At 45.3% G+C, this 72089-nt stretch overlaps 3 protein-coding genes across 3 annotated transcripts; all 3 read right to left on the reverse strand.

The window, feature by feature from the left end:
• Positions 1–102: 102 nt before the first annotated feature.
• Positions 103–1083, reverse strand: LOC127298330 (uncharacterized). The gene has a single exon (XM_051328219.2). The coding sequence runs from the start codon at positions 1007–1009 to the stop codon at positions 302–304; it is 708 nt and encodes a 235-aa protein (XP_051184179.1). The 5' UTR covers positions 1010–1083; the 3' UTR covers positions 103–301.
• Positions 1084–43925: 42842 nt separating this feature from the next.
• On the reverse strand, positions 43926–45677 carry LOC127302531 (heat stress transcription factor B-2c). The gene is made up of 2 exons (XM_051332995.2): positions 45172–45677; positions 43926–45063 (listed from the first exon to the last, which is right to left on the reverse strand). Exons 1-2 carry the CDS (start codon positions 45469–45471, stop codon positions 44152–44154), a joined length of 1212 nt encoding a protein of 403 aa, XP_051188955.1. The 5' UTR covers positions 45472–45677; the 3' UTR covers positions 43926–44151.
• Positions 45678–65121: 19444 nt separating this feature from the next.
• Positions 65122–66990, reverse strand: LOC127302532 (UDP-glucose 4-epimerase 3). The gene is made up of 7 exons (XM_051332996.2): positions 66675–66990; positions 66536–66585; positions 66311–66446; positions 66120–66221; positions 65615–66007; positions 65426–65517; positions 65122–65321 (listed from the first exon to the last, which is right to left on the reverse strand). Exons 1-7 carry the CDS (start codon positions 66903–66905, stop codon positions 65225–65227), a joined length of 1101 nt encoding a protein of 366 aa, XP_051188956.1. The 5' UTR covers positions 66906–66990; the 3' UTR covers positions 65122–65224.
• Positions 66991–72089: the final 5099 nt, after the last annotated feature.

The raw sequence follows: 72089 nt of genomic DNA on the forward strand, positions 1-72089 counted from the left end.
TTCAATTTTGCAACATATCCAATTCGTTTGTCGCAACGGTGTGGCAAATACCGTGCTCCACCTTAGAAGCACATTCTTAATTAACATCCAGATGGCAAATAGTAGCCAAATATATATCATAATTATACATTGCATTGCATGATCAAATAGCTAGAGTGCATCCTTTTGAAACAATGATTTCATTCTTTAAAATACGGATTGCTCGAATTTAAGCCAACATCCTCGCAACTACTAGTCGCACAAATATCACCATTTACATTGCAGGATCAAATTCTGAACCACATTGGTTTTACTACGTACTCTACGCTGATCCCTTGCCATTGGGCTGCCCAGCAGCATTGAACCCGACGGGGAACCCCATCACCACGCCGGCGGGTGCCGCCGCCACCCCTGCCACCGCCGCCGAAGGCACCTTCCCCTCCTTGGCGACACCACCACAGCAGGAACCATCACTCCCACTCGCCGCATCATCCACGGTCTTGCCGCCTTTCCCGAGCTCTTTCGTTGGCGCCGCACCGCTGAGCCTCTTGACTCTGATGTTGATGACGCCGTTGCGGGTCCCCATCCTCGACCCGCTGTCGTAGAGCCGGTAGCTGAGGCAATGCAGGTGGCCCGGCGGGCCGACGCTGAAGTCGGCGACGGGCACGCGCGTAGCAGCCACCGACTCGGCGCGGCCGTCGCTCTTCCGGCGGTAGATCTCCACGTCGATCGCCGTCGCCCGATCGGAGACCGTCACGCGCAACGCCTCGCCCCAGTAGGGGTACCCGTTGCAGTGGCCGTCCTCGTCGTTGGCGCGGGTGCGCGCCGCCGCCGTGTCCGTGTGCACCACGACGTACGCGCCCCGGTCCAGCGGCTTGCGCCGCACGGTGCCCCCGAGGACGACCTCCTCCGCGGACAGCACGGTCACCTCCAGGTCCGTCAGCGGCGACGGAGGAGGTTGCTGTTTCGCGAACAGCGACGACGATGAGGAGCACTCCGCGGCGAACTTGGTTGTGCCCTTGAGCGCCATTGCTGTGGTTGGTTGGTCGCTGGTGATCTAGTTCGATCGGTGGGTACGTTTGGATCATGGAGGCCGGGTCTCTGCGCAGCTTATATTGGTAACGGCAAGCGCGTACCCTCGGGGCCTTGGTCAAGGTCGGAGATCGATCCGTGTCAGTTTCGATTTAGGGTTTTAGGGTGCTATTTCCTTCTTTCCGTTTCAGGATCTACAATTACTTTACGAACCTAAGTCGGAGACGGGCCTCGTGATTTGTTTCCGAACATAGATGACGACAGGTTCATGGAAGCTTCAATGGCGCAATTTACGTCATGACGGGCATGTCACGCATACGCGTGAACCAAAAGTGTAAAGGATATAATAGACGACTTGATTGAGAAGTTGCACAGTGGACGAACCTTATCTCCTCAAAATAGGTAGTAGTAGTAGTACAATAATATACGTATTTGCAGAATTTGGGTAGAAGGCGCGTTGCATCCATCAAAATTGGTGTATTAGTCCAGTTGGCCGCAATTTCCACAGCCATTCCTCGAACTAAATAATCATTGACTCGTAATATAAGACTAGAGAGAATCCACTGACTCACAATTTATGCGGTTTTGCACTTACAAAATTTAAGTTGTTGGTTGTCAGTTCATGTAGCACGGTCCTTCTTGGAAAATGATATACAGAAACACCGCATCGCTAGTCTCTTTGTGGCGCGGGGATATCGAGTCCCACGGCCCCATTTTTGGCTTAAATTTGGGTTGGAAATATATGTTGTCACACGGATAGAGGCCATGTCCCCGTGTGTCCTCCTCTTGTCCTTCTGGTTTCACTGCAAGTGGCACACAGACTAGTCCACATTCAAATTGACCCTCTCCCTCTTCGTTGCAGCACCACCGCGATGTTGCCGCCTATGCTGTTCCTAACCACTGTCAGCTTCGACCGCTGCTTGTTGGAGGCCAGGCCTCTTGTCGACGTAGTTGTGGCCTGTGGGCACTTGCCGCAGAAGGAGGAACACGGACACCGGAGCCGACCGCGTCGATGTCTTGTGTCTTTGTCCCGCACGCTGGCGCCACCTCAGTCCTTGTTGTCGCCGGGAGTTGTTGGCTTTTGTGGCTGCCTTTGGTGATCCGGCTAGGACAAGGCTATTTTGTCTGTAGGCTCGGAACCGTCCACCAACAGCGTCGTCTAGGACCTGTTCGGCCATTTATGCGACCGAACATGCGGTACGAACTTAGCCTCTATTTTGTACTAGCTGACATGGGCTGGCATAGAAATTGACATTATGACCTTTGTCTCATGTTGTAGGTAAATGGACAATAGCTCGGTCGAGGTTTTCTATAATCATGTCGTTGATACATTGTCGTACTCCGACTCCGACGGTGATACCAAACTTTTGATGGCTGCTGCAACCCTCATCCATGAGCACAACGAGATGCGGCTGCCAAAGTTCAGGGGCTCGATGAAGCTACATGGGGCAATTCTAAGCATAATTGAGAAGATGGTCATAATCAACTGTTCAAGGACTACATCCATCCTACCCATCCAGTACCACATATTTTGGCACCGCATTGATATTCTCCTTAGAGTTCCTTCTTGAAATAGGCCTTTGCCCCGATTTATAAACAACGCGACAACATGACCGAGCCGTTACAAAGTGATGGGAGAATTCTCTTACAAACGGACCAAAGATTTAAAAAAAAGTAGATGAGTAGACACACCTCGATGAGGCATCTGATATTACTAATTAGAGGTGTCATTACGCCTCCTTGTGAAACCACCAGACACGACCACACCAAACCCACCAAGCCTTTGTAGGGATTCGTAGCATAGAAAACAAAAAATTTCCTACCGCGAGAACGCAATCCAAGCCAAGATGCAATCTAGAAGACGGGAGCAACGAGTGGATGAACGAGACTAACCCTTGAAGATTTCCAAAGCCTACAAGAGGAGGCTCTCGTTGCTGCGGTAGACGATCACTTGCCGCTTTCAAAAGCAAGTAGAAAATCTTGACGGTGCCACAATCGGGCAGCACCTCCGTACTCGGTCACACGTACGGTGTTGATGAAGACGACGTCCTTCTCCCTGTTCCAGCGGGCAGCGGAAGTAGTAGCTCCTCCTTGAATCCGGCAGCACGACGGCGTGGTGGCGATGGCGATGGAGATCTCCGGCGGAGCTTCGCTAAGCGTGCGGGAGAGGTGGAGGAGAGAGGGGGCGGCTAGGGTTTGGGAGAGGGGGTGGCCGGCCTCAAGGGGTGCGGCCAGCTTGTGGCTTTTGTGGTGGCCGGCCCCCTCCCCTATGCCCCTCATTATATAGGTGGAACCCCAAGTGTTGGACTACAAGTCTTCGAATAAGACCCCAACCCAAAACCTTCCATGTAGTAGGGAAACCTACCCAAGGTGGGACTCCCACCTAAGGCCTTGTTTACTTCTCTCGTATTTTTCTTCCCAATGGGTATGGGGATGGGAGGAGATTTGGTGTTCACCCAATCCCCTCAAATACCCTTCCCCAAAAATACACTAGTATGATGTAGAGTTTTTGATTTAGGCAAAAAATGTGGGGATGAAAGGGGATGGGAGGGGATATCTCGAGATTATGTCGTTCAAAACCGGAGAAGTAAACGGACTAGTGGAGATTTTCCGGGATACGAAATAATCCCCTCCCATCCCCATAAATACCCTAGAAGTAAACAAGGCCTAAGTGGGATTCCCACCCTTCCATGTGGGGGGGTGGCCGGTCACCTTGGTGGAGTCCACCTTGGACTCCCCCCACTAGGGTTGGCCGGCCATGGGAGGTGGAGTCCCTTCGGGACTCCGCCTTCCAAAGTGATTTCTTCCGGACTTTTCTAAAACTTTCTAGAACCTTCCATAAATGCACCGGATCATTTCCAAACTTGGAATATGACTTCCTATATATGAATCTTATTCTCCGGACCATTCCGGAACTCCTCGTGATGTCCGGGATCCCATCCGAGACTTCGAACAATACTTCGAACTCCATTCCATATTCAAGTTCTACTATTACAACATCAAACCTTAAGTGTGTCACCCTACGGTTCGCGAACTATGTGGACATGGGTGAGAACTCTCTCCGACCAATAACCAATAGCGGGATCTGGAGATCCATAATGGCTCCCACATATTCAACGATGACTTAGTGATCTAATGAACCATTCACATACGATACCAATTCCCTTTGTCACGCGATATTTTACTTGTCCGAGGTTTGATCATCGGTATCACTCTATACCTTGTTCAACCTCGTCTCCTGACAAGTACTCTTTACTCGTACCGTGGTATGTGGTCTCTTATGAACTTATTCATATGCTTGCAAGACATTATACGACATTCCACCGAGAGGGCCCAGAGTATATCTATCCATCATCGGGATGGACAAATCCCACTGTTGATCCATATGCCTCAACTCATACTTTCCAGATACTTAATCCCACCTTTATAACCACCCATTTACGCAGTGGCGTTTGATGTAATCAAAGTACCTTTCCGGTATAAGTGATTTACATGATCTCATGGTCGAAAGGACTAGGTAACTATGTATCGAAAGCTTATAGCAAATAACTTAATGACGTGATCTTATGCTACGCTTAATTGGGTGTGTCCATTATATCATTCACATAATGACATAACCTTGTTATTAATAACATCCAATGTTCATGATCATGAAACGATGATCATCTATTAATCAACAAGCTAGTTATACAAGAGGCTTACTAGGGACTCCTTGTTGTTCACATAACACACATGTATCAATGTTTCGGTTAATACAATTATAGCATGGTATGTAAACATTATCATAAACTTAAAGATATATTATAATAACCATTTTATTATTGCCTCTTGGGCATATCTCCAACAGCCTTCAGTGAAGAGGGTTGCATGCCCTCTCGCTTCGGGCCTTGGAGCGCCGATCTCGCTAGAAGACAATGAGGCCAAATAATGGTGAAAGAGAGTCACATGTATAAAATAGGAGGTCACCAAGAACGTCCCACGCTGGTGTTGGAACTTGTATACACCTTTAATACATACTTCTGATAAGTAATGTATTTTGCCATCCTACTAGCATAATCCTCATAGACTATAAGCATTGCTACGGAAGATCTAATCTTATCGTAGTCAACTCTTTGAACTTTGTCGTAAATAACTTTTCGACAAGTCGAGCTTCTTCAAGGATATTCCATCCAAGTCCATCAATTTTATAGATCCATTTACTTTCAAAAAGTATTCATCTATCATGGATTTCATGGCGCATGGTCATTTTAACGGAGTCAAGGCCCATCACAACTTCTTTGTTTGTAGTTGGTTTATCATTGTTCAAAATCAATCCTTTGTCCACAAATCATTTATTTGATCACAAAGTAAACCATACCTACAAGGTTCAATAAGTACTTCGATCTCCATGGCTAAAACACTTTGTAGTCATGGAAGCCATGATCGTCGTGGCTGCTTCCGGAACCAATTTTCGATGCTGCGCTACTCTGATCATTATGCTCAGGTTCATAAACCTTCTCAAGTTCTATTGTCCTCCCACTCAAATACTTCACTAGAAAACAATTTCTTGGAAATAAGCAAGTAACATTGACAAACACTTTTGTCTTTTACTTCATAGTGGAAGGAATTCCCAATCAATTCTTTGGGATAACCAACAAAGACATTCATCCGATTTTGGTTGAAAAAAAAAATCTTAGACCAAAATTTAAAGAAAGGACTATTAGGGTTTATACCCATGCCATAACTTGTATGGTGTCATTTCAACGGATCATGATGATCCACAAAAATATAATGGCATCAATGTTTTATCTCATCATTGACCCAACAAGGTTTGGATACATCTCTCGGATACTCCATCATCACTATGATACTCCAAGAAACGTGAGTTGTAGAACTATTTCATAACTCTCTTAGATGTTCGCTAAAACTAGTAATTCAAATATTTCCACTATGATCCAATCATAGATATTTGACTTTTCTATTACGATGATTTCCACTTCATGCTGAAATTTATTTGAATCCATTCAAATGTTTCAAACTTCTTCCTTATCAAATATATCCACATATATATACTCAATTCATTGTTGGAAGTTTTCATGAAGTAGAAGAATCTCCCGCACACAACTATGCCTTATGAACCATATACATCATCATGTATGTTTCCACTAAGTTAGTTGCCCGTTCAAAACTTGGCCTATGAACGGTATTTCAGTCATTCCTTTTAGAAGAGATTTGCAAGCGCCAAATGATTCAAAAATCAAATGACTCCAATAATCCATTTGCATGGAGTTTCTTCATGCGTTCCTTTCCAATATGACCTAAATGGCGGTTCCACAAATAAGTGGAATTCAAATCATTTGCCTTATGGCATTTTAGCGTCAGTATTATGTGTGTGTGTTTCACCATTAAGATTTATAATAACTTATCCATCGTACATGGAGTAATGTCATAATTTGAACAACTCATTGTTTTATATTGACCGGAACAAAATAACAATTATTAAGTTCTTTATTATAAATTCTAAGGGCTAGGTAGAATGCCAATGACAAACATAATAACACTTTATTATGTTCCAAACGTGCATTATTACCATATTCCTTATCAGTCACTTAGGCCATCGTATTCTTGTATTGCGTTGTATTGTATGACATCTCATACCAACCAATCTGGTACAAATACCCAAGAATTTCATTATGTGACCAAACAAGGAATACATCCATAACATGTATATCATTTATATACACCTGAGCTAGACTTTCTAGTCTTTTCTTTCTTTCTGTCAATAATCTTTTGTAGTTTCTCTTTCAGCTTTCCTTATTATTCAGAAAAACACTTCAACATCAATAACTTCTAGGTTTGTTGGTCAAATACCAATAACTTTGAGGTTCTTACTTTGAAGTTGATCATCATATGACAAGTGTTCCGGATTTCACTATTAATAACCTTTTAATATGACGAACAAATTTCACTCATAATTTTATCCATCATATCATGACGACTTTTCGAGACCATGTCTGTACATGCTAGGCTCGTAAAGTTCAACCTCAGTATTTGCATGTGCAAATCTGGCTTGCACCCATTTGTATGCACACGTAGAATCTATAACACCCGATCATCACGTGATGCTTCGAAACGACGAGTCTTAGCAACGGTGCATACTAAGGACGATCACTTCATGGATATGTGAATATCGTTAGTGCCCCAATAGTTGGAGGATTGGGACGCCTTGCGTCTTCAACCTTCGTATATTCCCATAAAACTTATGAGTTTATGTAGTCTCACCAAATTATATTCTATCATCTTGCAATAAGGTCTTAGATATCACATATATCTCATACCTTGATTATTTCTGAAAACTAAATTTTCAGTTCCTTACTTTTCAAACAGATTTGAACTTCAAGTTTCACGGAGACAAGATAACTTTAGGTACTAATTGAAACCATAGCTCTTTGAATCAACAATGTGAGGTTTACTAAAAGTTTGCAATAGGACTTAATCAATTCTTGATTCTTTAACAATACGGTACCAATCCGTAAAGTTTCTTATCAGATTTTAACAGTATTTCTATCTCAATTACAAGACTAGCGCATGGTAGAAAAACGGATGCCAATACTACAAAATTAATTCAAAATACTACTCAGACTATGTTCATGATAATTAGTTCATGTTTTAATCTAATTACTAATGAACTCCCACTTAATACAACATCCCTCATAGTTGTTAAGTGGTACACGATCCAAATCCACTACACCAAACCCGATCATCACGTGAGATGATGTAGCTTCAATGGTGAACATCAACATGTTGATCATATCATCCATATGACTCGTGTTCAACCTTTCAATTTCCGTTGTCCCGAGGCCATGTCTGTACATGCTAGGCTCGTCAAGCAAACCCAAGTATTCCGCGTGTGCAACATGGCTTACACCTGTTGTATGTGAACGTTGAGTCTATCACATCCGATCATCACGAGATGCTTCGAAACGACGAACTATATCAACGGTGCATACGAGGGGAGAACACTTTATTATCTTGATATTAATGTGAGGGATCATCTTATAATGCTACCGTTGCGATCTAAGCAAAATAAGATGCATAAAGGATTAACATCACATGCAATTCATATGTGATATGATATGGCCCTTTAGTCTTTGCGCCTTCGATCTTCATCTCCAAAGCACGGACATGATCTCCATCATCAACGGGCATGATCTCCATCATCGTCGGCATAGCGTCAAGGTCCATGGTGTTGGAGATATGCCAAAGAGGCAATAATAAAATGGTTATTATAATATATCTTTGAGTTTATGATAATGTTTACATACCATGCTATAATTGTATTCACCGAAACATTGATACATGTGTGTTATGTGAACAACAAGGAGTCCCTAGTAAGTCTCTTGTATAACTAGCTTGTTGATTAATAGATGATCATTGTTTCATGATCATGAACATTGGATGTTATTAATAACAAGGTTATGTCATTATGTGCATGATATAATGGACACACCCAATTAAGCGTAGCATAAGATCACGTCATTAAGTTATTTGCTATAAGCTTTCGATACATAGTTACCTAGTCCTTATGACCATGAGATCATGTAAATCACTTATACCGGAAAGGTACTTTGATTACATCAAACGCCACTGCGTAAATGGGTGGTTATAAAGGTGGGATTAAGTATCCGGAAAGTATGAGTTGAGGCATATGGATCAACAGTGGGATTTGTCCATCCCAATGAGGGATAGATATACTCTGGGGCCCTCTCGGTGGAATGTCGTCTAATGTCTTGCAAGCATATGAATAAGTTCATAAGAGACCACATACCATGGTACGAGTAAAGAGTACTTGTCAGGAGACGAGGTTGAACAAGGTATAGAGTGATACCGATGATCAAACCTCGGATAAGTAAAATATCGCGTGACAAAGGGAATTGGTATCGTATGTGAATGGTTCATTCGATCACTAAAGTCATCATTGAATATGTGGGAGCCATTATGGATCTCTAGATCCCGCTATTGGTTATTGGTCAGAGAGAGGTCTCAACCATGTCTGCATAGTTCGCGAACCGTAGGGTGACACACTTAAGGTTTGATGTCGTTTAAGTAGATATGGAATATGGAATGGAGTTCGAAGTTTTGTTCGTAGTCTCGGATGGGATCCAGGACATCACGAGGAGTTCCAGAATGGTCCGGAGAATAAGATTCATATATAGGAAGTCACTTTCCAAGTTTGGAAATGATCCGGTACATTTATGGAAGGTGGTTTCTAGAAATTATCCGGAATAAATCACTATGGAAGGAGGAGTCCCGAATGGACTCCACAAACCCTAACCAGCCAACCAAGTGGGAGGGTGGAGTCCATGGTGGACTCCACCTCCTTGGCCGGCCACCCCACCTAAGGGAAAGGTGGGAGTCCCACCTTGGGTAGGACTCCCTCCTTGAGTAGGTTTCCCACTTTTGGGAGGTTTTGTTGTTGGGGTCTTATTCGAAGACTTGGACTACAACTCTTGGGGACTTCCACCTATATAATGAGGAGCCAAGGGGAGGGGCTGAACACACCAAGCCACTCTTGGCCGCAGCCCCCAAGTGGCCGGCACCCAAGCCCCCCTCTCCCCAAACCCTAACCTCTCCTCCTCCACATAAATACTCCCGCAGCGCTTAGGCGAAGCCCTGCCGGAGTTCTCCACCACCACCGTCACCACGCCATCGTGCTGCCGGGATTCCGAGGAGGATCTACTACTTCCGCTGCCCGCTGGAACGGGGAGAAGGACGTCGTCATCAACACCGAACGTGTGACCGAGTACGGAGGTGCTGCCCGATTGTGGCACCGTCAAGATCTTCTACACGCTTTTGCAAGCGGCAAGTGATTTTCTACCGCAGCAATAAGAGCCTACTCTTATAGGCTTTGGAAATCTTCAAGGGTGAGTTTCGATCATCACCTCGTTGCTTCCATCTTCTAGATTGCATCTTGGCTTGGATTGCGTTCTCGCGGTAGGAATTTTTTTGTTTTCTATGCAACGTTATCCTACAGTGGTATCAGAGCCGTGTCTATGCATAGATGGTTGCACGAGTAGAACACAATGGTATTGTGGGCGTTGATGCTTATGTTGTCTTTAGTTTGAGTACTTTGCATCTTTGTGGCATAGTGGGATGAAGCGGCTCGGGCTAACTTTACATGACCGCGTTCATGAGACTTGCTCCTCGTTCGACATGCACCTTGTATTGCATAAGAGGCTTTGCGGGTGTCTGTCTCTCCTACTATAGTGAAGATTCAATTTACTTTTCTATTGACAACACTAGTATCACCGTTGTGGTTCATGTTCGTAGGTAGATTGGATCTTACTCGAAAACCCTAAACCACGTAAAATATGCAAACCAAATTAGAGACGTCTAACTTGTTTTTGCAGGGTTTGGTGATGTGATATGGCCATGATGTGATGATGAATATGTATGAGATGATCATTATTGTATTGTGGCAACTGGCAGGAGCCTTATGGTTGTCTTTAAATTTCATGTTGAGTAGTATTTCAAAGTAGTTGTAATAGTTGCTACATGAGGTGAACAACCATGAAGACGGCACCATGGACTTGACGCTACGCCGACGATGATGGAGATCATGCCCGTTGATGATGGAGATCATGTCCGTGCTTTGGAGATGAAGATCGAAGGAGCAAAGACTAAAGGGCCATATCATATCACATATGAATTGCATGTGATGTTAATCCTTTATGCATCTTATTTTGCTTAGATCGCGACGGTAGCATTATAAGATGATCCCTCACATTAATATCAAGATAATAAAGTGTTCTCCCCTCGTATGCACCGTTGCAACAGTTCGTCGTTTCGAAGCATCTCGTGATGATCGGATGTGATAGACTCAACGTTCACAAACAACGGGTGTAAGCCATGTTGCACACGCGGAATACTTGGGTTTGCTTGACGAGCTTAGCATGTACAGACATGGCCTCGGGACAACGGAAACCGAAAGGTTGAACACGAGTCATATGGATGATATGATCAACATGTTGATGTTCACCATTGAAGCTACATCATCTCACGTGATGATCGGTTTTGGTGTAGTGGATGTGGATCGTGTACCACTTAACAACTATGAGGGATGTTGTATTAAGTGGGAGTTCATTAGTAATTAGATTAAAACATGAACTAATTATCATAAACATAGTCTGAGTAGTATTTTGAATTAATTTTGTAGTATTGGCATCCGTTTTCTACCATGCGCTAAGTCTTGTAATTGAGATAGAAATACTGTTAAATCTGACAAGTAACTTTACGGACTAATACCGTATTGTTAAAGTATCAAGAATTGATTAAGTCCTATTGCAAACTTTTAGTAAACCTCACATTGTTAATTCAAAGAACTATGGTTTCTATTAGTACTTAAAGTTATCTTGTCTCCGTGAAACTTGAAGTTCAAATCTGTTTGAAAAGTAAGGAGCTGAAAATTTAGTTTTCAAAAATAATCAAGGTATGAGATATATGAGATATCTAAGACCTTATTGCAAGATGATAGAATATAATTTGGTGAGACTACATAAACTCATAAGTTTTATGGGAATGTACGAAGGTTGAAGACGCAAGGCGTCCCAATCCTCCAACTATTGGGGCACTAACAATATTCGCATATCCATGAAGTGACTGTCCTTAGTATGCACCGTTGCTAAGACTCGTCGTTTCGAAGCATCACGTGATGATCGGATGTTATAGATTCTACGTGTGCTTACAACGGGTGCAAGCCAGATTTGCACATGCGAATACTAAGGTTAAACTTTACGAGCCTAGCATGTACAGACATGGTCTCAAAAAGTCGTCATGATATGATGGATAAAATTATGAGTGAAACAGTTCATCATATTAAAAGGTTACTAATAGTGAAATCCGGAACACTTGTCATATGATGATCAACTTCAAAGTAAGAACCTCAAGGTTATTGATATTTGACCAACAAACCTAGAAGTTATTGATGTTGAAGTGTTTTTCTGAATAATGAGGAAAGCTAAAAGAGAAACTACAAAAGATTATTGGCAGAAAGAAAGAAAAGACTAGAAAGTCTAGCTCAGGTGTATATAAATGATATACATGTTATGGATGTGTTCCTCGTTTGGTCACACAATAAAATTCTTGGGTATTTGTACCATATTGGTTGGTATGAAGTGTCATACAAAACAACGCAATACAAGAATACAATGGCCTAAGTGACTGACAAGGAATATGATAGGAATGCACGTCTGGAACAAAAATAAAGTGTTATTATGTTCATCGTTGGCATTCTATCTAGCCCTTAGAATTTATAATAAAGAACTTAATAATTGTTATTTTGTTCCGGTCAAATGAAAACAATGAGTTGTTCAAATTATGACATTACTCCATGTACGATGGATAAGTTATTATAAATCTTAATGGTGAAACACACACACATAATACTGACGCTAAAATGCCATAAGGCAAATGATTTGAATTCCACTTATTTGTGAAACCGCCATTTATGTCATATTGGGAAAGAACGCATGAAGAAACCCCATGCAAATGGATTATTGAAGTCATTTGATTTTTGAATCATTTGGCGCTTGCAAATCTCTTCTAAAAGGAATGACTGAAATACCGTTCATAGGCCAAAGGTTTGAACGGGCAACTAACTTAGTGGAAACATACATGATGATGTATATGGTTCACTAGGCATAGTTATGTGCGGGAGATTCTTCTACTTCATGAAAACTTCAAACAATGAATTGAGTATATATATGTGGATATATTCGATAAGGAAGAAGTTTGAAACATTTGAATGGATTCAAATAAATTTCAGCATGAAGTGGAAATCATCGTAATAGAAAAGTCAAATATCTATGATTGGATCATAGTGGAAATATTTGAATTACTAGTTTTAGCGAACATCTAAGAGAGTTATGAAATTGTTCTACAACTCACGTTTCTTGGAGTATCATAGTGATGATGGAGTATCCGAGAGATGTATCCAAACCTTGTTGGGTCAATGATGAGATAAAATTTTGATGCCATTATATTTTTGTGGATTATGCTTTAGATACTACCGCTTTTACACTAAATAGAGCATCATCATGATCCGTTGAAATGACACCATACAAGTTATGGCATGGGTATAAACCCTAATAGTCCTTTCTCTAAATTTTGGTCTAAGATTTTTCAACCAAAATCAGATGAATATCTTTGTTGGTTATCCCAAAGAATTGATTGGGAATTCTTTCCACTACGAAGTAAAAGACAAAATTGTTTGTCAATGTTACTTGCTTATTTCCAAGAAATTGTTTTCTAGCGAAGTTTTTGAGTGGGAGAACAATAGAACTTGATAAGGTTTATGAACCTGAGCATAATGATCAGAGTAGCGCAGCATCAAGAATTGGTTCCGGAAGCGGCCACGACGATCATGGCTCCCATGATTACAAAGTGTTTTAGCCATGGAGATTGAAGTACATATTGAACCTTGTAGGTATGGTTTACTTTGTGATCAAATAAATGATTTGTGGACAAAGAATTGATTTTGAACAATGATAAACCAACTACAAACAAAGAAGTTATGATGGGCCCTGACTCCGTTAAAATGGCTATGCGCCATGAAATCCAAGATAGATGAATACTTTTTGAAAGTAAATGGATCTATAAAATTGATGGAATTGGATGGAATATCCTTGAAGAATTGTCTACGATAAGATTAGATCTTCCGTAGCAATGCTTATAGTCTATGTGGATTATTCTAGTAATCACTACATATTTCTTTTATAAGATATGCTAGTAGGATGGCAAAATACATTACTTATCAGAAGTATGTATTAAAGGTGTATACAAGACACAACCAAAAAATTTGCTAGTCCGTGGAATACTAGATAGGTATACAAACTTCAATTGGATGAAGTAAGTATCACGGAGTTGGAATCTTCACCAGATGAAATAGTCAAAGAGTTTTTTGATTTTATTAGAGACGATGAAGAGGCTTGCATTTGCAAGAAATTAAGTGGGAGCATTGAGAAATATTTATAATACTTATGTAGATGACATATAGTTGGTTATAAATGATGTAATTATATACTTGATTAAAAGGTTTCATTGAGAAATTAACTTCAATGAAAGGATATGGACTGAAACAAATTTTGTGTCAAGATCTATGAAGATAGATTGAAACACATAATATGTTTAAGTCAAAGTACATAGAATGGATATTGAAATAGTTCAATATAGAAATATTAAGAAAATGTTCTTGTCATGTGAAGTTTTAACAAGACTTAAGTGTATCTGACACTTGATGAGTAAAAACACATGAGTGATTTTAGATCACGAAGAATATGTACAAAATCAGATGTCCTATGCTCTAAAAGAGTTAGGAGCATATACCAGAATGATTCATATGATGATCATTGAAAAACAGTAAAGAATATTCTTGAGTACTTAAGAAGAACCAAGGATATATATATAGTTTTGTATGGAGAAATGACAAACAAATCACTGTAAGGTGTTGCACCGATATTTGTTTTGTCACATATGAAAATAAAATTTCAATCCCAAATTAGACTAAGTGTTGTTTAAAAGGTAGCACAATGAGATAGAAGTTTTCTATGTTAGATTTAGATGAGTTCTAATTGTTGTGACGGATTCTACAAACGAAGGCAGATTATGTCATTGTTTTGACAATGACTGAGGATGTTAAAGTCAAGAAGTTCTTTGAGAACTTGGTGTAGTTCCGATAGTGTCAGAACTTTGAAGCTATATTGTGTGTGACAATATTAGTGACTTATTTCAGACCAAGGAATTAAGGTTCCACCAGAAGACCAAACATATTTAAATGCCGACTCATTTGGAAAATGAGTGATGCGTGAAGACGCAAATGAATTGCAAAATACATACGGTTCTGAGCATGTCAGGTCCGTTGACTAAAACCTCTCTCGTGAGCAAAACATGATAAAGCACCGGAAGGCCAAGGTGTTATATCTTTACAAATGTAAACTAGATTATTGACTCTAGTGCAAGTGGGAGACTGTTGGAGATATGCCCAAGAGGCAATAATAAAATGGTTATTATAATATATCTTTGAGTTTATGATAATGTTTACATACCATGCTATAATTGTATTAACCGAAACATTGATACATGTGTGTTATGTGAACAACAAGGAGTCCCTAGTAAGTCTCTTGTATAACTAGCTTGTTGATTAATAGATGATCATTGTTTCATGATCATGAACATTGGATGTTATTAATAACAAGGTTATGTCATTATGTGAATGATATAATGGACACACCCAATTAAGCGTAGCATAAGATCACGTCATTAAGTTATTTGCTATAAGCTTTCGATACATAGTTACCTAGTCCTTATGACCATGAGATCATGTAAATCACTTATACCGGAAAGGTACTTTGATTACATCAAACGCCACTGCGTAAATGGGTGGTTATAAAGGTGGGATTAAGTATCCGGAAAGTATGAGTTGAGGCATATGGATCAACAGTGGGATTTGTCCATCCCAATGACGGATAGATATACTCTGGGCCATCTCGGTGGAATGTCGTCTAATGTCTTGCAAGCATATGAATAAGTTCATAAGAGACCACATACCACGGTACGAGTAAAGAGTACTTGTCAGGAGACGAGGTTGAACAAGGTATAGAGTGATACCGATGATCAAACCTCGGACAAGTAAAATATCGCGTGACAAAGGGAATTGGTATCGTATGTGAATGGTTCATTCGATCACTAAAGTCATCGTTGAATATGTGGGAGCCATTATGGATCTCCAGATCCCGCTATTGGTTATTGGTCAGAGAGAGGTCTCAACCATGTCTGCATAGTTCGCGAACCGTAGGGTGACACACTTAAGGTTTGATGTCGTTTAAGTAGATATGGAATATGGAATGGAGTTCGAAGTTTTGTTCGGAGTCTCGGATGGGATCCAGGACATCACGAGGAGTTCCGGAATGGTCCGGAGAATAAGATTCATATATAGGAAGTCACTTTCCAAGTTTGGAAATGATCCGGTGCATTTATGGAAGGTGGTTTCTAGAAATTATCCGGAATAAATCACTATGGAAGGAGGAGTCCCGAAGGGACTCCACAAACCCTAACCAGCCAACCAAGTGGGAGGGTGGAGTCCATGGTGGACTCCACCTCCTTGGCCGCCCACCCCACCTAAGGGAAAGGTGGGAGTCCCACCTTGGGTAGGACTCCCTCCTTGAGTAGGTTTCCCACTTTTGGGAGGTTTTGTTGTTGGGGTCTTATTCGAAGACTTGGACTACAACTCTTGGGGACTTCCACCTATATAATGAGGAACCAAGGGGAGGGGCTGAACACACCAAGCCACTCTTGGCCGCAGCCCCCAAGTGGCCGGCGCCCAAGCCCCCCTCTCCCCAAACCCTAGCCTCTCCTCCTCCACATAAATACTCCCGCAGCGCTTAGGCGAAGCCCTGCCGGAGTTCTCCACCACCACCGTCACCACGCCGTCGTGTTGCCGGGATTCCGAGGAGGATCTACTACTTCCGCTGCCCGCTGGAACGGGGAGAAGGACGTCGTCATCAACACCGAACGTGTGACCGAGTACGGAGGTGCTGCCCGATTGTGGCACCGTCAAGATCTTCTACGCGCTTTTGCAAGCGGCAAGTGATCGTCTACCGCAGCAATAAGAGCCTACTCTTATAGGCTTTGGAAATCTTCAAGGGTGAGTTTCGATCATCCCCTCGTTGCTTCCATCTTCTAGATTGCATCTTGGCTTGGATTGCGTTCTCGCGGTAGGAATTTTTTTGTTTTCTATGCAACGTTATCCTACACATGGCGCCGTCTTCATTGTTGTTCACCTCTTGTAGCAACTATTACAACTACTTTGAAATACTACTCAACATGAAATTTAAAGACAACCATAAGGCTCCTGCCGGTTGCCACAATACAATAATGATCATCTCATACATATTCATCATCACATCATGGCCATATCACATCACCAAACCCTGCAAAAACAAGTTAGACGTCTCTAATTTGGTTTGCATATTTTACGTGGTTTAGGGTTTTCGAGTAAGATCCAATCTACCTACGAACATGAACCACAACGGTGATACTAGAGTTGTCAATAGAAAGAGTAAATTGAATCTTCACTATGGTGGGAGAGACAGACACCCGCAAAGCCACTTATAAAATACAAGTTGCATGTCGAACGTGGAGCAAGTCTCATGAACGCGGTCATGTAAAGTTAGCCCGAGCCGCTTCATCCCACCATGCCACAAAGATGCAACGTACTCAAACTAAAGACAACATAAGCATCAACGCCCACAAAACAATTGTGTTCTACTCGTGCAACCATCTATGCATAGACACGGCTCTGATACCACTGTAGGGATTCGTAGCATAGAAAACAAAAAAATTCCTACCGCGAGAACGCAGTCCAAGCCAAGATGCAATCTAGAAGACGGGAGCAACGAGTGGATGAACGAGACTAACCCTTGAAGATTTCCAAAGCCTACAAGAGGAGGCTCTCGTTGCTGCGGTAGACGATTACTTGCCGCTTTCAAAAGCGCGTAGAAGATCTTGACGGTGCCACAATCGGGCAGCACCTCCGTACTCGGTCACACGTACGGTGTTGATGAAGACGACGTCCTTCTCCCCGTTCTAGCGGGCAGCGGAAGTAGTAGCTCCTCCTTGAATCCGGCAGCACGACGGCGTGGTGGCGATGGCGATGGAGATCTCCGGCGGAGCTTCGCTAAGCGTGCGGGAGAGGTGGAGGAGAGAGGGGGCAGCTAGGGTTTGGGAGAGGGGGTGGCCGGCCTCAAGGGGTGAGGCCAGCTTGTGGCTTTTGTGGTGGCCGGCCCCCTCCCCTATGCCCCTCATTATATAGGTGGAACCCCAAGTGTTGGACTACAAGTCTTCGAATAAGACCCCAACCCAAAACCTTCCATGTAGTAGGGAAACCTACCCAAGGTGGGACTCCCACCTCAAGTGGGATTCCCACCCTTCCATGTGGGGGGGTGGCCGGTCACCTTGGTGGAGTCCACCTTGGACTCCCCCCACTAGGGTTGGCCGGCCATGGGAGGTGGAATCCCTTCGGGACTCCGCCTTCCAAAGTGATTTCTTCCGGACTTTTCTAGAACTTTCTAGAACCTTCCATAAATGCACCGGCTCATTTCCAAACTTGGAATATGACTTCCTATATATGAATCTTATTCTCCGGACCAATCCGGAACTCCTCGTGATGTCCGGGATCCCATCCGAGACTTCGAACAATACTTCGAACTCCATTCCATATTCAAGTTCTACTATTACAACATCAAACCTTAAGTGTGTCACCCTACGGTTCGCGAACTATGTGGACATGGGTGAGAACTCTCTCCGACCAATAACCAATAGCGGGATCTGGAGATCCATAATGGCTCCCACATATTCAACGATGACTTAGTGATCGAATGAACCATTCACATACGATACCAATTCCCTTTGTCACGCGATATTTTACTTGTCCGAGGTTTGATCATCGGTATCACTCTATACCTTGTTCAACCTCGTCTCCTGACAAGTACTCTTTACTAAATACCGTGGTATGTGGTCTCTTATGAACTTATTCATATGCTTGCAAGACATTAGACGACATTCCACCGAGAGGGCCCAGAGTATATCTATCCATCATCGGGATGGACAAATCCCACTGTTGATCCATATGCCTCAACTCATACTTTCCAGATACTTAATCCCACCTTTATAACCACCCATTTACGCAGTGGCGTTTGATGTAATCAAAGTACCTTTCCGGTATAAGTGATTTACATGATCTCATGGTCGAAAGGACTAGGTAACTATGTATCGAAAGCTTATAGCAAATAACTTAATGACGTGATCTTATGCTACGCTTAATTGGGTGTGTCCATTATATCATTCACATAATGACATAACCTTTTTATTAATAACATCCAATGTTCATGATCATGAAACGATGATCATCTATTAATCAACAAGCTAGTTATACAAGAGGCTTACTAGGGATTCCTTGTTGTTCACATAACACACATGTATCAATGTTTCGGTTAATACAATTATAGCATGGTATGTAAACATTATCATAAACTTAAAGATATATTATAATAACCATTTTATTATTGCCTCTTGGGCATATCTCCAACAGTCTTCAGTGAAGAGGGTCGCATGCCCTCTCGCTTCGGGCCTTGGAGCGCCGATCTCGCTAGAAGACAATGAGGCCAAATAATGGTGAAAGAGAGTCACATGTATAAAATAGGAGGTCACCAAGAACGTCCCACGCTGGTGTTGGAACTGCCTCGAGACATGATTCGAACTTGCCCACCGATGACACCGGAATGAGACCAAAAGTTCAAGGAGCTCCACGACGACGCCCCGAAGAGGGTGACGATGCACCATGCCGTTGTCGAGAATGAGACAGTCAAGAGTTTTCAGTTTTCACCCAGCACTGGAAGGTAACCACAACGGCACCCCCAAGAGGTTTATGACACCCGCAGGCATCATGTAGAAAAAATAGTTGCGTTGAAAAAATCCCATGTCATTTTGAGTTCGTGAAGATCCTTGAAAGTCAAAAATACGAAAACAAGGTTGTTTTTTTTTTGCCTTAGAGGTTTATAATACAAATAGAAGGAATCTTTTGGGAAAATCCGTAAAATCATTATAAATCATGATTGTAGCACCTTATATGAATGAATTATGATGATATATACCATAATAAACTATAAAAAAATATAGATGCATTTCAGATGCTTCATCATCACTAGTAGAAAAAGGGGCAATAGGCCCGGTCCATTTGGGCCTTTAGACCCGGTTCCCGAACCGGGACCAATTAGGCGGGACTAAAGGGGGTACCCTTTAGTCCCGGTTCAAAGATCAACCGGGCCTAAAGGCCTCAACACGTGGTGCGGCCAGCGAGCTCGCGGTGGAAGGCCTTTGGTCCCGGTTCGTGGTACGAACCGGGCCTAGGTTTCTCTGCCGCGGCAGAGAATTGCTATTTCTCTGCCGCGGCACAGATTTAGGCTGTACCAGCGTTTCTCTGCCGCGGTAGAGAAACAGGGCGTTTCTCTGCCGCGGCAGAGTTTCAGCAATGCATATATATCATTCAAGAAAACCACAAAAAATCGTCATGAATATATATAGACATCGTCAACTGTACACGACATAGTCAACACAGTACACGTAATGCATGCATATTTACAATACAACATCTCCTCGACGAATTTCCTCCGCCGTCACGATCTTCCGATAGTGCTCTCCACCTGGGGTAAGGACCTCGGTAATAAAGAATCCCGCGATTTCCTCTTGAATTGCTTTTATTTGATCCGCTGTTATGAGAGTGTCCCGCAGGCGTGTCATCTATATTTAAAAAAGGAGATCAATATATGAATGGAACTCAATACAATAGATGGTACTAATTAAGATTAATTGTGAAAAATTGTTATCGTACACGAGTGTGGTGTATTTGGGCATCCCCACCCTTGGGACAGGACATGTCACGCATGAAGGTGCAGACGTAGTATCCACATAAGTTATTCCCTTGTTCCTGCCTCATACACTTTACGAAAAAATAGTTCGATCAAACTAATAATCAAGCATCGTATTGAAAGTAAATATCATATATAAAGTTTCACGGACATAGCTATATATATAGTACTACTTACAGGGTAATCTTTAAATGTAAGCTCCGGTTTCCATTTACCCGGAACAGTATTGATGAACCGTTTCCAAGCCCTGCCCGGCAAAAAATAATGAGTAAATGAGTAATTGATTAGTTGATGATATCTTCGAATTAGAGCAGATGAAGATGCCAATACGAAATTGATTGAAACTACCTCTGGAGGATGGTAGCCATGTCCGCCCATTCCGCATATTCTTTACGTTTCGAGTCCATGACGTTTACGACTCCAAGGTGAAGATCAATGATTAGGAGAATAAAGTGGAAACTGCACAAGCATAGCTCAATGATTACGAGAATAAAGTGGAAGGTGCACAAGCATAATGTATGTTATATATAACACTCACTTGAAGTTGTAGGGAAAGAATATATCCTCTTTGTCTGCTTGCTTCTCTAAAAACATTACGATGTTGTCCTCTGTGTCCTTGGGGTACCGTCGAACCGTAACTTCATGAACTGTGTTTGGGTCTATGAACCCCAGCGGTAGGAGCTTGCCTCTTTTGTATTCCAGCTTCTTCATTCTGCATAATTAAATGTATAGCGTACACAAAGAATATAATGAGGATAATTGTTAGTGCAAATGAATGAGCTACAAACTTAATTACACAAATAAATCACTTACAGCGTGTAGCAACCGATGACAACTTTGTCGAGGCGTCTTGATTGAATAAGCTGAAGCAGTTCTTCTAACTCAAGGTTTATCTCGTCTTCCCCCGGAAGTAATGCTCATCTCTAAGATACACCGTGAGGTAGCTTTCACATCTTCGACAGGCTTTCGGGTACCGGTCATGCAACCTTCGCATCCGAGTCCCTAGACGCGCGAGCTCGCCGTGTTTGACGAGATCAGATCCGTATCTATACTTGTTTACCACTTGAGCCGTTGGATAGTAATCTTCATACTCAACCGATGCTCCACTGAGCTCTAGCCGCCCGTTCGATCATCGATGCCGTCTCTGGATCATGATAGGGCTCCACGATGAAGTGGGGTACGGCCTGAATGTCTGCTTGTCCAAGCTGGGTGACTTTTTTGCTTCTTTGCTCGCTCTAGGGGCCTGTCCAAGAGAGCGGTCATCCTTAGCTCTCGGCTCCGGTCTCGTCATTCTCGTCTCGGCCAAGTGCGGCACTGTCGGCGGTGGCCTCAACATCTTCTTCGGCGCAAGACACGCCTGTTGCTCTTGATGCTGCTCATGTGGTAACAACTGCGAGTCTGTGCCCTCATTGGAGTTGATGATCTCTTCGGAGCTGTAGGAGGTGCCGCGGACCGCTTCCTCTTTTGCTTAGGTGGAGGCGGCGGAGTCTCTGACGAGGAGGAGGAGGCGGCGGAGTATTTTCACGCGGAGGAGACTGGTCATGGATAGGGGAATCATCATCGCGCGAGAGGAGAATCATCACGCGGAGGAGACCGCACAGGTGGCGGAGGAGGCGGAGGTGGCACGCTTGTTGGCTTCTCACTGGAAACACAATGTTCTCCTTCCGCCATTGCACGGTGGTTCTACGGGCTTCTCCCAGTTCTTTGATTTCCCCATCTTCACTGCAGGTGCTCAAGCACCAACCCCTCATACTCTCTCAACACTTCATCCACCATCACAACAGCAAAGTCGTCTTGGACCGGACGGCAATGGTAAGACCTTGTAGGTAAGAGGATGCCGACCGCCGCCTTGAAGGATAGGTTGAAAACTTTAACATGCAGCTCACAAGGACGGCTCTCAGTGAGATCATCCACGGGGGGGTAGCGAGGAGGCTCGACCACCTGGTCATCATCATCATCATTATCCACCTGCTGAGAGGAAGCCACGCTGCTTTTCCGGTGTGGTTGAGATTGCAGCGGGGCGAGGGCATTGAGCAGTGCAGGATCTACAGCCTGCCCCCAAGCCATCTGAGATGTAAGTACTTGGGTTACCATGGTTAATTGGGCTTTCATGGTGCTCATACCCTCCTCTAAGTTAGCCAGGCGGTCTGTTTCCCTTGCCTTCCTCCTCTCATGGCTTTTATCAGGAAATCTCTTCCTTTCCGCAGAAAGCCATACTTCCACGGAACGGAGCCTGCTGTGCCTCGTGTTCGTCCGCCGTGTTCTTTGTTCCCAAGGGCGCGTGTCAGCTCATCGTTCTCTCTTTCGGGCTGGAACAACCCCGCCTCCACGTCCCTATGTGCTTGTTCCAGGGCATCAATGGGAACCTTCAGATGAGCTTTCTTATAGATGCACTTCCCTGTTTCTGGATCCAACGTTCCCCCAATCCCGTAGAACCACTCCTTGCACCGTTCGATCCAACCGTGTGTCCCTAATCTGATCCCTTTCTCGGTCAGTTCCGCCTCAGCTGCCTGCCACTTAGGACGGTTAGCCTTATATCCACCTGGACCCAGAATTTGGTGATATAGCTTCAACGCAGCATTTGCCTTATTTATTTCCGACCTTCTCTTAAATTCTTCGACTCCGTGCCGTACTTCACGAATTCGTCCAGTGATTTTTTACCTTCTCACCGTCCGAGTCTTCTTTAACTTGATAAGGCGGCGCAATCTTTTTGTGGCTCTTGAATAGTTCGGCCATCTTCTTCTTGCCAAACTCGCGGAGGGCCTGCTCCATCTTGGCCTTTTCAGCGTCACCCCCCTCTTCGGGTACTATGTTGAAATGTGACATGAGCTTGTTCATAATGCTGTTTTTGGCTACATCATCGATATAAAGACCTTGAGCTTCTTCCTCTGCAGACAGCATTAGTCCCTTCGGCTTGTGCCATTCTCGAACGGTGATCGGGACGTGGTCCCTAACAAGCACTCCGCATTGAGCTATAAATGCCTTTGCACCTTTCTCTGGAGCAATCGGTTTACCATCCTTTTCGATGTGGGTGATGTCGTGCCTAACACCGTCATCCAACTTTTGGCCGGGCCTCGCTTCCTCGACTTTACAGAAGAAGTGCTCGATCCGGAGGGCTAAAAAGAAATAGTTCATAGTCAGTACAATTTAATTAGTTAATGCATCTAGTCGATCAACAGCGGCTTAATTAATTTATATACCTCGGTGATAACTACAGTTCGGGAGCCATTATGATGATCTTGTTCCTCACCGGCGCCACTAGGATCTTCTTCCTCAATATTCTCCGCTCCCTCACCGGAGTCATTCAAATAAGTTGCAGTGACATCGTCACCGCCATCATCTGGAATAACGTCGTCGTCGCGATCATCCAGAGTACCGTTTGCTATGAGTTCCTCCATGAAATTTTCTTGAATTTCATCTCTGTCCATGCTTTCTACAACGACCTGCAAGCTATACATAGGAACCATCATATGATCAAATTAAGGATAATTCATAAAACTGAAAATGGAGTTACATATGTAGTTCTTAACTAAGGATCGATAATATAGTGCTGAAAGCGAGATCTGCTGATTACATGCATACATAGATCGGGTTCATGTTTATTTAACCCCGATACATATCAATCACTACTACAACCACTCAACCGCGCAGACCGGGTCCTAGAGGGCGCCGACCGGGTCCCGAGCCGCTACTGGTGTACCCCCAAAGCCACGGAACAACAACGGGAGCATAGCTAACATGAGATCCCCGCATAACGCTCCATCCGGTCCTATACATGTTGTCTAACGCGTACATGTAACGGCGAACGTGCTGGTCCTCCGCTTCAATGCGCTGAGCTACCTCCTCGGGCGGGGCCGGCTCCCTCTGAAACGACCGTGGCCCATAAGACCTCCACCAAAGAATATCCGGGTCGACAACGGGACCCGGATTCCGCACCAAGGTGCGCGACCCGGAAGCTAAGACCTCCCAGTGCCACCCCGGCGGAGCCCAGTCCCGGACCTCCCCCATCTGCTCCATCTCCTCTAGAAGAGTCAGACCACGGCGCGGCGGCTGTCGCGGCATCGTAGCTACGAAAACAAATCATATATGTATACTAATATAAATAAAAAACATGATATTGTGCTAAATAAAAAACTTCACTACTTTTGTACTAACGCCGCGTTCCACGACCCCGGATCGATCGATCCGGATCGGGGGTCAGGAACGACAGCGGGAGCGGTAGAGGGAATTGAACGACCGTATTTTGGGGGCGCCGGCACTACCGGCATCGCCACGGACTCGGCGCTCCTCCTCTCGCTCTTCTCTCTATTTCACGACCCTAACTCTATGTCACGGCGGCGCCACCACGGACTCGGCACCGCCAGGGGCGCCGGCAGGGGCACCGCCACGGACTCGGCACCGGCAGGGGCACCGCCACGGACTCGGCACCGGCAGGGGCGCCGACACTACCGGCGCGCGCGGAAGAGGTTGTCCGCGCGGGGGTGGCGTCGACACAAATTGTAACTTTTTTTCTAACTATACTAATTTAAATCTAACTAAATATTTCTAACTTTTCTAACTAAACTAACTAATCTAACAATCTAACAATCTAACAAAACTAACAAAACTAACTAATCTAATAATCTAACAATCTAACAAAAAATACAAAAAAGAAGAACTTGGCGGCCGCCGGTCGGCCGGCCGGAGGAGAGAGAGAGGAGCACCATACCTGCGGAGCGCGGTGGCGGGCGGCGGGCGAGGGCGACAGCGCGCGGAGGAGGCGATGTCGTCCCGCGGCGGCGGCGCGGGCAGCATGCGCGCGCGGCGCCGTACGTGCGGAGAGGGGGATGGAGGGGCGGCGGCGGAGGCGGCGGTGGACGACGGCGTCCGGCAGCGACAGCGCGGGCGGCTGCGTGGGCGCGCGGCGGAGCAGCCTGGCGGCGTGGGCGCGCGGCGGAGCAGCCTGGCGGCGTGCGTCTGTGCGTGCGGCTTCGTCTCCGCGGGATTGATCCCCGCGGAGACGAAGCGGTTCCACTTATACCACCCCCCCCTTTGGACCCGGTTCGTGTTACAAACCGGGACCAAAGGCCCCCCTTTGGACCCGGTTTGTAATACAAACCGGGACTAAAGGCCATTTTTGCTGCATTTTCGCTGCGCGCGCAAAAAAGGCCTTTAGTCCCGGTTTGTAATACAAACCGGGTCCAAAGGCCACTTTTTTAAAAAAGTTTCATTCCCGCCTTATTTCAAATGAAAAAAAAGCCACCGCACTGCCACACGTGTCCACCGCCGCCACCGCCATGCATGTACAGGCCACCGTCGCCACCGCCATGCATGTACAGGCCACCGTCGCCACCGCCGTGTACTGGCCACCGTCGCCACCGCCGTGTACTGGCCACCGTCGTCACCGCCACCGCCTGGCCACCACCGTCACCGCCATGTACGGGCCACCGCCGTGTACTGCCCACCACCGCCACCGCCATGTACTGGCCACCACCGCCACCGCCACACGTGTCCCTTCCCCGTGCCATGTGTTGCCGCCGCTTCCACGTGCCTCGCCCCGCCGCCACCGCCGTGTGACGTGTAGATCCCGCTTCCACGTGCCACGCCCCGCCGCTTCCCCGCACCACCTGTCGCCGCCGCTTCCACGTGCCACACCCCGCCGCTTCCCCGCGCCACCTGTCGCCAAACTTGCCGCGTCGCTGTGCTATAAAGCGCCGCGTGCACGCGGAACCACACGTCGCCGTCGCCTCCGTTCATTCGTCGCCGGGATGCCGCCGCGCCGTCGCGGCTCGTCCGGCTTCCGTGGCGTCCGAGCGCGGCCGAACGGTAGGTTCTACGCCGAGATGCGCGCCGGTGGCTTCCGGCTCACCCTCGGCACGTACAACACCCTGGAGCTGGCGGCGCGCACTTACGACGCGGCCGCATGGCGATTTCGGCGGCCACGGTGCGACATGAACTTCCCAGACGTCGAATCGCTAGAGGAGGCGGAGTTCCTCGCGCCGACGCCGTGCCTCGTCGACGACGAGGACCGTCGCCGCCACCGCCAGGTGCAGCGCCGGATCGCAATCGCCGAGCACGACGAGGAGTTGATGCGCCAGTGGAGGGCGCAGTTCCCCAACGACGTCGACAACACCGCCGTGTTCTTCGCTGACCTCCGGGCACAACGCAGGTCCAACAGGCGCCACCGTCGGGCCGTCGCCGTGTTCGAGCTCGATAACCCGAATACAACTTGGGCCGACAACGACCCTCGGTGGGACGATATTTGGACCGAGACAACCTCCGACGACGAGTAGATCGCGACTAGACTAGTTGTTTATCTATTTTATTGTATTTTCAATAAAGTCGTTGTGGCAGACGCTGATGATGAGAAATGTTTCCCGCCAGATTACATGTGGAATTAAAGTACAGAACTCAACTGAAAATTAATTAAGATACATGGCCAGATAGTACTCGTGCCTAGCCCTATAGTACTCGTGCCTAGCTCAACTGAAAATTAATTAAGATACATGGCCAGATTCGACTGTTCGAGTCATTCAGTCATACTCGTGCCTAGCCCTATAGTACTCGCCACTGTAGTCGTCATAGTCGCCGTCATTATCGTCGCTGGCATCGGGGTCGCGGTAGTCAAACCTCGGCGGGAGAGCACGCGTGGGCTGGGACTGAGGGTAGCGCAGGCGGGGGCCACGGTGGGCCATGACGCCCTGGAGAGTTCGGTCGCGCCACCACAGTCGACGGCCGGCCCCGTTGAAGTTCGAAGGAGGCGGGCCGCCCTCCTCGTGCCTGGCGAGCGCCCTCTCACGCCGATTGATGAAGAAGCTTTCCCAAGTCGGGCTGTAGTCGGGATGCCACTGGGGATTCCTCCGCTGCTCTGGCGTGAGCTCGAAGTAGTAGTGGTTCGTGATGGCCATCTCGCGCGCCACACCTAGAGGGACAGGAGGGACCGGTACCCCTCCGGCAGCTCGGCAACCAGCCGGTAGGGACGCGGTAGCCCGGCGGGCAGGGGTAGTTCGACGCACAAAGCGCCTCCGCCTCCCGGAGGGTTAGAGATACGATGGAAGCCATGTGACCTGGTGATGAGGTTTGCAGATATGAGTCTAGATATGATATGTAAATGGAGGCCAAGCCAACATATATATAGTGAAAAAATGGCGGGAGGACGGAGGCGGGAAGCAGTGGAAAGCGCGGGAAGAAAAATAGGCGGGAACGCAGTGGCGCCAAAAACTGTCGGTGGGATAAGGACGTGTGGGTAACCTTTAGTCCCGGCTGGTGGGTACAAGCGGGACTAAAGATCCTTTTTTGTGTCATCTAACAAAGCGTCGGTGGGATAAGGACGTGTGGGTAACCTTTAGTCCCGGCTGGTGGGTACAACCGGGACTAAAGATGTCGGCAGATAAGAACGCATGGGTGGACCTTGCTCGATGAGATAAAGCATGTAGCGCACGACGCCCTGTCGAAGGAACAAGACAAAGTAGAAGAGGTGCCGTGCCTATAAAAGGAGCATCGATACGCCTTGCCAAGCAGATCAACAAGCCAAGCAGAGTTTCATTCCCATGGATGAAGGGAAGGGTTGGGAAATCTCCCGTGGCGCAGCTTCTCGAAGATGTCGTTGGTGCACACGCCCTACGACATCTTCGGAAGCTGCTCCTCGGAATTTTTCCCGCAAGCCCCTAAACGACTACATCTCATCTAACGGTGTTGGGGAAAGGGTTGGGAAATCTCCGTGGCGCGATTTCTCGAAGATGTCGTTGGTGCACACGCCCTACGGCATCTTCGTAAAGCTGCGCCTTGGACTTTTTCCCTGCAAGCCCACTGAACGACTACATCTCATCTAACGGTGTTGGGGAAAGGGTTGGGAAATCTCCGTGGCGCAGTTTCTCGAAGATGTCGTTGGTGCACACGCCCTACGGCATCTTCGAAACTGCGCCTTGGAATTTTTCCCTGCAAGCCCACGAACGACTACATCTCATCTAACAGTGTTGGGGAAAGGGTTGGGAAATCTCCGTGGCGCATCTCCACTTTTAATATCTTACATACGATTACATGATTACACAAAAATAAATGGGAAATTGATTGCCATGTTGAGATACTCATTTGTGCCATGAACATTCTTCAATTAACTTGATGATGGAGGATCTTCATCATTTAATTAATCTTCTTCGGCTGTAACCATGGAGCATCTTCATCATTTAACTTGATGCTTGGATCAATGTTCACTACGAAGGGTGGAATTTCATCAAACTGATTATAATCTTCGACATGTCTGTCTTGTCCTCCACTCCCACGATGTTTCTTTTTCCGTAAAGAACTATGTGGCGCTTTGGCTCATCGTTTGATGTATTTGTTTCCTTATGTTTCCTTTTTCTTGGTTTGGTAGACATATCCTTCACATAGAAAACCTGGGCCACATCCTTGGCTAGGACGAATGGTTCGTCTCTATACCCAAGATTGTTGAGATCCACTTTGTTGTCATTCCATACAACTTGTCTACCCGAACCCCGCCTCTGTTTTGTTGACCCATTTGCACCTAAACAAAGGGACCTTAAAAGAAGGTCCATAGTCAAGTTCCCATATATCCTCTATGTAACCATAATATGTGTCATTTGGGACTTCATTCATTATTGCATCAAACCGAACACCACTGGTTTGGTTGGTGCTCTTTTTATCTTGGGCGATCGTGTAAAATGTATTACCATTTATATCGTACCCTTGGAAAGTCACTACGATCGAAGATGGTGTACGGGCCAGCAAGTACAACTGATCTTCAATATGTTTGTTATTCAGGAGATGTTTTTGCAACCAACCACCGAAAGTCAACATGTGTTCACGTCTAATCCAATCGTTCGACTGCCCGGGTTAAGGAGCGTAGAAAGTTCTTGTGGTCACCGATATACGGAGCCACCAAGGTGGAACTTTGTAGAAGCGTGTAGTGTGCTTGAGTCAAAGAAAACCCGTCCCTACATATCATTGATTTCCTTCCTAGCGTGCCTTTTCCACTTAGTCTCCCTTCATGCCGCGATTCAGGAACACCAATCGGCTTAAGGTCAGGAATAAAGTCAACACGAGAATTCAATGACCACCTCTCTTCCATAGCCCATGGAGATGCGTCCTTCTGGCCTAGCACGGGTATGAACATATTTCTTCAAGACTCCCATGAACCTCTCGAATGGGAACATATTGTGTAGAAACACAGGACCGAGAATGGAAATCTCATCGGCCAGGTGAACGAGGAGATGTGTCATAATATTGAAGAAGGATGGTGGGAACACCAGCTCAAAACTAACGAGACATTGGACCACATCATTCTGCAACCTCGGTAGAATTTCTGGATTTATTACCTAATGAGAAATTGCATTGAGGAATGCACATAGCTTCACAATGGGCAGTCGAACATTTTCCGGTAGAAGCCCCCTCAATGCAATCGGAAGCAACTGTGTCATTATCACGTGACAGTCATGAGACTTCAGGTTCTGGAATGTTTTCTTCTCCATATTTATTATTCCCTTTATATTGGAGGAGAAGCCAGACGGGACCTTGATACTGCTAAGACATTCAAAAAATATTTCCTTCTCTGCTTTTGTAAGAGCGTAGCTGGATAAATGACGTCCTTTAACTCTCTCATGCAGCTTTTTGGGGTCTTTCCAACGTTGCTTTGGTCCTCCCGTGCTTCGGTGTATCTTTTGTCTCCCGTACACACCCGAAAGCCTAGCAGGTTCACGCAAAGATTCTTCGTCACGTGCATCACATCGATTGAAGAGCGGACCTCTAAGACTTCCCAATAGGGTAGATCCCAAAATATAGATTTCTTCTTCCACATGGGCGCGTGTCCGGCATCGTCATTCGGAACAGAGCGTCCGCCAGGACCCTTTCCAAATATTACATCTAGATCCTTGACCATACCAAATATATCAACACCATCACGATGGGGAGGCTTCCTCCGGTGATCAGCCTCACCGTTGTAATGCTTGCCTTTCTTTCTTACGGGATGGGTAATCCTAAGAAATCGACGATGCCCAGGTACACGACCTTCCTCGACCTTTTTCCAAATAATCACCTTCGAGCTCTTGTAAACAGTGTGTGCATGCATTGTATCCCTTGTTTGACTGTCCTGAAATGTTACCAAGAGCAGGCCAGTCATTGATGGTTACGAAAAGCATCGCTCTTAGGTCAAATTCCTCCTGCTTGTGCTCGTCCCACACACGTACACCTGCTAGGGACCACAGCTGTAGAAGTTCTTGGACTAATGGCTTCAGGTACACATCAATGTCGTTCCCGGGTTGCTTCGGGCCTTGTATAAGCTAATCGGCATCATAATGAACTTCCGCTTCATGCACAACCAAGGAGGAAGGTTATATATACAAAGAGTCACGGGCCAGGTGCTATGGCTGCGACTCTGCTCTCCAAAAGGATTCATGCCATCTGTACTTAGACCAAACCGTAAGTTCCTTGCATCTGTGCAAAGTTTGGGAACTCTCTATCGATTTTTCTCCATTGGGAGCGATCAGCGAGGTGCCTCAACATCACGTCTTTCTTACGGTCTTCTTTGTGCCATCGCAACAACCTAGCATGCTCTTTATTTACGAACAAGCGTTTCAGCCGTGGTATTATAGGAGCATACCACATAACCTTGGCGGGAACCCTCTTCTGGGGCGCTCGCCCTCAACATCACCAGGGTCATCTCGTACGATCTTATACCGCAATGCGGTGCACACCGGACATGCATCCAAATTCTCGTACTCGTCGCGGTAGAGGATGCGGTCATTAATGCATGCATGTATCTTTTGCACATCTAATCCTAGAGGGCGAGACAATCTTCTTCGCTTCGTACGTCTTTGGCGGGCAATTCGTTACCCCTTGGAAGCTTCCTCTTAATTATTGTCGGCAACTTTCCAAATCCTGAGTCGGTGACACCGTTCTACGCCTTCCATTGCAACAATTCCGAGTGTCTTTGCCTAGCTTTTTATGGTCATCTTCGCAAGTTGGGTATAACAATTTGTTGTGGTCTTCTATCATCTTGTCGAAGGCCAACCTTTCCTTTTCAGTTTCACATTCTCTCCTTGCATCAGCAATGGCCCGGCCAAGATCATCATCAGCAGGCTCATCTGGTGCCTCTTGATCTTCTACTTCATTGTCTTCATTGCCTTCTGCGGTATCATCGTATTCGGGGAAATTGGGATAACCGTCATCATCCTCTTCCTCTTCGTCATTGTCTTCCATCATAACCCCTCTTTCTCCGTGCTTGGTCCAACAATAGTAATTGGGCATGAAACCGGATCGCAGAAGGTGGCTGTGAATGAGACTCGAGTGAGCGTAATTTACGGTATTCTTGCAGTCCACACATGGACAATACATGAAGCCACCATGTTTGTTTGCCTCCGCCACGGCCATAAAATTATCCAGGCCCGCAGTGAACTCGTCAAACCGTCGGTCAATGTACATCCATTGCCGATTCATTTGCATGATATAATTAAGCTGATCAAAACCATTACAGAACATCACGATGTATATATACACATGCATTTTATCAATTGCAGATGAAAAGGATAAAGTTGTTAACCTCGATGAAGAAGAAAAAAGCAAGTTAAGTGTGGCTTGATTTGTGTAAACTCAAGTGGCAAATCCTCTTAAGCATTTCATCGAACACCTCTTGTGCATGTGAAGAAGAGAGGAAAGCAATACACCCTCTTGTGAAGATAGTGAAAAAATGGCCAAGTGTGGCTCACACTTGGGCAGGGGCAAGGTTATATAGCGAGGCGCGGGGCCTTTGGACCCGGTTTGTATTACAAACCGGGACTAAAGGGTTCCCCACGATCGACACGGCCTGCCGCGCCCTGCGGTGGACCCTTTAGTCCCGGTTTGTATTACAAACCGGGTCCAAAGGCCACTACAGGACAGGCGCCAGCGGGTGGGGTCGTCCTGGGCAGAAACGAACCGGGACCAATGCCCCCATTGGACCCGGTTTGGTTCAGCACTGGGACATTTGCTTGGGACCAAAGGCCTCTTCTCCACTAGTGCATGCGCTATAAAGTGTGGCCTATGGTTGCAACAAACCTGGGTATCAGACCTTCTCATTCTTGGCCTTGCTTACAGATCGTGCACTGGTTAACATACTGTTCTACCGAGCGCTTCATGCCGTCCAAACAAAATTGTGATGAAGTCGCTGCTAAGTGCCTTGACACCCTAGTGACCTCCCACAAGGCTATCATGGACTGACTGAAGAATATGGGTGGACGCAAGTATGGATTCGATCCCACCGATATGCGTCCCTCTCCGTGAATTAAGCCATCGTGCAAACTGTATTCCTGCAGTGAAACATCGTCCACCACAATTTTATGCAGTAACTCTTGAATTTATTGATCACCGTTATTACTCTGCGGCACCTGCGTCAGCCAGATGGGCACACTAGCAGTAACCACTGCTAGCTCCGGCGTTCCCTGACTGCGAGTAGGCGCATCAGCAGCGCCATTTTCCTTGCGAAGCTTGTATATGATCTTGTACCGAAGCCCAAGCAGCTTGGTTAGGACTTTCGTTGCCACGGCATGTGTAACTAACCCTTGCTCTATTCGCAAAAAAAAAAAAAAAAACTAACCCTTGCTCGTCCAAACTAGCCAAGCTCCTGTGATCAGATTGGATGATAAATTCTTGCACCTGGAAGTCGGGCAAGATTTTGTTTTTCGTAGGAGGACAGTCCCTGGTTCTTGGGCCCCAACGCATGCCAACAATAGGGCTGTCACCACTAACCAGTGCCTGTTGTAGTGTGCAAAACGTTCAGTTTGTTCAGTCCACTGAAACGGCACGTCCTTCCATGGTTGTTCAACTAACGGGCGACTGATTTGGACAAAATCTTTCACGAATTTTCGGTAGTACCCAGCTAACTCTAGAAATCCCCGGACCTTCTTCACGGTGCTTGGTGCGGGTCATTTCTGAATAGCATCAATGTTCTTTGGATATGTGGCCATCCCTTGCACACTGATTACATATTTACATATCCATTTGCTGTTCTTTACACTGAGCTGATGTTGATCTAATAATTGCAGAACCTGTTTTAGATAGATGGAATGCTCCTCGAAGGTTTTACTATAAACCAAAATGTCATCTATGAACACAAGTACTCCCTTTCACAGCAGAGGAGCCAAACACCGTGTCCATAGTGTTTTGAAAAGTGCACTCCAAACGACATCACTCTAAACCCGTATTGTTTGTTGTATGTTTAGAACGCTGTCTTTGCTTCATCTTCAGGTTGCATTCGTGCCTGATGGTACCCGACTCTCAGGCCCAAACTTACAAACCAACATGCCTGTGCCAACTCATCAATCAGTTCGTCTATAATTGGTAGAGGATAACTTGTTCTTTACGGTGATGAAGTTGATATGTCTATCGTCGGTACAAAACCGCCAGGTTAGGTCCGTTTTCATAACGAGCAGTACCTGTGAGGCAAAGGGACTATAGCTGGGCCTTATGATTCCCTATTTCAACATCTTAGTTCGATTTCGTCCTTCTGAGTTGGATTGTAGCCGTATGGCCGCACATTGAACGGCTTAGCTACAAGCACCAGTGGAATTGAACGATCAAACTACCGAGCTGGTGGCAGCTCATCTAGTTCATTGAAAACGTACCACTTCGAAATCATACGGCACCTGCTCAATTTCTGCTAGCAATAGGGCGGTGATTTCTTTCTCTTCTTCCAGTACATGAATCTCAACAATCTTTGTCACATCTGCTTTTTGTAGCATATTTATCATCACCCAGGGGTCTACCTCTTTGCAACTGCCAATGGAAGCTTGATCTTCAGTGAGCAATACCAGTTTCCTTCGTTCTAGAAGGCAATTCTCTTGCCCAACTAGTCATAACCACGTAGGGGTGGAGGCGTGGAGCCTTGAGGTTGGATCTGAATGTAAGTTCGCTAGCACCACCATTGACACCCTACAATTTACATCTCACGTGTCAGAATTCCAGCATCAGCGTTCTTCACTTGCACAGGACTTATAGGTCTCGTAGTTCCCTTTAATTCAGCTGCAATGTGTTCATTAAGAAAACAATGTGATCGTCCAGAATCTACCAACATAAGCACCTACTTCTTCTAAATATGTCCAACAAGACGGAATGTACTTGGGGATTCAGTCCCAATGACAGCTGCCTGCAATATTGCCAGAATCTACATAGTTTCAGATGGTTCAGGTACACTTTCCTCCAAGGTGTCGAAGCCGAGGACGTCCAATATCTCCTGCACGTCGTGCAATTGCAAAAGTGGCACGCTTGTGTTATGGTCTTAATGGACCAAAATTTTGCCACAAATGAAGCAGAGCCCACCCACAAATGTTAGGGTCAGGTTTTTACCGGTCGGATCACTAGTTCACCGGTTCATTGTCTGATTTTTTAAGATAAGTAGCATCTTTTTACTTACAAATACTGCAGTAAATAAATATGTCTCTCTAATGCTCACATCGGTGCCCTCCATAAGAAATACATGTCATCGCGAGCCCAATAAAATATTCGACGATCCCCAACGAACCCATATGCCAAGGGAGGCTATTGTTGATGTCACTACCAACTCCACACTATCCACGTCGGATCAGGACAAGCAGGTCTACATGTTAGTGTCTAATTCCCACCTACCCGCTCCCTCCTCTCTCTCCTCTCTCTCTCTCTCTCATTTTCCTTACCATCTACGTTACTCTTCTACTCGCGCGCCAACATGTGTGACCGTTAACCATACTACGTAGAGGGCACGTTGTGCTACCAGCTAGTATTATATAGAGGTTCAAAAGTGGAGATGGTCTAACGCAACTCATCAATCACCGAAATGCAAGCGAGGTACCAAGGTGAAGCAAATTTGGTGCACATGAGCACCATTGCTCCTAGTTTTTAAAATATTTAAAAATTGTATTTCTATGTTCCAAAAAATTATCATATTTATTCCATGAATACATGCCCATGTCTCGACTACTCGTGCAAGGTTTTTGTAGAAATTGCATTGTATTTTTACTATAAAAAGACAAATTTTCTTTTTTATAGCTAAAAAATATAACATATTTTTCTAAAAAGACAAAAAGACAAATTTCCTTTTTTATTGCATTGCACATTCAACATGTTTATATGTACATATTCAATTTCATTTTTTAAAAATCTAAAAAATATGATTTTCAACACTCGGGAGCACTTATTCTCGGTATCAAGGACACTTTCAGAGATACTAGTGCACCATGCTGGACCAAAACACAGACACCTGAGGTTTGAGGTAAGTTCACATTGCCGCCGTAGTCCACATGAACCCGGTGCGCCCCTGTTATCACCAGAATTTGACCAAGTCAGAGGTGGGCCGCGATCAAGATGGGCTTAAAGATTATATACGGAAGAAATACATGAATCGGTCTTATATGCGAAGTTTGGGCTAGTTTGCCCTTGTATCTGTAATATAGTAGATCGCATCTTAGATTAGAAGATAGAGTTTGACCCGTGCACGGTTAGGTGCACGCCTAAATTAGAAAGTCCCCTGGACTATAAATATGTATCTAGGGTTTATGAAATAAACAACAACCAACGTTCAACCACAAATCAATCTCGGCGCATCGCCAACTCCTTCGTCTCGAGGGTTTCTACCGGTAAGCATCATGCTTGCGATCTAGGCAGCACAAGCTTATGCTCGTTGTTCATGCGTTGCTCGTACTGAAGCCTTTTTGATGGCGAGCAACGTAGTTATCTTAGATATGTTAGGGTTAGCATTGTTCTTCGTATCATATGCTATCGTAGTGCAACCCTTGCATATCTAGCCGCCCTCACACCTATCTTAGGTGTGGGAGCGGCACCCCGCTTGATCATTATTCAGTAGATCCGATCCGTTACGGTTGCTCCTTGTTCTTCAAGGATTAGTTTAATATCTGCAATAGTTAGGCCTTACAAAGGGTTGGAGGATCCAGCGGCACGTAGGGTGTCGTTTGCTAGTCCTAGACAGGATGTTCCGGGGATCAACCTCGTGTTGGTTTTTAGGCCTTGTCTAGGATCGGCTTACGATCACCGTGCGTGGCCGCGAGGCCCAATCGTGAGTAGGATGATCCGATTATGCGGTGAAAACCCTAAATCGTCGTAGATCGTTTTAGCTTTATCTTGATCAAGCAGGACCACCATATATTCGTGCACCTCGTACGAATCATGGGTGGATCGGCTCCTTGAGCCGATTCACAGGATAACCTGAGAGCCGATCGAGGCTCGTATTTAATGTTTACGTGTATGCCATGCAGGAAACTAAGCGAGGCATCTCCATCACCTTCCTGACCAGGTATAGGTCAGGTGGCACGCCCTTGCATCAGCATCGGACGTGTGTACCGAGAGGCTTTGCGGGCCGTCACTCGGAGGGACCGGGGCCAGCCGCAGCCCTAAGTTGTTCCCGGCTCTAGTGTGTGGCCCGTCGCTGCCCGCCGGTGGGTTTTGACCGCAACACATTCTGGCACGCCCGGTGGGACGAGCTTCGACATCAACCACATCGCCATCTACATCTGAGATGGCGGACGGCACTCCAGTCACGTACGAGGATCTGACCGACGAGCTCAAGAAGAAGTATGATGAGGTCAAAGCAATCCTCGAAGCCGACCTCATCGGCTCGTTTCACAGAACCCGTTCACATGGCATCAGGTGGAAGGGGTTCTCACCGGAAGGCGCGCTCGATGGAGTGGACCTATCCGTCCCGTCAAAAGAACGTACCAGGTCCCTGCGCCAGGAGATTAGCTGCATGGTGACTCACTCGCTGCGTCGCCATTCTGAGAGCCTGGTGAATACTTTGGAGCATGTCGCCTTTCGGATGATCCAGGAGGTCATGAAGCATCAGCACTCTCTATTAGGACCAGCTCTCGGGACCTACCAAGGAGAAGTGCCACTTCAGTCCCGTCCACCGTCGTCATTCGCATTGGCGGCACCAGAAGTGCCTAATTCACCGTCATGCGCCGTTGACGGGGTTGAGGACACTCACCCTGGGAGGTGCCAGCCAAGATACTCGTTCAACATCAACATGGTAGAACTGGGGCACCGCCCTGATGAGGGTAGAGACGAGGGCAGCTGCTCTCATAGCGAAGATAAGGAAGAAGCTGCTCCACGCGATCGGCCCCGACACTGCCAAAAGATCCTGATGATGATCAAGATGAAAGCCGATTCTAGCGATCGGCCCGTATTATCCGTACCGCCTGCTCTCCCAGTATGTGGCGTCGACCTCACAGGTGACGGAAAGCTAGGGTATGGGTTTACATCGGCTGATGAGCTAGAGGAAGTCGACATTGGTCCTGGGGATAAGCCGCGACCGACTTTTATCAGCAAGAAGTTAGATCCACAGCTCAGGGGAAAGATGATAGCTCTGTTAAAAGAATACCCAGATTGCTTTGCATGGGATTACACGGAGATGCCTGGGTTGGACAGGAGCATCATTAAACATCGGCTCCCCCTTAAGAAAGGATTTCGGCCGTTCCAACAACGAGCACGTCAGATGAGGGCCGAAATTCTGGAAGAGGTCAAGAAAGAGATCGAGAAAATGTTGGCCGCCGGGTTCATCAGGCCATGCAGGTATGCTGAGTGGATCTCCAGTATCGTTCCTGTAGAGAAGAAGGACGGCCGATGGCGTGTGGCCATCGATTTCCGAGATCTCAATAGAGCTACTCCAAAGGACGAGTATCCGATGCCTGTGGCAGAAACGTTGATAAATGCCGCTGCTGGCCACAAGGTGTTGAGCTTCATGGATGGCAACGCCGGCTATAACCAGATCTTCATGGCTCCGGAAGATATACACAAGACCGCATTCAGAGTACCAGGGGCAGTAGGCTTGTTTGAATATGTGGTCATGACCTTTGGGTTGAAGAATGCTGGTGCAACGTACCAACGAGCCATGAATTATATATTTCATGATCTGATCGGTAAGTTGGTGGAGATCTATATCGACGACGTGGTAGTCAAATCTGTCTCCATGGAGGGACATTTGGATGATTTACGGCGCGTCCTAGACCGAACTCGGAAATTCGGACTGAGAATGAATCCGAAGAAGTGTGCCTTTGGCGTGACGGCTGGTCAATTCCTAGGTTTTCTGGTTCATGAACGGGGAATTGAGATCGGCCTGAAAAGTCAGGAGGCGGTGCGTACCATGCAGCCGCCAACCACGAAGAAGGAGCTCCAACGTCTCATCGGCAAGATCAATTTTGTCCGACGATTCATCTCTAATCTGTCAGGGCGAATCGAGCCGTTCATGGCGCTGGTGAAAACTAAATCTGATGACGAGTTTCAGCGGGGCGGCGAAACGACAACGGGCGTTTGATGAGATTAAGCGGTATCTGACGACGCCGCTTTGTGCTAGTTCCGCCTGACAAGACAGGCCGTTCTACATCTACTTGTCGATGGGCTGACACATACATCGCTTCGGTAGTGGTGCAACTCTACGAGGGCGTTGAAAAGGTCGTTTTCTACCTCGGCGAGAAGGATCTTTGGACGCGGAGACAAGATATCCTGAGGTCGAGAAACTTTGCCTCTGCTGTTTTTACTGCACCAAGCTTCATCACATCCTTTTGACGAGAGATCATCGTCATATGCAAGTCCGATGTTGTCAAGCACATGTTGTCGGCCCTGTTTTGAAAGGCCGACTTGGTAAGTGGATGTTTGCGTTGTCGAGTTCGATCTCCGGTATCGACTGCGAAAGCGATCAAGGGACAAGCGTTGGCCGATCTTATCGCTGAACGGATCGGTACCAATATAGCAGCACTATCTATACGTGCATGGGCTATGTTCTTCGATGGATCGGCTTGCGACGATGGTTGTGGCATCGGCATTACGCTCGTGTCGCCTCGGGGGCAGAATACTCCTTCTCCATCAGATTATCTACCCCTTGCACCAACAACGTAGCGAGAATATGAGGCAATACGTAAGGGAATGGAGTTGCTACGGAAGCAGGGCGAGAAGCGATGAGCTTTTTGGAGACTCCAAGTTGGTGATTAACCAGCTCACGGATGAATATAAGTGCGAAAGTGAATCGCTTTTCCCATATTGGATGGAATGCCGTGAGTTGATGACACAGTTTCGGTACATCAACTTTAATTGGGTCCCAAGATCCCAAAATACCGAGGCCAACAATCTCGCACAAATGGCGTCAGGCTATATAGATATATCGACGGGTCGGAAGTTCAGTACAATTCTGGAACGAGGATGATTGGAGAGCCGAAATCTTCAATTATTTAAAAGATTCGGCTCGGGGGCACCTAAACGGATAAGATACAAAGCCATGAAGTATGTCCTCATAGGAGACGATATGTTCTACGGGACGTTGGAAGGGTTACTACTCAAGTGCACGGGACCAAGCGAGTCTAATCGGCTCTTACATGACGTGCATGAAGGCGCCTGTGGAACTCATCAGTCGGCTCATAAGATGAAGTGGCTAATCAGGCGATCAGGGTTTTATTGGCCCACCATGCTTGAAGATTGCTTCAATTATTACAAGGGGTGCCAAGCGTGCCAGATGTTCGGGAAGATTCAGATGGTACCGGCATCAGCGATGAACCCTATCATCAAGCCTTGGCCGTTTCGGGGGTGGGGCATGGATATGATCGGCAAAATCCATCCGGCGTCGAGCAAAAAACATGAATGGATTTTGGTTATCACAGATTACTTCACCAAGTGGGTGGAAGCCGTCCCTATGAAGAAGGTGAAATCAGAAGATGTGATCAAGTTTGTGAAAGAACACGTCATTCATAGGTTCGGGATTCCCCAAACTATCACGACCGATGGAGGTTCGGTCTTTGTTTCTAAAGAATTCAGGAAGTTCTGCGATGACATGGGGATTAAACTGATCCGATCATCTCCGTACTATGCTCAAGCTAATGGGCAAGCTGAAGCGTCCAATCAGAGCCTAATCAAGCTGATCAAGAGGAAAATTGACGAGAACCCTAGGGATTGGCATGAGAAGTTATCAGAAGCGTTATGGGCCTACCGCATGTCGTGCCATGGAGCTATAAAGACTTCGCCGTACCAGCTTGTCTATGGACAGGAAGCCGTATTACCTTGGGAAATTACGGCTGGATCAAGACGTGTCACGTTTCAGAATGATCTGACAACTGAAGAATATGCAGCCTTGATGAGTGACACTATTGAGGACGCAACAGAACTTAGGCTTTGGTCGTTGGAGAAGATTAAGGAGAACAAAGCCAGGGTGGCTCGTGCCTACAATAAGAAGGTTAGACCAAAGGAGTTTCAAGTTGGTGATCTAGTATGGGAAGCTGTGTTGCCGTTAGGAACCAGGGACAAGGCATATGGCAAATGGTCTCCTAATTGGCACGGTCCGTACAAAGTGGTCCAGACCTTGAAGGGTAATGCATACATGTTGGAAGAGTTGGACGGCGAGAAGTTCCCAGTAGCTGTCAATGGTCAACACCTCAAGAAGTATTTCCCAAGCATGTGGGATGATGGGCAGTAAGATATGGGGGCCGATTTTAATCGGCCAGTAAAAAAAAAAAATCACAGCCGATGCGCAGACATCGACTTGAGAAAATATACGGAGATAACAGTATGCAAATACAGCCGATGCACGGGCATCGACTTCAGAATAACAAAGCCGATACGCTGATATCGACTTTAGAGGAATAAGCTCAAATTAGCAAGTTAACGGAATCGGTTCAGACCAGAAATCATGGTGTGTGAGACGAATCTCCTAGTGGGTTGCTGAGGAGTTCAATCTGATGGTTTGGACGAGAATTAGGCCTATTAAGGCCTGTTGGACTGCGTGTTTAGGCAACAGCTTGGCCTCAGATCGCAATGCGAGCCGATGTTTTGCTATCGGCTCTCTGTACGGCAATTCCATTCGACGATCGGCAAAGTTGACAAGGAAGCGAAATTAATTGAGGGATATTTTCTTCATTAATAGAGGGGTTTCTTACAAAGAAAGAGCCGATTGCTCAGGGAAGAAGAGGGCAAAAGCCAACTACTACTACTGATCCCTAATCTAGGGGCTGTTGCTGCCCTCGTCGTCGCTGCCTCCGGCGCAGCTGCTGAGTGGCTCCTCATCAGAGCTTCCGTAGCCTTCTACGGGAGCTTCATCTTCCTCGTCGTCGTCATTGCTGTCGTCGTCCCACCAGGTGCGGAGGCGCTTCGCTGGTGGGTAACCTTCGAGGGAGTCGTCGTCCTCCTCCTCCGCCTCTTCCTCGGAGGAGGTGAAATCGTCCCAGGAGAAGCAGTCGTCCTCGCTCTCCGCCTCCTCTTCCCCTTCGACGAGGAATTGAAGGTCGCCCTCTCCGTCGGTCAGGGATTTGTCATCCTCAGACCAGATGGAGGAATCGTGTTCCTCCTTGTCCCACGTCGTTGGGGTGAGAATGTCGTGCGCCGCCAATGAGCCCCACTCCGGCATCGGCTCGCGAGATGAGGAGGAGTCAGAGAAGACCGACGAGGTGGAAGAGGAAGAAGAGGAAGACATGGCTATGGGAGATTGGGGGTTTTTTGGGTGCCGATGGCCAGAACAGAGCAAGGTGATGAAGTGGCAAACTGCTTAGAGCGGTTAAATAAAGGGCGGGGCTATAGTAGAAATTCAATGCCACAGCAGTTTCCGAGGAGGCGGTGCCCAAAGACAACGGTCAGATCACGCGGAATAATTGAGAAGGCAGGGCATCATGATGAAGAATGCTGCGACGGTTCTGCTCTGCCATGACATGACCCGACGAAGAAAAACAGAGTGATTTTGGAATTATCAATTCCAAAACCAGGGGGGCATGTGTTATCACCAGAATTTGACCAAGTCAGAGGTGGGCCGCGATCAAGATGGGCTTAAAGATTATATACGGAAGAAATACATGAATCGGCCTTATATGCGAAGTTTGGGCTAGTTTGCCCTTGTATCTGTAATATAGTAGATCGCATCTTAGATTAGAAGATAGAGTTTGACCCGTGCACGGTTAGGTGCACGCCTAAATTAGAAAGTCCCCTGGACTATAAATATGTATCTAGGGTTTATGAAATAAACAACAACCAACGTTCAACCACAAATCAATCTCGGCGCATCGCCAACTCCTTCGTCTCGAGGGTTTCTACCGGTAAGCATCATGCTGCCTAGATCGCATCTTGCGATCTAGGCGACCTAACTTATGCTCGTTGTTCATGCGTTGCTAAATCGAAGCCTTTTTTATGGCGAGCAACGTAGTTATCTTAGATATGTTAGGGTTAGCATTGTTCTTCGTATCATATGCTATCGTAGTGCAACCCTTGCATATCTAGCCGCCCTCACACCTATCTTAGGTGTGGGGGCGGCACCCCGCTTGATCATTATTCAGTAGATCCGATCCGTTACGGTTGCTCCTTGTTCTTCAAGGATTAGTTTAATATCTGCAATAGTTAGGCCTTACAAAGGGTTGGAGGATCCAGCGGCACGTAGGGTGTCGTTTGCTAGTCCTAGACAGGATGTTCCGGGGATCAACCTCGTGTTGGTTTTTAGGCCTTGTCTAGGATCGGCTTACGATCACCGTGCGTGGCCGCGAGGCCCAATCGTGAGTAGGATGATCCGATTATGCGGTGAAAACCCTAAATCGTCGTAGATCGTTTTAGCTTTATCTTGATCAAGCAGAACCACCATATATTCGTGCACCTCGTACGAATCATGGGTGGATCGGCTCCTTGAGCCGATTCACAGGATAACCTGAGAGCCAATCGAGGCTCGTATTTAATGTTTACGTGTATGCCATGCAGGAAACTAAGCGAGGCATCTCCATCACCTTTCTGACCAGGTATAGGTCAGGTGGCACGCCCTTGCATCAGCATCGAACGTGTGTACCAGAGGCTTTGCGGGCCGTCGCTCGGAGGGACCAGGGCCAGCCGCAGCCCTAAGTTGTTCCCGGCTCTACTGTGTTGCCCGTCGCTGCCCGCCGGTGAGTTTGGACCGCAAGCCCCAGCATGGGACCCACCAGTACAAAGTCTAGAACCGCGAGGTGCCGTTGGCAGATATTTTTGGAGATCCCAACCAGACTCCACCGGCGAGTAGCGACGCACCAGCTGTTCCCCCGACGTGGAGATCTACGCCTTCAGGAAACTGGAAAAGACGGCAATAAACAAGAGAACAAGACCGCGGAAAGGCAGCGCACGTTGGTTCTCCTGACTCGCAGCCATTGGACGACGCGTCCCCATCTCGCCCCATGCCCACAACCAACAAATGCGCATTCCTCCGCGAGCCTTCTAGTAGCGACTACCGCCGTGACGTCTACACAGGGGTTACGTGCCTCTAGCGCTCCATGCACCATCTCGACTTCTTCTTTGGAACAAGATACCACCATCTGAATTTGACCCGTCTGAACACGGTTCCACAAGTGCAGCTGCCTGCAGCTATCGTGCACGTTTCATACGAGCCCAAGTTCCGTAGCAGGCATATTTCCAAGACTGGCTAGTAACTTCTGCTTGCAGATACTATCTCTGCCTAGAAAGGTATGTACATATCCGGGAAATAGACTTCCCATTTCCACCGCAAACTCTACCACGATAAAATTAAAGAAGAGTACAGATACATCATATGAGAAAATGAAATGGGTAGATTACATTACATTACACATAGAAGGGACAAGTTCCCCAAGGAGCAAAGCAGTTCAAGACTTCTACCACCATCATGCCTCTAATGCTTGTACAGTACTACTATTATTATTTGGTGCTTCACGATTGATTAATTAATAATTAGTTGGCTCTAGAAGCGTCGAAGCTTCTACATGGTGGGGCCTCACCTCGAGTTGGAATTGTCCGGATCCGACCCGGCCCCGTCCTGCCCGTTGCAGGCCCGGTACACGGGCTTGGGCCGGTATATCGGCCACGAGTGCGGGTCCGACGACTGCCCGGCGCGCCCGTTCGCCGCCGGCTCCGATTTCACGTCCCCGCCGTCGCCGTCCACCTCCATCGGATGGTGGTCCTCGCCGCGGCGGCGGCCGTCCTCGTCGTCCTCCTCGTCTCGGGATCTTTTCAACCCGATGGAGACGCCGAACAGCCTCGCGCTCGGGTCGGTCTCGCCGTCGCCGTCGGCGGCGGCGAGGCCGGCCGCCGTTGCCAGCGCCGAGCACGAGGGCATTAGATCCAGTATCGCCGTGGGGAGCTGCGGCGCAGGCGCCAGGGCGGACTCGCCGGAGCAGTTCACGACGGAGGAGAGCGAGGCGGAGCCGTCGAGCTGCTGGCTGGACGCGAACTTGGACATGAGGCTCACGATGTTGTTGCACAGCTTCTTCATCTGCCCGAGCTCGCGGGTGAGGCGCGCGTTGTCCCGCCGCAGCCGCTCGTTCTCGTCGCCCGCGTCGCCGGACGAGGACCCGACGCCGGTCCCGCCGCCGGTGCCGCCGGAGCCGGATGGAGCCGCCGCCAGCGGGAGCTCCTCCGCCGCGGAGCCGGAGTTGGACGAGAGGACCTGCTCCTCCGAGGAGAGCTGCGGCTCGGGCGAACCAGAGTGCGTCACCGGCACCGCCATCGGGATCGCCGCCGTGGCGACCGTCACGGCTCCGGCCGCCGCTGCGGCGGCCGCGGCCGCCAGCCCCGCCGCCGACTGCACCACCTTCCGGCGGTGTATGTCGCAGAGCAGGCGCTTCTCTCCCCGCCGGAAGCAGTCGTTGGCGAATTCCCACCGGTCCGGCACGATCTTCCTAAATCCCTACACGTCGCAGCAAACCCAAAATCCAATCTATCAACGACATGGGCAAAACGAGCCAAATCCGAACCCGAGCCCGAGACCGAGGAATGAAACCAAAAACGCACGTACGTAGGTGTTGAGCTGGCGGACGAAGCTGGAGAAGTTGTTGTGCTTGAAGTACTTGGGGAGGAGGTCCCGCGCGAACTCCGCCGGCCGCCACACGACGAAGGTGGAGCCGTCGTCGCCCCAGGAGATGACGTCGTCCACCGCCGGGTCCTCCACCAGCTGGTACGTCTTGGTGAGGAACGGCGTCGGCAGGGACCGCTGCCCCGCCGCGTCCGCCGCGAGCCCAGGCATGGGAGCCGGAGGAGGAGGAGCCTCCGCTCCGCCGCCAGCCCCAGCACCGTCGGAGCCATGGTCGGCGGCCATCTGGCCGGGCCGGTGAGCCTTCGTGGCGGCCGGATCTGGGCCGGGGAAACCCGTGGTAGGTTCTAGATGCGAGGGCACTGGGGGAAAGGAAAGGAAAGGAACGTACGGACGAAGCCTTCTGGAACCTTCGCACGCGGATTAGGAAATTTATACGCGAATGGGAGGAGGAGAAAGAAAGCCGGAGAAAAAGAAGAGAGATGAGACGGGAAATAAAAAGTCAGGGCAAAAGAAAACGCACTGTTTGATAAATGAAATTTTCGGACTGCGACACGACACAGACCACTCGTACCGAGAAAGCCGCGGCGCGTGGACCCGGCTCGCGCGTAAAACATATCTCCCGCCGGGGACGTCTCGGCCGTTGGATGGGGATCTGGTGGGGGAAGGACGGCTGGGATTGCTCGTCGGGTTCTGCGCGCGATGGCCCGCGGGATGGGTGCGGTGGGGCCCGCGGCGGTAGGAAAGAGCGAGAAGTTTCGATGGGTTGTCGCGGCTGGGCGTTCTCGAAGTTTCGGGTGGGCGCGGGCTTGCGCCAGCCTGGACTGCTGCACGTGTCGACCATCTGGCCGGCGATTCGGATAAGATTTTTTGTTTTGTTTCCTAGGGGGCCTGGAATTATACGCTCCGGACTTGGTATTTGTGATATTTTGTCACCCTACTACTGTTCGAAGCTTCTCTATTCTTCTCCCTAAAATATCCGAAGCTTCTCTATGCTTCGGCCACTTGATCTATTTAAAAGGACGCAGTTTATTTTCCAACGAATTGGTTATCTATATAAAAGAATCCTCGCCGGATATAGTTTGTCGCTACTTGTGGAATATAGTTTATATTTTTTTTTATGTGGCAACGGTTTAAGTGAATAGGGCAATTTTCGGAGTCTTGGTTGTCGAAATAATATTGTGAAGAATTTTTCGTTGAATTATATTCAACTTCAAAGGCCACAAAAGGTTGTCCCATATGAGTTGGTTTGTTTTGTTTTAAATTCATGTAAGCTTAACTTCTTTCTTCTCGATGTTTAAGATGGTACTCTAACAAAGAGTGATACAATCTACAAGTTGAGCAGTGTGGTGAATACATGATTTGTAATCTCAAACAATCTACTAATAGTTTGTTGCTCCATCTTTCTATTGCAAAGAATAACCCGGCCAATGTGAGTTGTGTATGGCATACAAAGTCCCCATCTTGCTCTGAGTTATGTATAATACTGTTTTCCCTCCAACCAGTCGTGAATGGCTTAGCTTCCATAATATTTATCGGTGTGGAAATATGTAGACGATTAATATTTTAGAAATGTCATTCCTTATAGTCCAAGTACGAAGTCCTTCAGTGTTTTTGATTGTTTGTTTGTTAGAGATGATTTTTAAAATCAGCATTATATACATAATGTAATATTGCAAAATTAATAATACTAATTTGTGTTCTACAATAACAAATTTGGATGGACTATAAACGATGTACTAATATGTAGCATAAATGGAAAATGATTAGTTATTGAAGTAAATGCAAAATAATTCAAGTTCACTTACACAATACGATTTTTATTGCGATGATACTTTCGAGTTAATCAGATTGGTGACCACATTAATAAATTTGAAGAAAATATTACATGTATTTAATGTGAAATATATACCTTACATAGTTTTGAGTCTATCTTATGTTGTGCCAAAATATTTTCCATTCATGAAATAGAATGGGCATGCTATAGAAGTTTAGATAATGGCATACTGGTTTTAAAAGTAATGTTTCTTTGCGCTAGCTACAAATGTGCAATGGCAAGTATAATATGATGGCGTCCCAGAATTGAAGTGTTGCTTTGTGTTTGTTTCTACTTCTTCTGCCCATAATATAATATGTTTTAGTACGCTATTTTTTCCTACCCGTAAATCTTATATTTTGGGCCCAAGGCATTAGACAAACTATATGTTGCTCCTAATCTTTTCTACATCTTAATTGATTTTTTTTGAATGAGCTTAATTGATTGATGGAGTTAATATTTATGTGCATGGAGGCTGATGTGAGTAGGCAAAAAAAATTGTGCAAGGACATCTCATTCGTTTGCATTTACTAACTTTTGTTGGTAGTTTCGGTCAGGAGATGATATTATGTACAATCACTAGTTTAAAGTTGTTACGTTGTAGCAAAATCATACATATTATTATTGTTAACTAATAGACATAACAAAATGAAAACAAAACAAACAAGAGCACCCTCTAGTAAAATTAAAATTCATGTCAATGTTCTCCAAAGTTGTTGTCTCCATCCAGGCTTCTCCGCGTCTCGTCATCTCTCCATATGTTTGATGGCCAAACATACACATACTAGACTTAGTACACATGTTATCAGGAATGACATGAACTGCTAGCTCCACCTAAAACCATGTTGTGACCATCTAAACACATGTGCAAGCCCGACATTTCATCAACGATATATGAGAAAGGTATAAGGAGCACCAAAATCTGAGATGAGAGAGCAACACACCAAAACAAGCATCAACACCATCGTCACCACAATGCCAAGTAACGTCAAGTGAAAAACAAGATTTCATCGCACCGGTAGGCAGCGACTAATATGTAGGACCAAAACACCGGTCCCAACTCGCCAAGCCTACAATGAGACATATATAGAGGAGGCGTTGCATGTGGTCGACAAACATGCATTTGTATGGTTGCAGCGGATTTTCATTAGTACAATGTTGCTAATTTTGGAGAGGTGCTTCTATCAAATCCACACAAACTTAACATATGTACAAAAAATATAATCCACGCGAATTCCAACCAATCCGGAAACTCTCTTTCTTTATCACGAAATGATAGCCACAAACCGGAGGTTGTTTCCATTTAAGCGACCTTATGGTGTTGAGCTATAGATGCCCTTATATAACGCTTATGGCGTGCTAGATCAACATGACTTTCCGCAAGTTCATACTAGTAGTGATAATCCGACCATCTGCTTGAACTAGAGCATCTACAAGAGAGCCCATACTCAAACTAGATCAATTTTTGAGGACTTCGGCCAAAATACTCACACAGGGTCCGCAAAAGATTTGCAAAGACGGACACTCCCCATTTTAGTCTCAATGAAAGCCCTCTATTCAAGGCCCCGTTCCAACCTTAAAATTTGGGAGAACTTTTAACCAACATTCTCCATATTTCACCTCTGCTCCAGCACCCTGCCCTCAACCCCCTCTTGCTGCCTCCACCACTATAACAAACTTGATGAAAAAATAATTACAGCCGTGCTATAAGGAACAAAGGATATCTTTAGTTAGATAACTCCTAATCATGTTGACTTGTCTCAAGCAATATAGTAGTTTCCCCAAGATCATGGGTGTTAGAAGATGAGGGTTATTCATTGAATAGAAAAAACTAAACAATAGAGAAGTAAGCGTTCCTAGGATGCCATTTTAGGGCTCTTGTTAGAGATGATCTTAGCTAGCTATATGTTTTTGTCATCTCTCGGATAAAATGTTGTGAATGCACATGGGTGAAGTTAGATAAATAGCAACAATGTGTGCCTTAGATTATAGCTAAAAGTAAAATGAAATATGCAATGTCCAAAACAGAATTTGGAAATGAATTGTTTGCATGACTAGATCTTCAAAGAACGACATCACTTGTGTATCCAAAACGGGTAAACATATTTACTAGTCCGCACTAATTGTTATAATGGACAAATAAAATGTTCATGCATTTTGGATAAATTGGCATGGAGATTCATATTAAGTGTTCATGCAATTCATAAAAGTAATTCATAGATGTGACTTAACGTACACAATAGTTGAAAATTTGACGTAGCTTATTAAATTTATTCCTTACTAGTAGAATGCATGTGTGTATAATGGAGCTTCTTCAATCTTCCTTATGAAAGAGCAGCGGAGGGACATCTAAACATTGTAATGTACATGCGGACTAAATTTTCATGTTGCTATCAACTCTCGATCAAGAACTAACTTATAGATAAATTACATGATTTCAGTGCATTTTCTAACTTGAAGTAGTTAGAGATCAGAAGTTTATTCTAGAAAGAGATGGAGAGTAGTTAATGTTGTTTGAAAAATCAATTGTATATTATTAGATCTGCATCATGCACCCTGACAGCTATGGACTATCATGTCAAATTTTCATATCCCATATCAATTACTACATGTATACATCGAGAGAACATGTAAAATAGAGAGAAATGATTAGCACTCTATATCATTTCAGAGCATACATCGGCTAAATCAAACGCAAGCTCCCGGTACATGGCTGATTGTATGTGGAAAATGCCTAACTTGTGATAATTTGGCAAAGGAAGCCAAATAACTTCCCATACTCACTTCATCGATCGTCTTCCATCACCTTCCATGACCTTGCGCACACACCATCCAATCATGCACCATAGGAAACTTTCTACGACCAGTTCCACACCTTCATGGACATGCGGCGATACACAAATGTGACATACCAATTATCAAAAGAAGACCATAAAAAAGCTGATATTGAGTACGACAACATGAAATCAGATTAGAGCTCTATATTGACAACCTGGTATATTATATTTGTGGTCAATATTTTTTTTCCATATGAAGCAACAAAGTGCTCCAGGTTCCACTATTAGAGATAAAGGAACAAGTCTTTTTGAAACTATCAACCCTTCTGGTAAAAGAAATAAAGAAGAGAACAGAAAAAACTTTCACCAAGCATACCAGTGTTAAACAAAATACACTGGTTGGCATCTCCGTAACAACATTTGTTTTTTTAGATAAGGGAGCATAGCCCCAGCCTCTGCATCAATAGATGCACACGTCTTGCTTTATTAACACATAGTATGAGTTCACCAAAATCCAGTCATTAGTCAACATTTGGCTGGCATCTTCACTCATCATACCACACAATAACCTTAAGAGATCCAATCGTATTAGTATCGTGTTAAACAAAAAAATCTACACACATTGTTTCATGTAGGTTTAAGAAAATCTAACCTTTGGGCGATTAACTATGAATTTGAATGGGAAACATAGAGTGTGATGTTCGTCTTATTCTTTCTTGCATGCTCCACACCTCCACTGCTACATATCCAAATTAGCTCAAGTGTCCTTGTCTTTGGAACTAAAAGAACCATAAATATTTCAGTGCTACAAATATCGCGCAACACAACAAATATGTGTCATGTATACTGACAAATTACTGTTGAGATTAAATAGGTTATAACATTTGTACATAATATATTAGGTTAATCTGTTCTATAAACACATGATAATCTAAATATCCATAATAATGTTACATACAGTGGGGTGGTTCTTTAAAAGCTATACATTTTTTCGGACATGCATGTCAATTCACATTCACATCACCTAAACCTGCAAACCACAGAGGCCACCATCTACATGACAACCCAAAGAATTAATTGCATCAAAAAACCAATTGCTTAGATAAAATAAATTTTGGCCGTATCTGCAGAGTCAATTGCTGATGACCAAGATCCATTTATCTTTGCTGGAGGAAGCTGGGGACGCAATCAATCAATAGTGTGGTCAAGTATCTCACTATCTCAGATATCAAACTGAAAGAAGAGAGCATGTTACTTACCGCCTTCAAACACTATGATGTATATCCCGGATAGTACAAACATGTCATTGGCACGGAAGTTGGCAGTGCGGCAGCTTAGATGTGGTAGATGACAATGCAACGGTGGTCTTGGGGGCTCTGGAAAGGCTGCTGATTCCTACAGCTTTGTATAATGATGCAGAAGCTTTGCAGTGCATGAAATAGCTTTGCATCAAAACTTGATTTTCATCTTTAGTCAATCAGAATACTATGCCAGTTCAGACCCACAGGAAGATTCAGATGACCATTAGACCAGACTTAAGATTTGTTACACTTGGTGCAAGGGTTCGGATCAACAAGCCAGAAGACATGCTTGCTACTCACCTTGGAGAAGAACCATATACTCTCTAGTCTCTACACATGGAGAAAGAAAAATAAAAAAAGGTGAAATTGTCTTGTACACCACCTCTAGCCATTTAATATAGTATAGATAACCTTATTCCCCCTTCAGAAATGCATGTATCATGAGGAGTTTAGTTTTGTTTGAGAACTTACACGAGAATGCTGCTTTAGAATTATTTTAGCTATTTTCCTGAAGTTGTTATATTCATCTCTACACTAAATAACTTTCACCATTCACGTATAACCATAAAATGTAACAATCTAGATTTGCTTGATGATAATTCAAGATACCTAAAGAAATATATTTGGAAAATGAAAGTACTACTGAAGATTAGGATCTTCATGCGGCTTCTTCATCGGAAGGAAATTTTAACCAAAGATAATTTGGCTAAAAGAAATTGGCAAGGTTGTAAAGTCCGTGCTTTCTGTGATAAAGTTGAGTCTATACATCACTTGTTTTTTGAATGCCCCCTTGCAAGAATTATTTGGCGCATTATATTTATGACATTCAGTTTGTCTCCCCTCCCAATATTACAAACCTCTTTGGTAATTGGTTAAACGGTATTGCCAAGAAGGATTTAGTAAACATTAGAGTGGGTGTTTGCTCTATTGTATGGGATATTTGGAATGTGCGAAATAAAGTTGTGTTTAACAAACCAAAGTCTCAACCTTTCTTGCAGGTTATCCCTATGGATATTCATTGCATCCGTATGTGGTCCTATCTCTAGTCCGAGGGTGCCATGGAGTCTAGGTGCAACCAACTAGAGACGGTAGCACGGGATTTTTACAGCCGGCGTGGCTGACGGCTTGATCATAGGATTACTTTCTGATGTTTTGTTGGCACCCGTTGTTTTCTCTTTTCCACTGGTTGATCTTTGTGTCGACTCTAGCTGATCCATGACTTTGTAATAAGTACTATTATGATCTGAATAAAGTAATAAAATGGTCATATGCATCATTTTGATGCAGAGGCTAGGTATATCCCCCATTTCGAAAAAGTAACAATCATGAATATTTGTTTCCTACTCATAACTATTTTGTTTGTTTGAAATACATATTCAGAAAAATTGTCCACTTTTGATAGCAATTATCTAAAGTTCATTGTAATAACACACGTAACTTTAATACTTGCTATATATAACTGGATACTTCTATTTTCTGGAGGTCCATGCATCAATTGGTTCTGCTTCACAATTGTTCTACTACAGACTCATGCTAGAAGATGGCTGGCCATTAAATGCCTAAAAGACCTGCATCGGTGGATTTTCTAGCTGCGGAAAACTTATAGTAATTTAGTAACACATGAGAAATGCCAAAACTGTAAATATCATGCAAACCTGCAATTGAAAAAGCAGAAAATGCATCAGTTTTGCAATATATGGCTATGTGTAGTGCTTGTGTCAATAGAGAATGTAGGTGATGGAGAGATAGAGAAAGAACAAGAACGGGGGGCACGTGAAGTATGTGTGCATGTCCCAAAATCTATTCTAATTGCCGTTGTTAACTCATGCCCATTGGCCTGCCGGATGAGGACACGAACACCTCGGCCGCACAGGTCGCCGATCTGGACCAGCGTGATGGAAGCCAAGGTTTCAGCGTCTCGACCATCGACAGGTTGCCTGAAACCATCACACTTGACAAGACATCAGAAGAAGAGATACAGAAGAGAACACGATGGGAAAAGAATTTACATGATTTTATTCAGTGAAAAGTCTCACCAGAGAAGGAGCGAACGAACGGGACGCTGGTCTTGGACCTTCGTCTCAGGCGTTGCGCCAACCATGACGATGGGGCACACGGTAATGAAGCTAATGTTGTTCTGCTGCTTGACGCCCACTGCCGTATTTTCCGCGAGCACGCACCGCCGGCTCGATCACGTCTTCTTAAACAAATGTGTGTGCTGCACAGGCTGAAGAACGTGAAGTAACTGATTTATTTTACCTCGGGATCCTCTGTTCTGTCTTGTGGGTCATCGGGGCGGCGACGAAAAATACAGTCTCAGCCAGCGACGCCGCCCTCTTCGTCTAGGTTGCCGTGGAAGACCTCGAGCCTTGACATGGAAGTTCCTCACCGTTTCATCTGAAATCCAAAACCACAATGCCTGAAAGTTGAGCCTAAAAGTAAAGGAACAGCAATCAGACTGAGAAGAGATCAAGGATCATAACCATTTTGACGCCCGTCTTCGAGGCCTATCTCTTCTCCAAACTGCCTCCGGTGACATAAACAATATGCCTCCATGAGATCCAGTCTAAAGGAACTCCTTGTCCAACGAGCACCAGGGTCGAGGCGAAGGTGTGAGTCGCTACCCGCGGCTCCGGCGAGCTTCGTCAGGCCGGTGGCTGCCCCTGAGGCGCACTAAAATCTCCGCCATAGCCCTTGGGTCCACTGATCTTCTCTTCGACGAGGAAACTCTGATGTCGCGAAGACGGATGCATGGGTTGTGGGAGTCGTGGGAGCGTCAGAAACCCATCCCTGAAGAGTGAGTATAATTACGAGAGGGTTTTAGGGTGATGGATTGTACCTTGTTGCATCCGAGTTGCTTCATGACGTCGTAGAGGTTGACGATGCCCACGATGTTGTTGCAGCTGTAAATCTCCGGGTGCGCCACGCTGTCCGCCACCGCCTTATTCCGCCACGAAACTGGTACCATGAGAATTTCAGCGATTCCACTGAAATCCGCACGATACCGATTTAGAGACGCTATCCGACACGACGTGCGCGACGAATCATACACGTGATGCCAGTAGCATTACAACATTATTACAACAGAACCCACAAAAAACATATATTACAACAACGACTCCAACGATTTAAGATTCAAATATACAACGCGAAGATCCAAATTATATTGAAGATCATTTACATCCGAGTACGGACAAGATACAAATTGGACTAAGAGTCCCGAAGATAACCAGTGACGTCTATAATCATGTCCATGGCCAAGACGGAAGGGTAACCTTGCTAACGTCGTCATCTCGTACCTGTCGAAAGTTAATCATCGGTGGCTGACAAAAGGAGGAGGAGATAAAAAAAGAAATGCGAGGGTATGTATCATGATACGTACTTGCGAGACAAGATCGCATGTGCTCGCCGGTGGGCAATAAAAATTGTCCGGCTATATATGAAGTTTAGCGGCAACAAAGCTTGTACTAACCAATGGAGACATGCTATAACATTCGTCTAAACAGAGAATGTGAGAGGGCGCTTAAACTAAAGTTCTATACTCTGTAAACATAACCCAACCGATACATTCCCCCTTCACTAGGAAGAAGTACTAACAAAGACACTCAGACGGTAGACAAGTTTTATTAGGTATCAGTTGTAGTAGTGCTAAATTACTACGCATATTATTAACAAATTATTAACAACAAGTATATCGTGTAAGTTGTTCTATGATCGAGTTAAATAGCTCCAAGTCGTCCATAATCGCAGACATGGCTTATCGATAAGATGTACACCCTGCAAAGGCTGCTCAAATGTAACCATACGCATGCTCGAACCTGTTTAATTACGGCGGAGACTCACAACAAAACCGTTCCCAGTTCAACAGAAAATATAGGGGGGCACCCAACTAAGCTACTCGAAACGAAGTTCGCCCATACTTCGAAACAGACTCAGGGTTTGCGTTAACGGCTAGGCGTATAAACCACATGCTTCGCTAAACATTCCGCGGGGTACAGTACAGAATATAAACACCCGAAGGCAATAGAATGTAAACATCCAAAGACAATAGTAAGTAAAGCATGTCATACATGGCATAAGAAAATAAAATCAAAGTTGTGCCCCCCTTTTCAACAGACTTGAGAAATCTAATGGGTGAGGGAGGTTCCACTAATCATCTCAACGCATTAGTAGAGTGTTCAATCTCGGAACAGATAACAAGAACTCGGGTCCTAGGGAATATTAGCAAGACAAAGATTCGATGTTTTCGCAAAGGAGATCATAGATGCCACAGCTTAGCAATTTCAGTTGTTAACGATTAAGTAAAACATGAGTATCTCCAACAACTGATATAGCATGTGATAAACTCCCAACAACCCAACAAATATAGAGATAAAAGCAGATTTCTAAATATGCGCTACGACTCGCAAGGCTCAAGTAAGAAACAATGGTGATAGGTAGAGGATATTTAACACGCCTCATATGGTAACAATGGAATATGACACGTGACACAACAGAATCGCAACATGTGGATAGCAAAAGAACAATGAGCAGAAAACTGTAAAATAGGCGAAGTGTTGAGCTCGCCTGTGAAAAGCTGCAGAAGAACTTGTCGGAGAACTTGCCGTATCTCACAACACCACTTCGTGATTCTATCCGAGAAAAAGCAAATGCTGGAACAAACATCGGATGCAATTCTTACTACTATAGAAGAAGAACCGGCATGCTCGAGGTGATATGCATGTATGATACAATGCAACTTATCCAATTAAATCGAAACCGGAGTTCGGACAAATAATTATTAGATTCAAGTTATTTTTTACCCCGCAAATTAAATGTTGATTACCATGGCAAAACATAGCATGGGTGAGCTACGCAAAATTAAATAGAACCGGGATAAGATAAACAATCCCGCATAATTCCATATTTAATATTAAGTGATTCGTCATTTACCCGAACCCACAAGATATGCGATGCGGTGCAACATGATAAGAGATGCAACAAGATAGGTGCCATATTATAAAATAGGGTTAGTTATGGTCGAGATCTCACGGTATCGGAACCAAGGTGGTCACCGGATTCGGGTTCGGAGAGGAAGAAGATGAAGTCGAGGTCTCGGCCTTCGGATCCAGGAAGACGAACTTGAGGTTCCGGCTTTATTTGCCGGTGGCGAACTTGAATTGGCGCCAGCGGTTCCCGGGCGGAGGTGGCACTTGGTTTGCGGGGAAGATCTTGAGAAGGTTATTTTGCGCCGCCTCAAGTAGCACACCAGCTTGACATCTTCAGGCAGTCATTCTCGTTGCATCACCAAACCACCACAGCACACCAACATCACCACAACGCCAACAGGTGGCCGCGCCTGACAGCAGCGGACAAGCACAATGTGAGGTGCGTGCACATAGACGCGTGCGGAGGATCTTGAGGTGCATCGGGGCGGAGGAGGCCGGCGACGTCAGGCCCGAGGACACTGAACCGAACTTGCACAAAATACCGACCAAGCGACATAGATCTTCAAACTGCAATTGTTGCTGTTGCACGGAACCGAGGCGTGAAACAAAATGATAGAAGGAGGCCATCTCCGGGTTGAGCATAAGGTCAAACATGATACGGGCGTGCACGTCCTGAAGAGCCAGAGCAGGATCCTTCAAGCTGCGGCGCTGCAAGACACACCCGTCGGCAATTGAGATATTTGGTACACTGGAAGTAGTACTTGTGATTTTTTTTAGGGTGCAGTACGAATGTTCTCCATACATCGCGCACTTCACCAGTCGAACTTCGTTCAATTTACTTAGAACTTGTATGCCACATATTGATATTGATATACTACTTAAACCCAAGCGGAATAATAATTTATCTGTGTTGCTCACATGGTGTTGCAGAACTTCCATTATAATAAAAATAATACAATGTAAATGATAGAAATACGATATTGGAAAAACAACATTATCTAGAAAATAAACGCTCGTGTTGTTAATCTCAAAATCTTTGTTTAATAAGCTTTCCTATGAATCATAAGTATTTAGCGTTGGAAGCCACTAAGGATGTCATCAGCTGGTTTAGAAAAACATCTTTTGAAGATTAAAGTATAAGTATTGTTGATGTCCAAAATAATATTCAACCTTATGATAACAAGAGGGTCATATTGTTATGAAAAGTTCTCTCTCCTTGTCGACTGTGACTAGAGAAATTTGAACTGTATATTTCATATTATGTTGTATTATTTGTGAGTAATGTCGTTAGATAGATAATATAAAATGGAATATAATAGTCTTATCTTTTACATAGCCAAAATAATTAAATAAAACACCTCAGCACGCAACCCATATAAGAGCATAGTATAATGCATTTAATCTATTAAAATACTAATGAATATTGAATTGAGTGATACATAATTCTCATATATGTCTTGCAAAGATCTATATATTACACAACTGAGGCTCATAGTTTCAACCCGGTGTAATTTAGTATTTTAATTATTTAAAGTTCTCTAAACAACATTTGGTTATTTTTCTCTAGCGTTTTGTGATATAATATTTTTATTAAATAAAGACAATATAGAAAAACTAACCACGAGAGAGCCTGGATTTTTGAATCCTATGATGGACAACCATTACAACCTAAATTAAACTCAATTTTTTTCTGTTAGTCCCACCCATAATGTGAGAACCTAAGGCCGTTTCTGGCATCCAATCAAGAACACCACAATGAAAGTTACCAAATTGTTATTGAATCGCTGCAAAGAGGACAGAGGAGCATGAAAGAGCGAGACAAGATATAAGGAATCTATCTATCTCATCACTGCCATCATCCCCATCAAAAGTCAGGTCAAATGGTGAATGATTACTCCATTAGATTCGGAGCCAGTTTGTTTGACAATGCCACTTATTTGTCACGCTCAATGGTTGGGCTAGATTTTAAACAACAACACTTTCACATGTGGACCCTACAACTTTTCATATATAAACATGAGTAGTAACTTTTATTTGTACCATATTGCTCGTGACGTTGAGACGGAAACTAGAGACATCCTTTTTTATTTCATGTTTTTATGTTTCTTCTTTTTAAATTGTTTTTAATATATAAAAGTAATTTAAAGGCACATAAAACATTAAGTTAGATGCAAGTGACTTTTTTTATTTATATGAAAACTTATCATATATCGAAACTCTTTGTACAACACATTAACATTTATTCAGTTTTAGGTGAACATAAATCTATAGAAATGTGAACATTCATGTTTTTACATTTATATTATATTTTCTAGCGCTTAACTGATTTATAAGCGGTAAATATGATTTTCATGATTTTTGATTTTTTTAAACTACACGTTAATTGACCATGCTAATTCGGGCTTTTTAGAAAACCATGGGCACTTGGGCAGTTGCGCGGCACGGCCACAACCAGCTCCTGAAGCGGTGAATAGGAGCTCCCAGAGCGCAAGCCTCGGGCAAGCTGGTGTGTAAATCAGCCCGAGTTCCAGCTTGGGGGACCTTAATTTGTGCGGATGCTCTTCCTAGGATAACATGAAACATTTTAGGGGCACACTTGATTGCCCTGGGATTATTAACATCACATTCCAGGTAGTACAAGGTTCAGGCCACGATTGACGAGGTCGATCCAAGGCGGTAGCACGATCAAATCATCAGTCTTCCTTCTCGGCGTTGCCGCAGTAGCCATAGGGGTTCTTCCTGGCCCAGTTCCACTGGTCCCTGCACATCTCCTCGATCCTGTACTTGGCTCTGCAATGCAGAGCGGTACAGTTGTGTACGTATGTGTTTTTACCCCTCTCGACAAACTAGATGAGTTGGAGTTGGTTAGAGTTCATGGCAATGGATTACCCCCAGCCGAGCTCCCTCTCGGCCTTGGCGGTGGACGCGTACACCTCCTCCTAATCGCCGGGCCTCCTCGGGCAAATTTTCATCGGGATTTCCTGCAGCAAAAAGCGAAACGTCAATCTCAGGGCATCTCCAGCGGCGCGACGTATTTCGGACGTCCGAAATGTCCGTTTGCGTCGCGCGGCGGACGCGAGAGTGATCGTTTTTGTCCGCGCGTTAGTTTGCACCTTGGGGTGGCTCCAGCGGCGCGACGCATTTCCGCGTTTGCATGAAATATGAAGTTTCGAAACAACAAAATAATATTCAACGAAGTCATAGTTATTACATTTAAATTTTAAAAAATCTGCATGCAAATAAGATAGTACTCCTCTAGGCATGATCTGCATGGCCAGCCAATGTCCATTGATGCTCAATCAGATCCGTTTGCAGCTGTTTGGAGACGTTCTCGTCAGTGACTTCTACATTCCTATGTAGATAGTCCTGCCAAGATGAAGCTCCAGAAAATGCGCAACCAGCTCACCTTGGAAATCCCATTGGTTCTCACTGCGGCCATCAGGACGCTCGTTCTCAATGATCATGTTGTGCATGATCACGCAGCATGTCATCACCTCATGCATGGTCTTCAGCGACCATGTTCTTGCCGGGTGACGGACAATTGTCCACCGAGCTTGGAGCACACCAAACCCGCGCTCCACATCTTTCCTGCAAGCCTATTGCATCTTCGCAAACCTTCTCATCTTCTTGGAGTTTGGATTACGAACAGTCTTCACCAATGTGGCCCAGTCAGGGTAGATGCCATCAGCAAGATAATATGGCTTGTCATATGCATTTCCATTGATCTCATAGCTCACCCGGGGAGTTTTGCCTTGCATGAGCCGGTTGAAAACCGGTGATCGGTGCAACACATTGATGTCATTGTTGGAACCGGTCATGCCAAAAAATGAATGCCAAATCCATAAATCTTGAGATATGACAGCTTCAAGAATGACAGTTCTTCCTTCCTCATGCCCGCTGTACGCACCCTGCCATCCAAATGGACAGTTTTTCCACTGCCAGTGCATGCAATCTATGCTGCCAATCATTCCTGGGAAGCCTCTAGACTCGTTGATAGACAGGAGGCGCCTTGTATCCTCAAGAGTTGGCTCCCTACAGTAATACTCTCCGAACACGGCAATCACGGCTCGGCAAAACCTGTACATGGCCTCAAGACAGGTGCTCTCACCCATTCGAAGATACTCATCGAATATATCCGCAGGCATTCCATATGAGAGCATGCGAATAGCCGCGGAGCATTTTTGGTAGGAGGTGAAGCCTAACACACCTGTTGCATCGCGCCTACATTGAAAGTAGGGGTCGTAGTTTCTGACGCCCCGTAGAATGACCAAGAACAGGTCCCTTGACATCCTGTATCGGCGCTGAAAATATTTTTCCGGAAAGATCGGATTGGTGAGGTGGAAGTAGTCCTTGTGGAGGCGGGCCTTCCCTTCCACTCTATTGCGCGGCAGGTTTTTGGAGCGCCCCTTCACAGAGCCCCGGTGCTGCGGCCCCGGGTTAGAGGTGAACTCGTGGATCATGGAGGCCGCAGTAGTTGCCAATGTTTGCGTCGACTCATCGGACTCCTCACCGGAAGAGGAGTCGACGACCTCCGCGCGGAACTTGTCCAACATCTGCCACATGTCCATCTCCGTGGGTACAATGGCCGCGCACAATAGCGGCGAAAACACGAGTAGAAACCTACCGGCGCAATTGACCGAACAGGTCGTGGGCAGCGCGGAAAGGCGGCGCAACCGGGAGCGTTTCGCCCGAAAACAGCCGGCAGGTACGCGGCGGAGCACGCTGCTGCTCTCCCGCACGGCAAGAACGGAGCCGAGGCCGACTACTGCGGCGGTACGGCGGTACGGCGGCGCTAGGGGTGGGGGTGGTGCCGTCGCACTAGGGCAGGAAAGAAAGGGGAACAAGAAGCAAATCGAAGCGGTCGATTTCGCTGTCCCTGACATGCGGGACCGGATAAGAAATGGAGGACGCTCGGAGTGACCGTCGAGCGTCGCGGCGGACGGCCCGGTCACTTTGCGTCGCCCCACGGAAACAGGCTCCAGACGCATTTCCGGTCACGGCGGACGAAAACGGTCGCTCAGCGACCGTTTGCGTCGCGCCGCTGGAGATGCCCTCAAACCCCTTTTTCATCTGAAACTCACAGGGCAAAAGACCGATTCGCTCATCTCACTAACATTGTACCATCTCTGTTTCAAAATACAAATCTTTTTAAAAGCTCCAAAAAAAAAATTTGAAACGAAGGTAATACCATCTTTTAGAGGGCATACTTAGCTGCCCTTTCTTATTAACAGCATTTGCCCATTTTCCAGTTACAACACTCCGACGGCAACACCGAGTTCGATCAGATGTTGCAGTACGGTTAAATCGGTCTTTCTTCTGGGCATCGGTGTAGTAGCCATGAAGGGTTTTTTAAACCGGTCGGAAACCGAAAATCCCGTTACCCCCAAGAAATACTAAATGCCAATCTTTGCAGGTCATTTTTTTTTGGATAAATTTGAATTTAAATGCCAATCTTTGCTCAAATAGGCGAACGTATGATGTATCAATCAAAGAACTTGGTGGGACGTGGTGGTTAGGTGCCTGGGCAAATTCTTTAACGTCGCGAGGTTCAGAGTACACGCCGCCAAGCCTACTGAGCGAATGATCTTACCGCTGCACTGCTTAACTAATGATGCTAGTTTACTTTAGAAATATTTTTGTTTTCGACATGCCCCTGCTGCTATCAAGAATAGAAGAATAAAGTGCTCAGAGATTGGATCTCCCTAGCGTAGTGTTTGAAAAGATTTGAATTCAATTATTTTCAAATAAACTTGTACGGGAAAAACCCGAGCTTTCCAAGATTTCGCCGTAACCATACTTTCTAGTGTCGTCTAGTAAAAAACAGCCACAGAGGGAAAAAACATCCTTGTGGTAGCCATACGGGTCCAGGGCTCGTCGATCCCGTAACAGCCATCTGGGTGTACGTACTAGTTTCAGTCCGAAGTTTAGATGAATTTGTAACTCTTGGGTGTTCTGGAAGTTCTCGGGTAGGCACAGGCTCGAGCCAGGCTGGACGGGGCGCGCGTCGACCATCTGGCCGGCCTTTGGGATAAGATTTTGTTTCGCCGGCCGGGGCCTGGGTTGGCAATTGAGATATTGGTACTTGAAGTAATACTTGTGATCCTTTTTTTCAGGGTACACTACGAATGTTCTCCATACATCGCGCACTTCATCAGTCATACTTCGTTCAATTTACTTAGAACTTGTATGCCACATTTCGATATTAGTACTTAAACCCAAGCGGGGTAGGAATTTATCTGTGTTCCTTACTTGGTATTGCAGAAATGCAGAACTTCCATTATAATAAAAAAATAATACAATGTAAATGATAAAAAGACCATATTGAAAAAAATTATCTACAAAACAAACGCTCATGTTGTTAATCTGAAAATCTTTGTTTAATAAGCTTTCCTATTGATCATATCTATCTAGCATCGGAAGCCACTAAGGATGTCATCAGCTGATCTAAAAAATCTTCTTTTGAAGAAATATTGATGTCATCCAAAATAGTATTCAACCTTATGATAATAAGAGGGTAATGTTGTTGTGAGAAATTCTATGTCGCGGAATATGCCTAGAGAAATTTGAACTTTATATTTCATATTTTGTATTATTTGTGAGTAATGTCGTTAGATAGATAATATAAAACGGAGAATAATAGCATTATCTTTTTTACATATGCAAACATAATAAAATGAAACTATTGAGCACCAACCCATATAGTATCGCAAGATAATGCATTTTTTGTAGTTAAAATACTACCAAATGTTGAACAAAGTGATCTATAATTCGTAGATCTGTCTTGCACAGTGTAGTCCACATCTGAGGCTGATAGTATCAACCTGATGTAATTTAGTATATTAGTTATTTAAGTTTCTTTAAACAATATTTTTTTCTCTGGCATTTCATGATGTAATATTTTTATAAAATAAAGCCAATATAGAAAACTAACCATAAGAGAGCCTTTTTTTGAATCCGATGATAGGGCTAAACATTACAAGCTAGATTAAACTAATCTTTTCGAGCAGTCCGACCCATCATGTGAGAACCTAAGACCGTAGGTGGTATCCAATCAAGAACACGCACTATTGAAGTTACCAAATCATCACTGAGTCGCTGCAAAGAGGACAAAGGACCATGAAAGATTAAGAAAAGAGATTAAGGAATCAATATATCTCATCGCCACCATCATCATCACCATCACAAGTCGGGTCAAAATATCTCATCACCGCCATCATCATCATCACAAGTCGGTTCAAATGTAGAATAGTTGCTCCATTAGATTCAGAGTCGGTTTGTGTGACTAAGAATCAATGCCCTTCATTTGACAAGCTCAATGTTTGGACTAGATTTTAAATAGAGACACTTTCACATGTGGAGCCTACAACATTTCATATATAAAATGAGGTCACTTTTGTTTCTACAATATTGTTCCTCATGTCGAGACATAAACAACGAATGACATTTTTTATTTTCTTCTATTTACGTTTTCTTTTCAAAATTATTTTTATAATATATACATAATTTAAAGGCACATAAAACATTAAGTTAGATGGTTGCGAACTTTTTTATTTATATGAAAACTTATCATATATAGAAACACTTGAGAAGTGGTTAGGAGGGCAGTGGCACCCTCAGCCCACAGAGTTCAAACCCCCAGGTTTAACACTTTGGTGTCTCATTTAAAAGGCGAATATTTTTCAGTGGGAGACGATGTTCCCGTCGATAGCGGTGACTGCGTCAATCTGAAAACCCGTTGGATCGGTTTCTTGGACTCAGCGTCTCGAAGGTGCTCATAGAGGTGAGTGTATGTACGTATGTATGAGTGTTGCGCAAAAAAAAGAAACACTTCGTACAACACATTAACATGTATTAAGTTTGATGTGAACATAAATCTATACAAATGTTAGCATTCATGTTTTACATTTTGTATTTTCCAATTTGTAAGCACTAAATATAATTTGGAAAACGCTTTCGATCCGGCGACCGATCACTGGCCAGCGATCGGTTGTCGTCGCTCGCTCCCGCGCGGCCCATATGGGCCTGGTTTTTCGGCCCAAAACTGGAGTGTTGCTTTTAATAAAAGAAATGTACAGTGTTGTTTCTAGATTTGTAATAATTACATAAAAATTTGTTGTAAACTCAGACGACATAATTTGTAAGATTTTTCTAAGTGATATGTTACGAAAATGTGTGTTTTTTGATATGTTGTAAACGGATGACTTTTTTGTTGTAATTATTTATAATTTTTGGTGTAATTGTTTTAGTCATGGACACTTTTTTTCGTAGAGATGTTGTATATGTTGGTTAGTTTTGTAACAAATGCGTATAAAAGTTATAAAGAAAGCATGTCAGAGATGCTGTAATGTTTACCTGGACGTTTGCCATAAATTATTTTGTTGTAATCGCCAATAATTTTTGGTAAAAATAGCTGGTGATTTTTGTTGTAATTTGATATATATAAAATGTGTTATTTTCAATCAAATTTTCACAGCTACGAACACATGTTTTTTGTTGTTATAGCTTTCGATTTTTTATTGTAATTGCTGTCAATTTTTGTTGTAAACCAAACTATAGCAAAACAATTGTTGTTTAACCACTTTTTTATAATACTATTTGTTTATATTTTTTGTAATTTTTTTTGTTGTAATAGTACATATTTTTTTAAGCGAAGTGAGAGATTTTGTTGCAATACTATATATGAGACTTGGATAGTTTTGTTGTAAATATTGAGAAGGCCAGGTCCAAAGAAACATACCCTTTCAGGTTATTGGGATGTAAGGATTGTGGGTTGAGTTTACATAAAATCAGGGGGGCAAATGCAAAAATTCCAACGCGGGTGATTCTGGACGTCAGATCACGATCGTACGACGCGGAGAACAACCGATTTTTGGTCTTCCCATCAGCCGGCCGACGCTTAGCGTCCGCCATATAATTTTGATGATTTGTGAAATTTTAAACTACCCGTCAATTGGCAACGCTATATGCAGACTATTGCGCGGCACGGCCAGTACCACCGCCTGAAGCGGTGAATAGGGGCACAAGCAAGTGTGTAACCCAGCCCGAGTTCAAGCTTAGGGGAACTTTGACGGCCCCGGGTGCGGATGCTCTTATGAAGAGGATAACACGAAACATTTTAGGAGCACACTTGATTGCTCTGGGATTATTAACATCATATTCCAGGTAGTACAAGGCTCAGGCAACGACAATGTGATCCAAAGCAGTAACCCGAACAAATCACTCTTCCTTCTCGGCGTTGCCGCAGTAGCCATAGGGATTCTTCCTGGCCCAGTTCCACTGGTCCCTGCACATCTCCTCGATCCCGTACTTGGCTCTGCAATGCAAAGCGGTACATGACGTGTAGCGTATGTGTTTTAATCCCGCTCGATAAACTAGTCGATAAGTTGCAGTTGGTTAGAGTTCATGGCGATGGATTACCTCCAGCCGAGCTCCTTCTCGGCCTTGGCGGTGGACGCGTACACCTGCTCCGAATCGCCGGGCCTCCTGGGGCACATCTTCACCGGGATTTCCTGCAGGAAGAAACAAAACGTCAATCTCAATTTACTTTTTCATCTGAAACTGACAGCGCAAATATGAACAACGGAGATATATATCACTATCAAACACCTTGCCGTATGCCTTCTCGAAGGCGCGCACCATCTCCAGCACGGTCGTCCCGCGGCCGGTGCCGAGGTTGTACGCGACGCAGCCGATGTCGGGGGTGGCGAAGAGCTTCTCGAGCGCGGCGATGTGGCCGTCGGCGAGGTCGACGACGTGGATGTAGTCCCTGACGGCGGTGCCGTCCCTGGTGCGGTAGTCGTGGCCGTAGACGTTGAGCACGGGGAGCCTGCCCACGGCCACCTGCTGGATGTAGGGCAGCAGGTTGTTGGGCACGCCCCTGGGGTCCTCCCCGATGTCACCGCTCTCGTGCGCGCCGATCGGGTTGAAGTAGCGCAGCAGGATCGTCCGCCACTCCGGGTTCGCGTGCTGGTAGTCGCGCAGCATCTCCTCAAGGTACAGCTGCGCGCGCACGAGTGATCGATGCCAGTTGCAGTGGCGAGGTTAAATTACTTTCCGATCACACCGATGGAGGATGAGAATCTGACGGACTGTAGGTAGATACTGTAGTTACCTTTGTCCTGCCGTACGGGTTGAGGGCCTTGAGTGGGGAGTCCTCGACGCAGGGCACCTTCTCCGGCTGGCCGTACACGGTCGCCGACGACGAGAACACCAGCTGGTACGTTCGGTTCTTGCGGGCGTCAGAAACCCATCTCTGAAGTGCATACGACAGGGGTTTTAGGGCGATGGATCAAGATGGAGTACCTTGTTGCATCCGTGTTGCTTCATGACGTCGTAGAGGTTGACGGTGCCGACGATGTTGTTGCGGTTGTACATCTCCGGGTGCGCCACGCTCTCCGCCACCGCCTTCAGCCCGGCGAAGTGGATCACGGCGTCGTACCTGCCAAAACCCATGATTTCATCACCAGTTGGGAGATATAATTGGCTTGGAAGTTTGAAGGGACGATCGATCCAAAAAAAAAAAATCACCTCCTGGCGGCGAACACCTTCTCGATGTCATCCTTGATCGTCAAATCCCCCTAGGATCAACCGAACCAAACAAATCAAATCAAACCAGTCAGGCTGGTGTTACGGCACGGACGAGGATCGAGAAGGAACAAGTGCCTACAAGGATGAAGTGGAGGCGGGCGGAGAGGGCGGGTCCGGCGATGTGGCGGACGCGGTCGAGCGCCTCGGGGACGGAGTTGTGGAAGTTGTCGACGACGGTGACGGCGTAGCCCTTGCCCAGCAGCTGCAGCACCGTGTGCGTGCCGATGAAGCCCGCGCCGCCCGTCACCAGCACGCTCCTCCCCTCGCCGCTCCCGGCCCCGTCGCCCTCGCCCGCGCCGCCGATCGCCATCTCTCTCCTCTCGCCGTCAGTCAGAGCCGGGTCCTGGTGGTGGGGTTTTTGTTGCACGCACGTACGGCCACACCGCCTGGCTCGTGAGCCGTGACAGATATATACAGGCGGAGGATACGTGCCGTGCCGGGCGACGCGAGCGTGCAGTTATACGCTACATACACAGCGTAGTACACTAGTACTACGTAAAATTTGTTCCGATCTCAAGATTCCATTGACGCCGTCGATCACTTCCAAATTCAGCTCTGGGAATTGAAGGCTCGATCGTCTTGAATTGAAGGCCCGATCATGTGAGTGCGGCTTAACGGAACACCCGTGTGATACGTGACGCTCACGAGGCGCGCGGCGGATATCTCGCTGCGGCCCGTCCGATCACCAACGTTCCTATCCACGTCCCCATCCGTCTCATCCCCAAAATCGCATCGCTACAACCCCGGCAATTCCTATCGGCCAGCCAAAAACGATCCAGGGTCTCCTCTTTTTTCTCTCTGTCGTAGAATATATCAAATTTTGCAGAAAAACAAGATCTATCATAGAAAAATATCAAAAATAGAATATTTCGAATACCTAAATAAATTTTCTTAGAAATGAGCTATAATGTTCGAGGTTTTCATGGCTTTCACACACGCCAAAAATGAAAAATGGTCGCTCGTGGGTCGGATTAGAAATCCACGTCTGAGGTATTGCTTACCATCCTAGGGCCCACACACGTGCCAAATATGACCTCGTTTCGGCAAATTATGCCATGCCGAGGCTGTTTCCCACCTCATTTCCCCTGAAATCCATAGAACCACGGACGTGATAGCTCTTTTCGTGAAGGGTTTTCCAAAATAATTGCCACATCCCAGTTTTGACAAATGGAATAGTTACTCTGACATATAAAATGACACCACGTGGCTCCGTGGGATTTTTTTGACTTCGTTCAAATTGTCATCTGGCCAAAACAGGCCCCCCAGGACATGCGGTATCGCCGTACCGGGCGTGCGGGTGCACCCATTCGCGAAAAAACTAAACGGACAAAAATTAGCACATATAATGATGCGTCGTAGAACTAAAAACATTTTTTCCGAAATTTCTAGAGCGACGGATAGTTGAGCCCTAGTTCAAATCCGGTAAGTTTCCAGCGGATTCGGCGGGACACGGCCGGAAGCCGCATGGGTTCCCAAAAAGCTAATGCGTGCACATGTCATGTGATAGGTGGTGCGTAGATGGTCTACTATTATCGCACGGAGGTTTCACGTCATACTAAAAGGTGCCTCATGTAGCTGCTTCACAAATAAAAACTGTTTGGACACGCTAAAAATGAAACGATGGTCGCCTGTGGGTCGGATTAGAAATCCGCACCCGGGGTCTTGCTTCCCATCCTAGGGCCCACATACGTGCCAAATATGACCTCATTTCGGGAAACTATCCCATGCTGAGGCCGTTTCCCACCTTATTTCCCCTGAAATCCATAGAACTCCGGACGTGATAGCCCTTTTCGTGAAGGGTTTTTCAAAATAATTGTCGTATCCCAGTTTTGACAAACGGAATAGTTACCATGACATATAAAATAACGCCACGCGGCTCCGTGGGATTTTTTGACTTCGTTCAAATTGCCATCTGGCCAAAACAGGGCCCCCGGGACATGCGGTATAATGAAGCGTCGTAGAACTAAAAACAATTTTTCCGGAATTTCTGGAGTGACGGATAGTTGAGGACTAGTTCAAATTCGGTCAGTTTCCAGCGGATTCGGCGGGACACCGCCGGAAGCCGCATGGGTTCTCAAATAGCTAACGCGTGTACATGCCATGCGATAGGTGGTGCGTAGGTGGTCTACTATCATCGCACGGAGGTTTCACGTCATACTAAAATGCGCCCGATGTAGCTGCTTCACAAATAAAAACTGTTTGCGCACGCTAAAAATGAAAAGATGGTTGCCCATGGGCCGGATTGGAAATCCGCGTCCGAGGTCTTGCTTCCCATCCTAGGGCCCACACATGTGCCAAATATGACCTCATTTCGGCAAACTATGTCATGCCGAGGCCGTTTCCCACCTCATTTCTGATAAAGTCAACGAGATTTTAACTAGAGGTACTTGATCTATTGCTCATGATTTTTGGGTAAATTAAATTGTAGGTTCAAAATATGATATGGGTGTCATATTTGTATTCCTCTCATTTTTCTGATCAATTTAGACATATTATTTGCCAAATTCGTATTTACTGATATTAATTATTCCATATTAAATAAAAAGACAAAAATGAAATTATTTAATTGTTTTTCAAATTATATATTATTATTATTTATATATATTCATTGTTGTTTACTTAAGTAATTGTTTAGAATTCAAAAATATAGAGATGTGGCAGCACGGTCAAAGGGTTAATATGATTGATATGGTAGTATTAACAACAAGGGCGTCATTTTTTTCATGGAAGCTCATCCGAAGAGAACCAAGAAGTTAAGCGTGCTGGGGCGGGAGTAGTGTGAGAATGGGTGACCAACTGGGAAGTTTGACTACAAGTGCAATTTGATCTAATATTACGTGTACTAAGTGTAAGTGTGATTGTGAAAGATTAACAAGTAAAAAAGAATAAGAAGAAAATTAAAAAAAAAAAATTTAAAAAAAACATAATATGAATCTTTTTTCAAAAAAATTAAATTTTTTGAAATACTATGCCGACGGTATAACCGTCGGCACAACAATCTGTGCCGACGGTGATCGGACAGTCCCCGACCAGAACTATGCCGACGACGCTACGCCGACGGTCACCGTCGGCACAGCCTACGCAGACGGCCTTCTTTGCTATGCCGACGGCTAGCAGCCGTCGCCGGCATACTGGAGCTCTCCCGTAGTGTATAGTGCTATCTGGTCTGATCCCAGTTCTAGTGCTCCAGACGGCAGTCTCACGGTCTGATTCCCGCTGAGGAGTGTGGGGAACAACCACATCGCGTTAACTGCTCGGCATGGCGTTCCATTCAGGGGAACGGATATGCACGAATATGGCTGCAAAATATAGTGCATGCCTGTATGTATATCTCTTTACAAGAATGGATCTTGAGCAAACACTAGCTAGCTCAATTTAGCACGATCGCTTCAAGTGATAGAACTATACGTACAAGTGGATAGATATATGGAGGCAGAGCTACACATAACCCTTTATTATAAACTTCATAAATCATATTTGTGGGTTTTTAATAAAAATTAAAATGAAGTCTTGGATGTAGCCAATGATGATATCTACACATGTGAAATTCGTTATATTTTAGGCACAAAAGTGGCAAATGTGTGGATCTAAGTATAGTGAATAGTGCATATTTCAAATTATAAAACTTGTCAGATTTTGTCATTTTTTGTAGCCTAAAATACAAAGAATTTTACATTGAGATTTTATACATTTGTAGCATACATCATCAACTACATCTAGAAGTTTCTTTTTCAGATTTTTTGGAACTTAAAAATATAACTTTCGATTTTTTGAAAATAAAGAGCTACAAATAAGAGTTTCTTTTTCTGTGTTATATTGTCATATATTGATGGCGGTAGGATAATTCGCATCCTACATGTGGGAGTTTCCTTCATTTGGTAGGCAAAAAAAAAATGGAAGACTACTTCAAACTATTGAAAATATAGGCGCTAACATGAAATTCGGCCAGGTCCTACGATACTTTGTTGCAGCAAAATTTTGGGACTTTTTTGTGTTGTAAAGTTTTTTGTGAATTTTTAATAAATCGGAACGTCAGATAATATAAAAAAGAAAATGATAATAGAAAATAATTGAAAGGATGAACTTTTTGTGTTGTGAAGTTGGGCTGTGCGTGAGCTTCATTTGCTGCAATGCTTAACGGGAATCCACGGTGAGCCGGTGACAGCCTTTGGCCCTTCCAACGGGCAATGCATATCTTTTCTCCGAGTCAGTTTACTTTATTTTTTCTGTTTTGAGAATCTTCCGAGTCAGTGTACAGAGTGCAGACTATAGGCGATCGGATCGGATGCCGTATGCAACTATGCATTAAACGGGCCCAAACGGCGCACACCCGGCATTTCTCAGGGTGGGAAGTAAGCTGAACTGTGGCACGAAAACGGCCCATACACCAGAAAAAATATTCTGTTATTACTGAGGTCACAATCACACGTGTCAGGGCCTCACGGGAAATGTATAGTTACTATATTATCATTTTGCCAATCACATGCTGGATCATTTTATATGCACTCCTCACGTGCTCTCCGGAGGCACACATGCATTCGTAGAGACTAGGGATGCACGTTCAATTCGGTCTATTTTAAATTCTGCCTTTCAAAAATAGAAACCCAAATATACTTCTTAGTTCACAACCCGATACATTTAGGTACCCAAAAATTTGGTATCGATAGTGACTAAACAATGCGATCGATGATGTCAACACAAAATTTGCACACTATCAAGTAAAAAGTGGCAGCATTCATAAGCATTTTGGACATTTTTTAATGCATATATCATTATCAATAGGAAGGAATAAACTATCAACAACGCCAAAAAAAGATGAAACCACTTTAATGGAAGTTAATGCACTTAGAATCATGGTAACTTAAGATTGGTCTAAACTTGTACGGATAAAACTTTTGCTTCCACTAGTAAGCTAGGATAATATCGACCAACAACAACAAGGTAGTGAATTTAGGTCCGTAGCACAGAAAGCAAAAAAAAAAAATCCTACCGCGAGAATGAATAAACCAAGATCCAATCCAGGAGAAAAGTCAAGATCTAATCTACTAGATGGTAGCAACAAGATCAGATCTACATACCCTTGTAGATCGCTAAACGTTAACGAGGATGTACTCGTGGTTGATGTAGTCAATCACTTGCCACTCTCAAGAGCGAGAAGAAGATCCCTCTAGTGTTGTAATCGGGTAGCACCTCCGCGCTCGGTCACACGTACAGTGTTTAAGGCGACATCTTTCTCCCTGTTTCACCAGGCAGCGAAAGTAGTAGATCCTCCTCGAAATCCTGGCAGCATGACGGCGCGGGGGCGGTGGTGGTGGAGAAATCCTGCAGGGCTTCGCCATAGCCGTGCAAGAGGGAGGAGGAGGAAGGGGACGGCTAGGGTTTGGGGAGAGGGGGCTTGGGCTGCGACTTGTGTTCCTCTTGGGGCTCCCCTTGCCCTCCTTTTATAGGTGGAAAAGGCCCTTGGGTCGTTGATGTCTACGCACGTTTCTATTTT

The sequence above is a fragment of the Lolium perenne genome, chromosome 5, assembly GCF_019359855.2.
Source record: "Lolium perenne isolate Kyuss_39 chromosome 5, Kyuss_2.0, whole genome shotgun sequence".
NCBI classification, from domain to species: domain Eukaryota; kingdom Viridiplantae; phylum Streptophyta; class Magnoliopsida; order Poales; family Poaceae; genus Lolium; species Lolium perenne.

Excerpts from the sequence above, each read along its gene's own strand:
- LOC127302531 (XM_051332995.2), bottom strand. The coding sequence starts at position 45,471 with ATGGCCGCCGACCATGGCTCCGACGGTGCTGGGGCTGGCGGCGGAGCG. Across the intron at positions 45,064-45,171 it reads TCCGCCAGCTCAACACCTAC|GGATTTAGGAAGATCGTGCC; the intron begins GTACGTGCGTTT and ends TGCGACGTGTAG.
- LOC127298330 (XM_051328219.2), bottom strand. The coding sequence starts at position 1,009 with ATGGCGCTCAAGGGCACAACCAAGTTCGCCGCGGAGTGCTCCTCATCG.
- LOC127302532 (XM_051332996.2), bottom strand. The coding sequence starts at position 66,905 with ATGGCGATCGGCGGCGCGGGCGAGGGCGACGGGGCCGGGAGCGGCGAG. Across the intron at positions 66,586-66,674 it reads CCCGCCTCCACTTCATCCTT|GGGGATTTGACGATCAAGGA; the intron begins GTAGGCACTTGT and ends GGTTGATCCTAG. Across the intron at positions 65,518-65,614 it reads TCGAGAAGGCATACGGCAAG|GAAATCCCGGTGAAGATGTG; the intron begins GTGTTTGATAGT and ends TTCTTCCTGCAG.